This window comes from Salvia splendens, chromosome 4 (assembly GCF_004379255.2).
Source record: "Salvia splendens isolate huo1 chromosome 4, SspV2, whole genome shotgun sequence".
In the NCBI taxonomy this organism is placed as follows: Eukaryota; Viridiplantae; Streptophyta; class Magnoliopsida; order Lamiales; family Lamiaceae; genus Salvia; species Salvia splendens.
The window spans coordinates 3,500,671-3,554,913 of NC_056035.1; the positions used below are offsets into that span (position 1 = coordinate 3,500,671).

A 54,243-nucleotide genomic window follows, 5' to 3' on the forward strand; every position below is an offset into this window, starting at 1 on the left:
CCATATACCATAAAATGATAATTAGTACTCCTATTTTGACAAGATATTAATTAATATGAAATCCAATTTTATAAGATTTTGGTATTCAGTGACGGACCTATTTCTTAAGCCTTACCGACCGTTTATATTATTTTTTATGAAATCATCAAATTCCCAATTTTTGAGTAAATGAATGAACAAACGGTCCCTATCAACCAATGAATGGTATAAAAAATGAGTTTACAAATTTCAAAATCAAGATGAAGCTATTAAGAGGGGTAATTTTTTCTTTTCTTTTTTTGTTTTTTCATTCTCATAAATTGTCAACATAATTTATCTCCACCAAAAATATATACCAAATATTTTATTAAAATTCATGCATCGTGCGATATGAACTAGTAAAGTGAGACAGGAGGAATTAGATTTAGTGGAACTAAACTACGACTTGCACGTTGCTGGAACAACAAGAAGTTGCAATATTTATTGACTATTTCTTTTATTAATACAACAAAATATTGGTTGCTTTTCTTCCAAAGTATTTTATATTATATTTCATATTTCCTATTTTATCTACACAATCGTGATAAATATTTTAATTCTTTTCGGATACATTTTGAAAGGTGGTGGCAATAATTCTGATGACCGATATCCTTGAATAACGTTATAAAGCACATTAACAAATCGTGCAAATGTAATCAAGTACACAAAAAAACCTTTCAATTGTAATGATTTCCCATGTCCAACCAATTTAGGAAATAGAACTCAATTATTTTATATGCTTAATTCATGAACACAGCCGAATATTCTATTCAAAGATTGAATTATTTTGTGACATGATAATTATGATAGGTTATTTCAATCGATTCGCGAATATGCGAATATCTAGATTTCACTAGTCAATGGTTAAATTTTGACACTTGCTGAATCCCTATATGAGACTTGAAAATACAAAGAAAATATGATTTTATGTACAATGTCAAAATATTAAAAAAAAAAAAGTCTTGACATATAGGAAAAACTGCTCCTCCCCTTCCTTTAATAACAAAATTAGACTTATTGACTAGTGGATAAAGTATTAATCACACGAGTATATCCTAACAATTTAATAAAATACATGATCATTAATGCGGGACGAGCCAACTAGTCCGAGTTAAGAATGCTCTTAACTTGGAGTGACGGTTAAGAGCATCCACAACGGCAAATAACTCTTTACCGGCCAAGTGTCGGTGGCAGAGAGAGAAAATATAGGTGGTCTTGAAATTGAGAGTTGATTAGCCGACAAACCAACAGGTTCACATGCGGAACCGGGCCCACTATTGAATGCCTATTGGGTTTTGTACATTTTTTCTTGTTGACTTGTATCAGTTTTGTCCAGACAAGTGGGCCCCCATTTCCGCCTTATTATTTTCAGTTTTCACCTTGCCTTTGCTCAAACCAGCACGGCCCCCGTGTTTCTCTGCATCTGCGCTTCTCTCCGTGCACCTAATTACATTTTATGATTAAAAAATGAAAAATTTATAAACAAATTATTTATACATGATCACAATATTATGCACATTCCATATATTATATATATGTCCATATATTTTAATTAAATGCATATATTAATTAATTTTTTTAAATAAACTAATTTGTGGTAGTACAAAATTTGGTCATACAGATTTATTGTTCTTCATTTCCGCATATTTAGACATATATAGTTGTAAAGATTTTTTTCATTTAAGTTGTTCTGCTACTGAATTTCAAAATGTAGTAAAATAGAGGTTCTTTCCATTTTGGAGTACTATAATATTGACTAATTCAATATGTTTATTTTTCTTTTTCGTTTTTATAATTTATCTTAATTATGATGCCATCTTTGTATATTTAGATAAAATTCATATCTTCTCTCTACTCATTAAACTATTTTCTTTTATCTTGAATGGGAGGAGGGAGTACTATATATTAGATGAGTTGTGGATTCAAATTTACTCAAATTATGAAATTATCTGCATAAACATTTTTTTAAAGAAAATCCATGATCTAATACTAATATGCTTTTGGGCTGATATAGAAAACATAAATCAGAATCAAACACGATCTTTGATACGCCAGTTCAAATTCCGATTGTATGGGTAATTTTTATTTCACTTTCTTCAGTTTTATAATCAATAAATTAGATGAGAGATATGGAAATCTCCAGAGGGTTGAATCCAAGTAAGATGAAGATTAAGTAGTTCTCCAAAAAAAAAAAGCAATAACAAATTAAATGAGATTTAATGTCTTTTTATCGGAAAGGATTTCCCGTTGAGATTTATATTTTCTGTTTCTTGCCCAACATTATCACTTAGGAAAACCACAAAACACAACCAATATAATTTTGTGTTAAGTTGAACCTAATCACCTTTAACTATATAAAGCTACTCTAATTTATAAAAGGCATATATTTTGACCTAGGATAGTATTTCGGACATTTAGATTCGTGTTTTGAAAATAGAATCTGAAATATCCTTAAAAATAAATAATAAATATTACTATGAAATTTAAAAGTCATGTTACGATAGAATCAAACTCGAGACTTGTATTTGAATAATAACTACTCTATTACTGTGTTAACATGCACGCAATAATGTATGTACTTGATTTGTTAATATATTGTGTATAAAGACCGCACTACAAAAAACTTATCTTTATTAATGATATAAAAATTGAGACGCTACCGTTTCAAAAAATAACAATAATTTAGGACGCAAAAGCAAGTGTCCCTAAATTAAAGACAAATTGATTTAATCTTTTGATTTTTAGGACACTTTCATTTGCTTTCTCTAATTTAAGGTGGGACACTAATATAAAAACGCTTTTAGAAGTATTGGTGGTATATTTAGAAACACAAATTAGCGTCCTTAATTACATGATACATATTTTTAACAATTTTTTTTGTTGTAAATGGGCCACTCTTCCCTTAAAAGGCCTTATAGGAGGGGTTATCCACACTTATATAGAGGAGCTAGGACCATCACCAAGTCGATGAAGGACAAGAATTAATAGTTTTAACACGTCCCCTCACGTGTGGGCCTGAATGACACATCGGAATTCCATCACGTGGATAGGCAAGAGAAGAGATAAAAAGATAAATCCAACATCGACTTGAGCCCGCTCTGATACCATATTAGAAAATGAGCCACTAACCCCTTAAAATGCCTTATAATGGGGAAGGTTATCCATACTTATATAGAGGAGTCAAGATAATCACCAAGTCGATGTGAGACAAGATTTAAAAGTTTTAACATGCCCCCTCACGTGTAGGCCGGAATGACACATCGGACTTCCATCACGTGGGTAGGCAAGAGAAGACATAAAGAGATAAAATCCATCATCGACTTGGGCCCACTTTGATACCATATTAGAAACGAGCCACTCACCCCTTAAAAGGCCTTATAAGGGGGACGGTTATCCACCCTTATATAGAGGAGTTAGGACCATCACCAAGTCGATGTGGGACAAGAATTAAGAGTTTTAACAGTATCGGGAGAAAATTTGTGGCCAATGCCTTAAAGCAATAAAATATTACTCCCACCGTTCCATAGTAGAGTCATTTTGTCATTTTGGTACGTTCCATAATAATAGTGTCATTTCCATTTTTAGTAAAAGTCAACACATTTTTCCACACCTACTCCTACTTTACTCTCTCTTACTTTTTTTCTATCTTCATCTCTCTACCTTTTTCATTTTCCACTTTATTCTCTTTTTACATAACTCACTTAACACAATGTTTCTTAATCTCCGTGCCGAAAAGAAACATCTTCGTTACTATGGAATTTGTACTAGAATTGAGCCAAATACAATTATTTAGAACTTGTATGGAATTGACAACAAATTTAGTGACCCATCCTGCCAAACTAGTCGCGTCATGTTACATCAATATTACATTTTTGAACTCCATGTTAGCCTTTACGGCATAATGTATACATATGCATATTTTGTATCATTCGTACGTCACATATACGTATCCTACACACATTGTAAAAACTTTATTTTATTATAAAAACTAACAGCAAAGTCATTTTATTTTTTGTAAAATTGATCGAACTGGGAAAATATACAATAGATGCATATTCATGGTGAATGAGTACAACACCATGGTTGGAGTCCGGTAAAAGGCGAGTATTTTTAATTAAAAAAAAACTAAAGCAATGACTGTATACGTACAATGCAATATTTTTCATTTTAGTACAACGAACTGTTTACATATAAAATTATAAATAACAGTACTACTAATATTTTGAATAATATAATCACCAACATAATATATATCTCCATCCCAATACTTTTTTATACTCTCTTCGCCCCTTAAAATTAGCTCATTCTATATTTGGTACTCCCTTCATTCCAACTAAATTGAGTTATATTTCTTTTTGCGATATCCTAACTGAATTGACTCATTGTCTTTTTTGACAAAAAAATTAAACATGTAAACTATTTTACTATATTCTATCACCTACTTTACTCTATCTTTATCTTTTCTAGCTACTTTATTCATTTCTCATGCTTTTCAATCCAAATTCGTAATTACTGTGCCCAAAAGTTGACTCAACTTAGTTGGGATGAAGTGAGTATGTTTTTCTCTCTAATGGGATGGACTCCATTCTTCACTAATAATAATCTAATTGTTTTTCCTTTTCTATCTCTTATGCGTTACCAAACTTGCATTAAAACTTGTGTTGTTCCCAAATTTCTTATTTTTATGACTAAAATACACTTTTATTTATATTTTTATCATTCCACTCGGTTTTAAGTACTCCTTTCGTTCTACTTAAAATGTCCATATTCTTAAGTTACACGAAATTTTAGAAAGAATTGTTAGGTAGAGTAAATATAGAAAAAAAGTAATTAAATATTTTAATAAGAAAAGAAAAAGGAATGATTTTTTTGCTAAATATAGAAAATAAGTATTTTGAGTGGAATAAATTAAAATAGAAAAGTGAATATTTTAAGGAAGATGGAGGGAGTACAAATCACACACACATCCATTGCATTTAAAAGTTTTAGCTGGACCAGCTAGCTACAGAAGAAAGAGGCCCCTGCTTATTACTCATGAAAAAAAAGACAAAATCGTACCCCAGTGGGCCCACATGTCGGAAAGCACTCAAAATCACAAAACACGCACACCCACACGCTTACCATCACAACAAATCGACTTGGAAATCATAATCCCCCATCATCGGACACGCGTCGATCAGCCACTGGTCCGTCGTCCACCCACACGCTGACGTCTTGTTTCCTCCTCTCTATATCAACCAAAAACCCAAACCCAAAACCAAAACCCAAAATCAAAAAATCACACGCAAAAAAGGTTCAATCCAAAACAGTCAAAATCTTCTCCTCCTGCAATTAATCTTTACTTTGAAATGTCAACCGAAATCCGAAGCATTTTGTCGGAAATGGAATTCTCCGGCTGCCTTAAAACCGATCTTACGCTCGGCCTACCCGGTGGCGCGCCGCCCAAGCCCGGATCCAAGCGCGGGTTTAGCGATATGGTGGACTTGAAACTCGGTGCAAGCTGCGATCACGACGAAGTTAGCGTCTCGACACCCCCTCCGACCAAGTGAGTAATTGTTGTTACGGACTCTGATAAGACAACTGGTGTGAGATTTATAGACTAAATATATTATATTTCTTGATTAATAATGTAAAATATGTTGTTGATTTGTAGGGCGCAAGTTGTGGGGTGGCCGCCGGTGAGATCTTACCGAAAAAATATGATGAAGAGCTGCAAATATGTGAAAGTGGCTGTTGATGGAGCTCCATATTTGAGAAAAGTTGATCTTGAAATGTATTCTAGTTATCAACAACTCTTGGCTGCTTTGGAGGACATGTTTACATGCTTAACCATTTGTAAGTACATAAAATTAATTTTGTTTTGTTTATTTTCTTTTTTTGTTTTATTTCTTTTTACTAAATGTTGAAAATATATATTTTGTTGATTTTAGGTAATGTGATGAATGAGAGGAAGATCATGGATACTGCAAATGGGATAGAATATGTGCCTACTTATGAGGATAGAGATGGAGATTGGATGTTGGTTGGAGATGTGCCTTGGAAGTAAGTTTTCAATTTTATTTTGTTATGATATTAAATTTTTATTTCAGGCTAACAAGATATAGCATGAGGTTGTTCAATTTGTGGTCTATTTAACCAGCTTCCTAATTTGTCAGCTGAAAACATAGTTATAAAATCTATGCACTATCTTAATTTGCCATATCAAATCAAGCAAACCAAACAAGCCCTTAAGATCTGATTTTACTGATACTAAACTAATTGTTTTTATAATTTTATTAATATATATTTCTCGGTTTGGTGCAGTATGTTTGTTGAGACATGTAAGAGAGTGAGATTGATGAAGAGTTCAGAGGCTATTGGATTATGTAAGAGAATCATCCTTGATTAAATAAATTCAATTTTAGCACAATATATGCATGTTTGTAGTATATTGTAATTTATGTAATTAATTTTTTTCTTTGTTTTTTGGCAGCTCCTAAAACAGCTTCAAATGGGTTAAGCATGAATCGATGAAGAAGGATTTGGCGACACGGCAATGGGATCTCTTGGTTTAGAGTTTCTTGTGCATATAGAGGCGTTTCTTTCTTGTTCTAGATCTCAGGAATTTAATTAAATGCAACAAACTTTTTATGTATTATTATAGATTTTAGTGATTTAGTTTCACTTTTGTAACTTTGAAATATACACTACTTATTCCAATAATTTGTTGCTTATATTTATAAACAAATGCTGAATCTCATATAGTTGTATTTTTTAAAGTATCGCAATCGTTTATCATAAATGCATACATTATGTCTCAGCCAAAATATTGTTGGATCTCAATGTTTTACATTATGAAAATAGTGGTACATAATGTGTTAGTTTTGATCTATTCAATCAAGTGATTATTTTGACCTCATGTATCTGATATTCAGATCTATCCATAATTTCTGCTAAGTAATTAAACGACATTGTTTGTTGAGCTTAATGGAGTAGTAGTAAGTTGATGGTCTCTCTCTTCTAGAATTATGTATTTAAATTTAATCTAGTTATCAACAGCTCTTGGCTGCATTTTAGGACTAGTTTTATGCTTGACTTAATTATTTATGAAAATTTCATTTTTAGCAGTATTCATTTACTAAAGTAAAAACTTCAAAATTTATATCCCTTATATATTTAAGAATAATAAATTCTAATAATTAATTTCAAAATTAAATGTGAGAAATAACACTAATTAAAAATAGATAATTATATTAATAGTTAGTACATAACTAAACTAAAATACGAAAAATTAAAATTGAATGGAAAAAACTGAAAATTTTGATAATGGATCACCAAAGTGGAAAAAGAAAAAGTTGTAGTGGATTAGTTGGATCATGAGCTCTATAACTGTCCAGCTATCCTCTAGCTTAACTTATATTGGGCCTCCAGTCCACATTTCATGGGCCATTAGGCTGGTCTCTCAGTTATTAAAAGACAATTCGAATATTATGGTTAAGGTAGTAAAATCATATATTATTATTATTATTATTATTATTTTAAACAATGGGCTATAGTAATAGTGTAATACTAAATATAAGAGTGCTGAGTTTAGAACTACTCCGTATTAAATAGTGGAACTATAATCTCAATTTTTATAGATATTCTTATACAGTTACACTTCGTCGCCACTAATATTATCATTCGCCAATTTATTGCTTAAACATAACTTAAATTTAAGGGTAAAAAATAATAATAGTAAAAAATTTAAAACAAATGCCAAAAATCTACTAGATTCTCTTAATCGCTTTCGGCCACCGACGCATCTGCGGTGAGTATATATTTCGTCTCTCTAAATCTGCGACCCAAATTGAAACTACAAAAACTGCATTTTTTTGAAAAAAAATCCAATCTTGACGCTTTTCTTTGCTCTACACGGCTCCATTTTCGCCAATCCCAGATCTGCTCTGCTAGCCAGGTAATCTCTCTACGACGAATTCCACAATTCTTCTCATTTCCTTCGAATTCATTTTCTAGGTTTTATTCCATTGGCAGCTCGCAGCCGAGAAATTATGCCCAATTCCGTAGCAGAACCGCACCACCAAAACGGCGTCGCGGATCCAAAATCGAGCAACGGCAATGCCAGCGGTAAGCCATTCAAGATCTTCATCGGCTACGATCCGCGCGAGGATCTCGCCTACGAAGTCTGCCGCTACTCTCTATTGAAAAGATCTTCAATCCCGCTCGAAATCCACCCGATCAAGCAGTCCGAATTGCGCGAGAAGGGGGTTTATTGGCGTGAAAGGGGGAAATTAGAGAGCACGGAGTTCTCATTCTCCCGTTTCCTCACCCCATTCCTCGCCAATTTCGATGGCTGGGCGTTTTTCGTGGATTGCGATTTCCTATACCTAGCCGATATCAGCGAATTGTTCCGATTGATCGATGAGAAATACGCGATCATGTGCGTTCAGCACGATTACGCCCCTAAAGAGACCACGAAGATGGATGGGGCCGTGCAGACTGTTTATCCGAGGAAGAACTGGTCTTCGATGGTGGTCTACAACTGCGGCCACCCAAAGAATCGCGTGCTAACGCCTGAGGTCGTGAACAAGGAGACGGGGGCGTACCTGCATAGGTTCCAATGGCTTGAAGATGATGACATTGGTGAGGTTCCTTTTGTGTGGAACTTCCTTGTGGGGCACAATAGGGCTGTGGAGGGTGATCCGAGCACCTATCCGAAGGCGATACATTACACGCTTGGGGGGCCGTGGTTTGAGCAGTGGAAGGATTGTGAGTTTGGTGAGCTCTGGTTGAAGGAGTTGGAGGAGATGAGGAAGGATGAGGAGGTGAGGAAGGATGAGGTGTTGTAGTCTTTCGACAATGTAGCTTCGTGGAGGAGGGGGATTCGGATCGTTGGCATTCGTTGCGGGAGGATTCTTTTGCTGGGATTGGAGTTATGTGTTTGTTGGTTTATACTATGTGATTTTAGGTGTAGGGATTTGAATGTTGTTTGGTTGTGTGAGGATTATATTTTTTGTGATGGTTATTGTTTGGTGAAGGGGGATTAGAGCATCCACAACCGTGCTCTTGCCAGCGAGCACGGTTGTGGGCCCGGCGCCACTATTCCTGCCCTATCTGACAAGAGCACAACACCCACATCTGTGCTCTTCCGCAAGGACGAGCACAATTCAATTTAAAATTCAATTAAACAAAAACATTTCCATAATATTAAAATTCATTAAAAAACCACAATAAATATTACAAATAAAATAAAAAAGACATAATTAAAATCCTAATAATTAAAAATTACATAATTAAAATACTAAAAATTACATAATTAAAATACTAAAAATTAAAAATTACATAATTAAACTCCTAAAAATTAAAAATTATGGGATATGAGAGAATGAATATGAGAATTGTGTAGTTTGATGTGAATTTTTTGGTGTGAAAGTGGGGTATTTATAGATGAAAGTGTGTATTTTTGGAGGAAAAAAATAAAAAATAAAAAAGTTGTAAAAAACGGACGGACGGACGCCATCGTTGTGCATGCTCTTATGTAGGATGTTTGGTTTAATTCAGATTGAGTTTTGTTGTAGCATGACTGAAGTTGTCCTGCATCGAGCAGCGCCGTGCCAGCGGCGCGAGCGCAGCGGCGGCGGGCCTCGTTCCTGCCAGCGGCGCGGACGGACGGACGCTACCGTTGTGCATGCTCTTATGTAGGATGTTTGGTTTAATTCAGATTGAGTTTTGTTGTAGCATGACTGAAGTTGTCCTGAGCTCTATAATGTTCATTCATCTGTAGAGAAGGATGAGATATGTTTGTTTGGTAGTACTGTGTGAAGTTTAGAGATTGTTAAGGAGTTAAAAAGCTAAAATAATGATTTGATAAAATTTGACCTTGAAAAAAGATTCCTGGAAACCAAAAAAGAGGCTAATATTTACTACCTCATAGTGAAGTAGTTGTAAAATTCTTGATGAGTCAAAATTGATATTCAATTTATTGTGGATTTGTGGTGAGTGATGTTTTTAATGAGGATATACTTACTTAATTGATTTTTCAATTGTTAGTATTCGCAAAAAAAAAATGGAATACGTAATTGATTTTTCAATTTTTAGTATTCGCAAAAAAAAGGAAGATGGATGGTCTGCTGTGGAGTCAATAAATGAGTCAAATTGAATAGCGTGATTGATTTTTCAATTGTTTGTATTTATAAAATGCAAAAAAAGGAAAATGAAATGGGTTGTTGCAAAGTGGTGTTTTTTTAAATATGAAAGGCAAATTGAAAAAACTGGAATAAATAAAAATTAAAAATGGATTGTTGAATAACTCTCGAGCTCGGGATGACTTAGAAGCTATGAGACCTACGCGCTAGCCAACTGCGCCACCACCCCATGTTGATTTCTAACAAACATGTCAATTTATGACTCAGAAGTCTGAAGCATCATGCTATTTGGAGTCCGAAAGAATAAAAAGATTTTGAGAAATAATAACTAAGTTTCAAATAGCAACTCTTTCCGAACCAAGTCTAAAGTTAGAAAGGCTATAACTAAAATTGAGAATCATCTATTAAACCATAGAGATGCTTGCACTTAGAAGAGTTGTAGAAATGCTTATTAATTGATGGAATCATTTGTATAGTCGTTGACTCGTTGGTCTAATGCAAATTAGTTTCTACAAGATCAAATTTCATGTAGCATTTGGTTTGGACATTATTTTAAAAACTTTTACACTTATTTCTATCTTCATAGCGTTGGTACATAAATTTCAAAAACTTCCTCCGAGATTATTTAATTGTATATTTTAATTTATTTTTGCACTATTTAAATTTTGACACTAACATAATGCTCTAGAGGTATGGAAAATTAAGTTTGTGTATTTTGATGAAGTTTTATTCTCCAGGATTCTAACAACTGCAATCTTTGGGAAGAGATAATTTAGCTAACTGATTTTCTCTTATATTGCTACAAAAATAATTTCTGAATTATGATATTGAATTAATTAATTTCCATGATTCTGAATAACTCATTGAAGTATTAACTCTCTTAGTCTCTTACTCCATTTAAAAAAAAATTACATTAGTTAACTTCTATGCTTGCAAGAATAGTTTGTGTACCAAAAAGTGCAACATCGCCTTCATACATAGAGTATCTGCCATCTCCTAAGTCCTTGGCAAATTTAATAAGCATAAAGAAAAAAGGAGGAAAGCCCCACAATATTTGAATACAACTCAAAAATATAATAAACTATTTGTAGCCGACCAACTATATTTAGACATTGAAAATATATTAAATATTTACACTTTAATTGCTACCTCCATGTCACCTTTAATTTTTTTTATCAATAGAACAACAGCAATTAACTAATTGAATCTAATATTAATTAATTCAATTTTGGTATATGCTTTTACTCATCTTTATGATTATTTTTTATCACTTACGTTATCTTAGTAGATTATTCAATTAAAAAGCTATTAGCCATTGAAATACAGTCTTTTGCTCGACCTTTTTGAGGATATTTATTGAACTTATCTCTACCACGCAAAAAAGGTACTCCCTCCGTCCCGCACCACTCGCACTTATTTCCTTTTTGGGCGTCCCAAGTTACTTGCACTCTTTCCATTTCTAGTAAAAAATTTCACCTACAGCCGTCATTTTTGACTTTCCTATACACTCATTCCTTAATCTCCGAGCCGAAAAGGAAATGAGCGAGTAGCCCGGGACGGAGGGAGTAAATAGTAACGGTAGGCGTGAAATTATAATATAGAAAAGCAAACTAATATACGTATACTTTGGCTTTTATACCATTTTTATGCAATCTTATTGACTGAGATCGACAAAAAATTTAATCTTGTAAGGGTAGATGGTGAGAAAACGCCAAAGATTCCATGATCTTCATATGGTGAAATAATTATTTTATCTCTCACTTACATGTGCTTGCATTTTGTGGGTGCCTATAATATATATATATATATATATATATATATATATAGAGAGAGAGAGAGAGAGAGAGCTAGAGAGAGATGGGTTCTTTTATGGGATGCTTGCAAAGAGGGCTTTGCTTACTGAAACCCCTGTTATGGTTGAGGTATTGGATTTTTATCTATAAAGAATGGAATCCCTTTAATTTTCTTAATTAATTTTATAGGCATGTCTATGGTTCTGTATAATTTGTAGCTGTTTTCTTGATTTTTTGATAAATGAGTAGCTTTAATTGTGAAAAGGTGGTTTCTTTACTTCAGATTGCGTAAAAAACTAATGTTTTCATACTTTCAGATGCAGAAGCTGATCCGAGGTGTGAAAGGTTGCGTTTCTCTAGCTCAGGTTTCTTTACTTTTCCCAATATTAAATTTTGCAACTTTTGTTAGATTCCATGTTTTCAATTTATAGCACATATTTTCTGAGTCATCGAGGTTGACAAATTGAGCTGTGTGAAGGGTTAAATGATTTTGTTTTGTTGAACTATGAAGTTTGTGCTGTCTAATTCTTGGGAAAGTGCATTTTCTTGAACATGACATTTCTGTAATTGTTGAAAGCTATTTTAAAGTGATTTTAGGTTGTTCTTTTTGGAACTTTGCTTGAGTTGAGATTTGTTTAATCAATGGTGTTGATTGGGATTAGTTTATGGTTTCTTAAAGTTCTTGATCATATTGGCAGACAAAAGGTCCTGCATCTTGAGATTTGTATCTTGAATATGCCCTTTCTATATAACTACTGCATCTAACTATAGTTTATTGTGATTTATTCACTTGGCTTGTAGCAGTTTTATGTTAAATTATGTGGAAACATGAAAAGGAGGTCTATGGTGCTGATATTGAGATCTTTTTATCGACATAAACTGGGAACTGATTTAGATTCCCTTGCTTTATACTGGTTTGCTTTTCCAATATCATTATTGATTTATCTTAGCACTTTGTTTGGAAACTTAAAGTAAGCACTTGTCTTCTAGTTAGTGAACTTTAATGTGTGTATCTTTGTAGTATATTTTAGCACTCTTATCAATTTAAAATGGTGGTATTTGCAGGGGTTAGTGTACTGGCTACCACCGAAGGAGGCACTAGAGAAAGTGCAAGAACTAGTATGGGAGCCTTCAGTTAGTCGCTATGGTGCCGGTGAAGGCCTCCCTGAGCTCAGAGAGGCCTTATTGAATAAGGTCATATTTGTTGGTTACCTAAAAAATTTCTTCTTTTCTCCTAGCGCTTGTTTTTGCAATGCATCCCTATTCGTGATTGAGGATATTCATAATGTCATTGTTCATTGTTTATGTGCTTGATCCTTCTTATACAACAACCTGGTTATATCTATCATTTTGATTCTAAAGCTAATTATTTGTTGCAGCTATCCAATGAGAACAAGTTGAAGAACTCCTCAGTGATGGTGACTGCTGGGGCAAATCAGTTGAGCTGTTCCCTAGCGACACTTTCTTTGTCGAACAGTATAGAAATGGAGTTCAGCATGACAGATGCTTATAATCTGTGTAACTGGAATGGACATGGCACATGAACAAGCTTCTTATCCTTTTCTCTTCTGTAATGGTATTTTTTTGTGGATCTCGTTAGGGGTAGAAAAAGTTAACCAGATCGATGTTGACCTCATTTAGATGATGTGGTTTTTTTGGAGATTTCTTATTAGCTCATAAGATTCTCACTGTGAGTTTTGATTTGCATACAGATAGATTTTCTGCTCTACAGAACTCATGTAACATTGCTTATTTAAAGTTTGCTCCGATTACTTTTGTGTCATATGCAACAACACAGCACTGGCATACTTAGCCGTTTCAAGCTTACTTCCACCGTTGTGCTTGCATTCATGTTGCATTGTCTTACCACCATCCTCGCCAAAATTTTGCAGGCTTTTGTGAATATTGTTCTTACACTATGTGATGCGCAAGATAGTGTTGTCATGTTCGCCCCATACTACTTCAATTCATACATGTCGTTCCAGATGACTGGAGTGACTGACATTCTGGTGGGCCCTGGTGATCTCAATACGCTTTATCCAGATGCAGGTCAGTGTCTCGAATCTCTCGATGAAAATGCTCGTTTTATGGATGATGGCATTTCCTAGTATTAACTTAGATAATTGCCAGGTAGTCTTGTCTTATTCACTATTTGCTTGTATAATACAATTACAAGGTTTCTACCCTCATGTATGCTAGCTAACCAGTAACAAGACTTCCGAGTCTCAATGCATGTAAAAAACCACATTGTAATTTTATCACTACCTTCTATTTGATTCATCCATTCTCCATATCTGCTTCTGATGCGGTATAGTCGATCTTGTAATGGATGCAACTGATGCACATCTAGATTGTGTTGTATGCTGTTCGGTTTCTATTACATTACTTTTATAAGTACTGAAATGCACTCTGTTTCCAGACTGGTTGGAAGCTACACTTCAGCAAAGAAAACCAACTCCAAAGCTTGTGACTGTTGTAAATCCTGGTAATCCGTCAGGAACCTACATCCCTGCACCTCTTCTCCAGGTTCGTCTCTTCTTGACTCGTTTTCTGTTCCATCTCTTACCTAACCACTGCAAAATTTCCATAAACATTTCTTGCAACAATGTTTGCCTCGACACTTTATTTCTCTGCATTTGCTATCTGAGCAGAGGATTTCAGATATTTGCAAAAAAGCTGGATGCTGGCTTGTGGTTGACAACACTTATGAGTAAGTAAAATTTTCTCATTGAACTTGCAATATTGATACGATTCGATTGATTGCTACTTTACCACTTGGCGGTTTTTAAACCAATTGACCGATGAAAAAATGTATCTTAGGTGCTTTTCTTATAGCAGATTTACATTAGCATCCAATCTAGAGACTGCCTTGATAGATTTTGTAGATGGATTTTATCAGAATAATCGTAAGTTTCTTGATGCCTAGTTTGAAACAACTTTTCCAACTCCCTTGTTTGTGCGGTCAAATCTTGTCTGGTTTTTGCAGCATTTCCATTCCAAATATGGGAGGTTCGACACAATTGATACTTTCATTGCTTTGTAGGTACTTCATGTACGATAGTCGAAAGCATGTGTGCGTTGAGGATGATCACATCGTCAACATATTTTCCTTCTCCAAAGCGTATGGAATGATGGGATGGAGAGTTGGATATGTAAGTTCGCTTTCTTGTAGCGAAACTCTATCAAATTATCATCTTTCGAGCTGTCAGAACTTTCGATTTGCCTTCCTGATATGAAATGATCAACCATGCCCTTGCAGATCGCTTACCCTTCGGAAGTCAAAGGCTTAGCCGAGCAACTCCTCAAGGTCCAAGACAACATTCCCATCTGTGCTTCCGTAATATCCCAACAGCTGGCACTTCGGAAAATGACCGCAAAATAAATAAATATATATAGTTGAGTTCTAGTGTTTGTCTTCAAAGTCAGCCGATTCGTAACAAATTATTCGAATTTAAGTATGCTGATTAGTCAGAATGTTATATTCAATTCTGTTAGTTATTAAATTTATTTTTCATGAAATATCTTCGTGCAAGAATCTGTCTCCGCACAAAAAAAAACGTGTTCAAGTGTCATTAGCGAGCACTATTTTTTTTTTGGTGTTTAGCGTTAATTTTGGTGCTTGCCTATCCGCGTGATTATAAGTTTATGATATACTCCATCCGTCCACAAAAAATAGAGCGCATTTGTCATTTTTGGTTGTCTAAAAAAATAGAGTATATTTAAATAAAGGAAAGTTTTCAACAACTTATCTATTACTTTTTTCCTTCTCCTACTTTACCAATTCCACATTAAAACTCGTGCTATTCACAATGTATCATATTTTTTGTGGACTGAAGGAATAATAATTTCAATTTGACGTTGACTGAGGATAATAGATAGGCTAATATTTTGCTCAACTGTGGCCCAATTTTTCATATTTATATGGACCAGTGTGATTCATGCATGACGTTGATATCAAAAGATAATGGAAATATATATAGCCTAAAAAAAGACAGCCTAAAGTAATAAACTTAAATCATGTAGACTCATCTTCACAAAAATATGAATAATAATAATAATAATAATCAAAACCTTATGATTTTTTATTTTTATTTTTGTTATAAATACCACACACCTACTTGCAATGTAATGAAACAAAAACTAAAAATCACACATACAAGGGGATTAGTTTCAAGAAATATGGATTCATATGAAGAACCTAAGATCCCCATCTTCGAATTCACCGAAGCGAGCTCGACTCTTGGGTCGAGCTCGTGGAAGTCGACGTCAGATTCAGTGAGACGTGCCTTGGAAACCTACGGGTGTATGGTCGTTTCGATTGAAAAGACTGGACCTGAACAACAACATCTACAAGAGTCCTTGTTTAGTGCGTTGGATGAGGTGTTTTCTCTCCCCGATGAGACAAAAAGGAAATATACTTCTCAACTTGCAGGGTTTGGATATGATGGTAGGTATCCAAAGATACCTCATTTCGAGTATTTTGGAATTGAAGATGAAGGAAATTTTCAAAGGCTCAAAAACTTCACCACCCTCATGTGGCCTCATGGCAATGATAAATTCTGGTAATTACTTGTTAAATCTCTCTCTCTCTCTCTCATACACACACACACTTGAAAATTGGCTAATGTTAGTGTTTAAACTATATTAACAAAGAACTGCAAAAATGGTCCTGGACCTTATCGTACGCATGTATGCGGTTCTTGAATTTTATAAATATTATTTGTCGTCTCTAGACTTTGATATTTACATTTTTTTTTACCTTTTGCACTTTTTTCCTTTTGTTTTTCGAATTGGAATGCCCCTAAGTAGGCAATTCTAGTTGTTTTTACATGTATTTGAATGATTTAGACAATTAAGAAAAATATGGATTTTTGTGAGTTAATTCTATTTTTAAATTCATTATTCTTGAGCATTCAAAGTAAATAGATTTTCTTTATTTTTCATGAATATTATGCTAAAAAAATCGTTTTCGGTTTCTATTTTTGTTGAAGCAAAACTATATGCTCACACGGTAAAATATTGCTGCAACTGAACAAGACGATCATGAAAATGGTGAGCAGCAGCTACGGCTTAGAAAAACACAGCGATTCGTCGTTTTACATGATCCGACTCATTAAATACAACTCGCCTAACTCGACCGAGTCTAGCACAGGGCTTGGACCTCACAAAGACCAGAATTTCCTCAACGTGCTTTGCTCCAATGAAATCGAGGGTTTGCAGGTCCAAAATCGCCATGGAGAGTGGATGGATTTCGAGCCATCGCCTTCCAAATTTATCGTCTTAGTAGGCGAATCACTCATGGTAAATTCTAAGTTCATCATTTTTTCCCAAATTTTTTACTACTATTTAAATTTGTGATTAAAAATATATATATGTTTGATTATGAGGCATGGAGCAATGGGAGGTTACATAGTCCGACACATAGGGTTATTACAAGGGGATTTAAGGATAGGTATTCTTTTGGAGTGTTTGGGTTTGTTCATGGCCTGGTGGAAGTGCCACAAGAGTTGGTTGATGATCAAAATCCTTTGAGGTTTAAACCTTTCAACAGCATAGATTTCCTTCAATATTGCAAGGATGGTGGGCCCACCATTGACCACGCCATCTACTCATATTGTGGGATTTGAATACTACTCCCTCCCTCCCTCCGTCCCTTGAGCATCACGAGATTTTATGCAATTTTCAGTGGGACGGAGGGAGTACTAGTATTTGTTTGTATTGCTTCTTTTTATGTTCATATGGCTTGTATGTTGGTGGTATTAGGGTTTGTAACTATGTTGCGTTTTATTCTTTGTACGAAGTCATTGTGTACGATATATATAAATTTACAATATACACTGAAACCTCTATATTTACACAATGGTGGTCGATGTTGTGCATTATTTCACTAATTGATACACCTTTGCATGTCTATAGTCACATAACATCACCAAAACTATGCAAACAATAAATTTATGAAAGGCAAGAACATTAAAAATTAGGGTCGGCTCTCTCTCTGTCTACGGAGAAGATAACAATGGTTCATCTCCGGCACTGGAATCCGCCTTCCATCCCCAATCCATCTCACGCAGCTTCAACAGCAAATACAACACAATCCCACATACAAACCCCAGTGCAGCACTCGACCCTGTCATTGACACACCAGCACACACCAACATCACAAACGACTCTTCCTTGGAGTTCATATCCCTCGACGCCATTGCTAGCTCGATTCCAGCAAACAGCAGCAGCACACCGAGAATCCCTACGGGGAACGTGTTCAGGATCCGAACGAAGGAGTTCCCAAGAAGCAGCGCGATCACAAGCTTGCCCAATCCAAGAAACACAACGGATAGGCCACTCCTCCCGCCAAACCTGTACTGCCCTGCTAACCCCCCCGCCCCGTGGCAGACGGGCATTGCCCCGAACCAGCAGCCTACCAAGTTCATCACACCCACACTGATCGAGACCTTGGTGGCGGATACCTCTGTGCCCGGAAACAGATCGCCAGAGAGCTTACAAACTGCAACGACGGAGTTGAGCACTGAGAGGGGGATCTGAGGCACTGCACCTCGGATGAACCCGACTTTGAAATCATCCCACGTGAGGCTCAGCACATGGAACTTAGACGGACCGAGCGTCAAGTCTTGAAAGATTGAAGGGTCACGGATGAAACAGAGTACTACTCCAAGCAAAAAAAGGATCAACGCTGATGGGATTGCTGACAGAATGCGGAGCCTTCTTTGAACCCTTCTTCGATTGATTGGGACTTCGTCGACTGCACTTGCATTGCCACTTCCGTCGCCGGTTGTGAGAGTTAGGAAGAGGAGACCAACTAGGGCAAGAACTAGTCCGTCTAGGCCGAGCCAGGGGCGTGGATCCGAGGTCGAGGTTGAGGTTGTTTTGCTGAAATTTTGATTGTAGCGGATGTAATTGATTGCTGAAAATGCAAATTGAAGTCCCTGCGAAACAAGGTAGAGATGGTGTTTTAGATAAGCTTTCATTAATACAAAGCTCATTGAGACATTTTGTCGAACAACTCGACGGCATATAGATAAGGAAAGTATGGACTTCAGATTCATGCTCCAAGGAAACTAGTTATATAATCATACCAGTTCTAATAAAACGAGAGAGATTACAAATTCGAACTAAAATTTCCTGACTGAAACGGGAAAGAACATGAATTCGAAGCGAGAAATAAAAGAAAAAAAAATTGGGGGAAAATGTTACCTGAGAGAGCTGGACTCCGCGAACGACGGGGAGGGGGAGGTAGCGGTAGAGGACAGACATGAGGCCGGTGACGCCGAGGAAGAGAAGTACGGAGGCGGTGCAGATTCCTGCGGCTGCGATCTGCTCCACCGTCAAATGAGCCGATTCAGTTACGGCGACGGCGGCGATGGATTTCATCGGCTGGACCGGCATCGGGGTGCCGAAGAGGACGCCGGTGGCGATGTTGTAGAAGGCAGTGAAGATGAGGGTGGTGGAGAGGTCGAGATTGACGACGAGCGTCAGCGCGAGGACGATGGGGATGTAGGTTCCGAGGTCGCCAACGGCGCCGCTGAGCTCGGAGAGGAGGGAGGTCTTGAGGCTGAGGGCGGTCGTGACGCGTCGGCGCATCCCGTCGAGGTGGCGGTTGAGGTGCGCGGTGGGGGAGATGGACACCGGCGACTCGTCGGCCATTTTTTATTACTGTGGGTTAAGTTAACCGCCTCTAATTGGCCAGAATATCTATATACTAATAGATGCGTGGGAAAAGAGATTTACAGAATTTTGTGTGCAAAAATGGTACATTCGGTCCCAAAAATGTGTGACTATAATAAAATAATTGGAATTGTTACGATCATGATTAATTAATTCATGACAATGACCCGTACTGAATACCACTACTAAAAACTAAAATTAAAAGGCTCTCCAGCTGATTGAGGGGGTGTATAAAGTGACTGAAAGTTGGCTTTTCAAGCTTAGATATTTTTTCAACGTTTCTACATTTCATAGAGGAAATACATTTGTGCTGTATGAAATTTGAATGCATATGAAAACGTGAGTATTTTCTTTTCTTAAAATTACGACTTAGCCTTCTTCTAATTGGGTTGTGTCGATCGAAGAAGCTTGAGCAATTGTGTGGTTGTTGCTTGAAAAAGAAATTGAAAATTAAGTGTAGGAACTTGAATTGAATATGTTAGTAACTTAGTACTATTACTAAGATACTAATTAAAGCACAATTTATACTAAAATGCAGATACTACTATTTTTTTGGTTGATTTGAGAATGCCCTAAGAGTATCCGCAACGGTGGCGACGGTCGCCACCGCCGTCCGCGCCGCTGGCAAGGCGATGCATCGAGCAGCGCCGCGCCGCGCCGCGAGCAGCTGACGTGGCGGCACGGGATTGGGCAACGGCATAGCCGTTGCCTTCAAAATTTTTTTATTTAAAATAGGTTTTTAATTAAAAACACAGATAAAAAATAAAAAAAAAATTCACTTCCCCAAAAAATTATAACAGTTTATTACCGTTTTTTACACTTTTTTTTAATTATTTTTTTATTTTTTTCCCCCAAAAATACACACTTTCATCTATAAATACCCACACTTTCACACCCAAAAATTCACATCAAACTACACAATTCTCATCTTCATTCTCCAATATCCATTCTCATCTTCATTCTCTCATATCCATTTTCATCTTCATTCTCTCATACCCTAACAATGTCCGGCCAAGGCGATGATAACTCGCCCTCTCACGGTTGGAACCCCCAATGGTTCGGGGGACAACCGTTTCCTAGTCCGGAAACGGAATATTCGGCCCCTCCTCTCACCCAAGATTCGGCCGTTCTGGGTGGCTACCGGCCATACCCAATCGACGACCAAGGTGCCTCCGAAGGGCGATACGGGTGGACACCGGAGCCTAGGTAGACCGCCCCTTCCCAAACTCCGACTCCTCCTACTCGCGCCGGTGTCCGCACACCGTACACTCCGGCGGAGATGGATAAATTGTTCAAGGCGTACTTCGAAATCTCCGAAGATGCGGCGGTTGGCACGAACCAATCCGGCGATCACTTTTGGTGGCGCGTCTCTCGCCGGTACAATGCAAACCGGCCGCCGGGAACGATCGATCTCAGCGCTGCAGTGATGATGTCGACCTTGCTCCGGCCGCTCCCGGCATTCCGCGACTTCTGGAGGAAATAGCCATTGAACTTGCCAATTTCGTCGTTGGCTCGGCCGATGCAGTTGCGCACCATACTCTCGTTGCGCTCGATCGTTCCCGGCTGCCGGTTTGCATTGTACCGCCAAGAGACGCGCCACCAAAAGTGATCGCCGGATTGGTTCGTGCCAACCACCGCATCTTCGGAGATTTCCAAGTACGCCTTGAACAATCTATCCATCTCCGCCGGTGAGTACGGCGTGCGGACACCGGCGCAAGATGGAGGAGTCGGAGTTTGGGAAGGGACGGGAGGCCTAGGCTCCGGTGTCCACCCGTATCGCCCATTGGAGGCACCTTGCTCGTCGACCGGGTATGGCCGGTAGCCACCCAGAACGCCCGAATCTTGGGTGAGAGGAGGGGCTGAATAGTCCGTTTCCGGACTAGGAAACGGTTGTGAACCGAACCATTCGGGTAGGCATGCACAAACCGACCCGGCCCGGCAGTTAACCGGCGGTTCGGAACCGCCGGTTCATGAACCGGAACCGGGCCCGGAACCGGCGGGTTGAACCTGCAGAAGGGTCGCAGGGTCATAAGGGCCGGTTCAGGTTCGGCAATATCTTGAACCGTGAACCGGCGGTTCGGCGGTTCGAACCGCCGGTTCAAAGGGTCGAACGACATAGGGTTCGTAGGGGTTCAAAGTAGGGATTGGTATGAACCGGCGGTTCGCCGGTTTTGGGCGAAAACCGCCGGTTTTGGACGAAAACCGCCGGTTTGAACCGGCGGTTCCGACCGGTTTCCGCCGGTTCCGGAAGCTTTTCAGGCGTAGGGGCTAGGTGAGGTCAGAAACAGGCGGTTTGTGTCGGAAAACCGTGGACCAACCCGCCGGTTTTGTGGAAAAACCGCCGGTTTTGTGGTTGAACCGCCGGTTCAGGCGGTAAACCGGCGGTTCGGCCGAAAATTTGAAAATTTGAAATTTGAATTTTTTTTATTTCTTCCAATTTTACTCCTATAAATACCCCACTTCTCCTTCATATTTCCTTACCCCATTCTTGTGTTAACAAGGATTTCATTCTCAATCTCCATTTCTCTATTCTCTCCTCATTCTCTCTAATTGCGCAAGTTTAATTCTACACTTTCTGCTCACTACTATATTTGTTGTGCTCATAATTTACCACTTCTTTTATACTTTATACATATTTCATTCCAAGTCAATATTACTTTTCATTTATTAATATATTCAATATGTCTTCTTCTCGTGGTGGATCGGGACGTGGTGATCGGGGCAAGGGAATAGCCCAAGATCAAAGCACTACGCGTCCCTCAAAATCTCGACGGCCTAGTCGTCGAGATGTTATGGAAGAGGTTTGCCGATTGGCAGCCGAACGCATGCAAGTAAGTAATGAAAAATTTGTTTTCCAATTCACATGCACAAAATTTCATTAATTTTTTTTTTGCGTTCATACTTTTAACTTCTACGTACATAATATTTGTAGATGGAAGAAGATCATAGGACCGCCATGCTACTTGCTGAAATGCAACAAGGTGGGGGTAGGGGAGGTCGTTCCCAACAAGATGAGGAGTTCGACGTTACTATATCGTCGGACTCGGACAACAACGAGGATAGATCGCATTCTCGTATTCCTTCTAGCACCGGCGGAAATGAGGAGATGCCTCCCCCTGCACCCACTAACACGGCAAAAGCTTTGAAATCGGACATTTTTATCAAACACTACAAGAAGGTGGCGGTGGTGATTCCAAGTTCTCACGATCCGAACTCTCAAGAAGAGACTTCGGACTTTCATGTTTACTGCAACTATTGCGATAAAGTGTACAAATGGTCCGCCGGTGGTGGATATGGCACCCTCCGTCGCCATTTAGTGGCAAAGCATCCGGTAGAATGCGGCACTGCCTCTACCCAAAGCCAACTAAACTTCCAACCCGCCGGCTCGGGTTCGTCAGGTGCGCCTCTATTTAAATATGATAAAAAGAATTTTGATGATACAATGACTAGATGGGCGGCTATGAAGCATATGCCCTTTAATGTTTTTGATGACAAAAGTTTTGAGGTTACTATGCAAAGTGGGTTGAATGTAGCAATCAAAAGAATAGGTCGAATGACCGTGCAACGATCTACCGTTCGGCAGTGCTTGGAGAAAAAGGTAGAATTATCACGTTATTTAGTTAACATGGGCCACAGGGTGAACATTTGCTCAGATGTTTGGACGGATTGTTTTAACCGTCATTCATACATGGGTATTACGGTTCACTTTGTGGACAACAGTTGGACTTTGAACAAGCGTTTAATTGGTTTTAGAGAATTTGAAAGTCCACACACTGCACCCGAAATTGCTTATTTGATTATACAAGTGTTGAATGAGTTTCAGTTATGCAACAAGATATTTTCTATTGGTTTTGATAATGCAACTGCCAACACCGCAAGTATTGCCGATTTGATTGCGGCTTGTACACCGGTAATTGGAGGTAAGTATTTTCATCAAAGATGCATTTGCCATATTTTAAATTTATGTGTACAGGATGCGCTTGAATTATGGCAAAAGCATGTCTCTCCTATTAGAAATGCAGTTAGATTAATCCATCAAAAGCCAGCTATTGGCAAAGCATGGAAGAAATATTGCCATCAAAAGAATGTCAGGTACACGAATTTTACTATGGATGTGTCTCATAGATGGAATTCGACATATGATTGTCTGAATTCTACCTTGACACATAAAGATGCTTTATGTGATTTTTATAGAACTAACCCCTACCGTGATTTATATATTTCGCATAGTTGTTGGGATAACAGTTTGGCTTTATTTAAATTGTTCAAATATTTCAAAAATGCTACTGTTGAATTGTCGGGTGTTTATTATTGCGCTGCTGTTCGTGTTTTGGAGCATTGCATGTACATATCCCTTGGTTTTAAAACTGCAATGAAAAATGCTTCCTCTTCTCCCGAGTTAATGTGCGTTTTGTATTATATGATTGAAAAATGGCTCAAGTATTTCAGTGAGATTCCTAACGTGTTTTTGATTGCAAAGGTATTGGATCCAAAATGGAAATTAGCAGGTACCTCTAGAATTTTAGATTTTTATTATAACAATTTGAGTTCAATTGATCTTGGTCCCCTTCAAGCAATCCAATCGGATACCAGTGACGAATTTGGAGTCGACCTCTCAGAAACCTTTCAAATAAACCTCCCGGACCGGTCAGTTGTGCAACAAAACCTCGAGTATAACTTGCGCTCTCTCTACACCGAATATGAAACCAAGTATAACACCACTGAAGAGAGGTATTTTTGCATATATCGCGTGTGCACAGAAATAGATCACTGCAAGCGCTTGGTCAAGACACCACGCTCCTTAAATCCACTAGAGCACAAGGTCTAGGAACTTAAGAGAACAGAAAGTGCTTGGTCGTTGGACACACATCGACTCCCCTTCAAAAAAAATATAAATCCCTCAACCCGAATACTATGAATTAGTATAGGGAAGTGGGGTCGATCCCACAGAGATGGACTCGCAAAGTAGTGCTCAGAGACTTTGGACAGACAAATGGCTGCTGCCACGCAACAAAAGGGTTGAGAATTTTAAACTAACTCTAGACCTAGGCAGAAAATGTAAATGCTAGACCTAGGACATGTTAAACTTGTAAATTCAGACTTCGACAACAAGGAACATAACCACTTCCTAGACAGTGTAAACAACTACCTAATCTAGCTAAACAGAATATGACTGAAAGTGGGGACCATAATTCCAAAAAATGGCAAGTACGGAAAGAACTGCAGATTAACAAACTCTGACGCTAGCTCGCAGCAAAATGCATCCTCTCAACCAAATTAAACTTGCAGATGAACAAACAGAGCAAAAAGCGAGATTCGAACAGAATATAGAGATTTGGTCGTCGTTATCTTGCTGCAACTCGGAAACACATCAGATCTGCGTACACTAGACGGAATGAAAGAAAAACACGTAAACTAAGCATGAAAATCAGATCGAAACTACTCAGATTCACGTCAGAATACTTGATCCACTCCGGATCCAAGACATCCGAACCCAACAACCAACAAATCCAGCAAATCCAACCAAAATTCCTCCACAATCCAACTCCAATCTCCCAGATCTGACCATTAACCTACAATAACTCAGTAAACAGCTGCGAAACGCATCCAACTCAGACAATTTAAAAACTCCAAAATCTCAATAAGCGAAACGATCAAACCAGAAATCAACACAATCGCCATAACGGAAAATCAAACTTGCATTTAAAGCAGAAACTATTCGGTGAAAACAGCGAACCGAGCTTCGAACAACGAAGCTCGGCAGAGTAAGCAAAATGCGGAAAGCGGAAAATAGATTGTTTCTTCGCTCCTAACAAGAGCGGTGTTACACCATATCGGAAGCTAAGATGAAACCCGAACGTGCGAACTGAGATCTCCTCAAAACTAGTATCAAGTGTGTGTGGGGGAAAGTGAACTAAGCAACAGGCTGTGGTGAGGTCTCCCCCGGGAAGATCCCTCCAGCTTGCATGCTTCTGCCTTTTATAGATGCGGACATAGCCCTTGAGTCTTCGTAGAAATCCCTATTCTACGCTCTCCGCCCACTGTGAACATCATCATCATCAACAACGGCATCCCTCTCAACAGACGCTGCCAGAAAAGGGGTTTCCCCTCAACCCTACTAACAGTAATAGCGGTGTCTTCAATACGCAACAAGAGCACTACCCCCCCCAACAACACTCTCCACCAAATTCAAGCAGAAAAATTCAAGGTTTACTCCCTCTGAAACACCAGTACTCCAAACTTAAACATAGGGATTCCTCTGAGAATCAGAAACTAACCGGGGTTCAATTACGGCCAATTACGTCAGTCCCGCGGCCAGATCTGTCTCTACTTCGCGAATCTCCGCAATGGGTGATCCTGGAGCGTCGGGCACTGCATCGTCCTCCGGCCTGGTGGCGGTTTCTGGGACTGTGTCCTGGGCAGAGGTGGTTTCTTCTGGAATAATGGTAGCAGCCTCCGGCGCGGTTTCTTGTACAGCAGTGGGTGGTGTCTCGACAACCTCCGGTTGTGTCACGGTGGTTGTTGGAACGGCTGGCATGGGTTGTCCCATTGCAAACATCGCGAACGCTTGCATCGCTTTATCGGCCCCTCCGAACTTCTGAAATAGTTCATTCATGAACTCCGCCGCACTCTTCTCGGCGGATCCAGAAGCGCTGCTGGTTCCTTGTTGGTTATCCATGGTATTCTGCAGAAAATTTTGAAAAGAATTTGGGCGAAATTTTCAGATTAGGGTTAGAGAGAGATTGAAATTTGGGGTTTTTGATTTGGGAGAGAGAATATTTGGAGAGAGAATGAGTAATGAAAAAAATAAAAAGGCCAAAACCGATCATAGTGTAGGCATTGGAGAGGACAGTTTCCTTTTGCAGGCGGGTGCAGGTGGTGACGCTAGCGACCGTACGCTTCCCATAAAGTGCTCTTTGAAATCCGGACCGGTGCCAACTCCCTCCAAAACTCTTTTACCCCACAATTCCTTGCTCAAGTAAATTCCTTCTGCCAAAACACACTAAAAGAAAACATCAAACTAAAAAAAACAATATGAAACGCCGAACTCCCCGGGTCTAGGATATGACAGCATCAAAAACATTCCCGATGGGTCTGGTGTTTCGAAAATATTTTTGGAAGAATAAATTTTTTTTTATTTGTTTGGATTTTTCTTGATTTAAAGAAAGCAATTAAATATTTACAAAATTGTTGTAAAGTGTTCTCAAAATTTCCTGGATCAGGGTATGGTCAAACTTTTAATTACTAGACCCAGGAGATATTTTAAAAACACTTCCTTCCTAGACTGGTTAGGTGATATCAAAGAGTGCGCGTAGTGGCACTTCGTCCACTACACACAACTCTGAGCTATCCCTAAAGACCTTTATCCTATGTCCATTGACAAGAAAAGGTATGGAATTTGGTGCACTTCCCTGGATTTCAACTGCTCCGTTTGCTCGAAGTCCCATGATGATGTAAGGCCCAATCCATTTAGACTTTAACTTTCCAGGCATCAACTTGAGCTTGGATTGAAACAAAGGACTTTCTGTCCTACCCTGAGTTCCTTGACCCGGAGATTTTTATCATGCCAAAGCTTAGTTTTTCCTTATACCACATGGCAGATTCATAAGACTCAAGCCGTAACTCTTCCAGTTCCTGGAGCTGCATCTTCCTCTCTTCTTCACAAGCCTGCGGATTCATGTTGATCTCTTTGACCGCCCAGTATGCTCTGTGTTCGATTCCCACGGGTAAGTGGCACATTTTTCCGAATACCAACCTATATGGTGACATACCAATAGGTGTCTTATAAGCTGTCCTATAAGCCCATAATGCATCATCCAGTCTCTTACTCCAATCCTTCCTAGACGGGTTCACCGTTTTTTCGAGAATGGCCTTTATCTCCCTATTTGATATTTCTGCCTGGCCATTGGACTGAGGATGATAAGGTGTAGACAACCTATGGTGGACTCCGTATTTCTTCATGAGAGCCTCTATTGTACGGTTCTTAAAATGGGTTCCTTGGTCTGAGATGACAGCCCTAGGGATCCCGTACCTGTTGAAAATGTTAGACCGCAGGAATTTGGCTACTTCCACAGCTTCGCAGGAGGGTCGTAGCTTTTGCCTCTATCCATTTCGAAACGTAGTCCACCGCCACAAGTATGTATGTATTCCCATATGAAGATGGAAATGGACCCATAAAGTCCATACCCCAAACATCGAAAATCTCACAAACAATCACCGGAACTTGTGGCATTTCGTCCCTTCTAGAAATTCCTCCAATCTGCTGACACCTTTCGCAATTCTGGCAGAATTCGAATGCATCCTTATGTAATGTAGGCCAGTAGAAACCACTGTCTAGAACCTTCCTTGCAGTCTTCCTAGGTCCAAAGTGACCCCCACAAGCTAAAGCATGGCAATGATTCAGCACATCCCTTTGCTCCCACTCCGGAATGCATCTCCTAATTACCTGGTCAGCTCCCATTTTCCACAAATACGGATCGTCCCAAAAGTAGTATTTGGCTTCACTTTTTAATTTCATCTTCTGGGCCCGGGAAATTTCGTCGGAACTGGGCACTTCTCTAGTGACCAAGTAATTTGCTAGATCAGCGAACCATGGCTCTGCATTCGCCTGGCATTTCCTTTTTTCAGCATCTCCTGGACCTGTTGCTGCCATTACTTCTTCCCAATTGATAGGTCTAGGAGAATCGTTAAAATAATAAAGATGTTCTTCCGGGAACGCATCAGGTATTGCTTCATCCGTCTCACCTTGGTAAATGCGACTCAGGTGATCAGCCACCTTGTTCTCCGTCCCCTTCTTGTCTCTGACTTCCCAGTTAAACTCCTGTAACAGTAACACCCATCGGATCAACCTTGGCTTAGACTCCTTCTTTGCCAGTAAGTACTTTATCGCAGCGTGATCTGTGAAGACTATCACCCTCGACCCGAGCAGATATGGTCGAAATTTTTCAAAAGAGTACACGACTGCCAACATTTCCTTCTCCGTGGTGTCGTAATTTTTCTGGGCTTGATTTAGCGTTTTGACGCATAGAAAATCACGTAACTTTTTCCATCAATTCTTTGACCTAGCACCGCCCCTACTGCATAGTCACTCGCATCGCACATGATTTCAAACGGCAAACCCCAATCAGGTGCTCTGATGATGGGGGCAGATACTAGTCTGTCCTTCAGCAGCTGAAAAGCCTTAATGCACCCCTCATTAAAAACAAACTCAACATCGTTATGCAACAGATGAGTGAGTGGCTGAGCAATTTTGGCAAAATCCTTTATAAATCTCCTGTAGAATCCTGCGTGACCTAGGAATCCCCTCACTTCCTTTTGATTTGTCGGGTGGGGCAGTTTTGATATCACGTCCACTTTTGCTTGGTCCACCTGTATGCCCCTTTCTGATACTACATGCCCCAGGACAATTCCTTCAGGGACCATGAAGTGGCATTTCTCGAAATTCAAAACCAAGTGCTTCTCTTCACATCTTCTCAGCACTACATCCAAGCTCGCCAGACATGAATCAAATGAATCCCCGTATACAGTGAAGTCGTCCATAAAGATCTCGATGCAATCTTCCAGCAGGTCTGAGAAAATACTCATCATACATCGTTGAAAAGTGCCTGGTGCATTGCAAAGGCCAAACGGCATTCTCCGATATGCATACGTTCCGAACGGACACGTGAAAGTTGTCTTCTCCTGGTCCTCGGGGTCCACGTAAATTTGGAAATACCCACTATATCCGTCCAAGAAACAGAAATATTGCTTGCCTGCTAATCTCTCCAGCATCTGGTCAATGAACGGAAGGGGAAAATGGTCTTTCTTGGTTGCCTCATTTAATTTTCTGTAGTCAATGCACATCCTCCAACCGGTGACTAGCCTGGTCGGTACCAACTCATTCTTGTCGTTCTTGACAACCTGGATTCCCGACTTTTTGGGTACCATGTGTACTGGGCTAACCCATTCACTGTCTGGTATGGAATAAATGATTCCTAGGGATAACAACTTCAATACCTCCTTCAATACCTCTTCCCTCATATTGGGATTCAATTTGCGTTGAGGGTCTCTGCAGGGTTTCGCTCCTTCATTTAATCGAATGTGATGCATGCACAGATCAGGGCTAATCCCTACCAAGTCAGAAAGTGTCCAACCAATAGCGTTCTTGTTCCTTCGGATGACTTTCAGCAGCTCCTCTTCCTGTTCCTTGATCAAGTTGCTGTTGATAATCACCGGAAAAGTCTCATTCGCCTCAAGGTAAGCATACTTTAGGCCTGGCGGAAGTGTTTTCAACTCCTTCTTGGGAACATCTTTTTCCTGGGGTAGGGGGTTCTTTTCTGCTGCTCCAGTCGTCATCCCCTTAGTCGATCCAGGAAGATCTTCCTTGCTTGCCCCATAAAGTGTCTCCCTCGATCTGGCTAGCTCGGGCTTGGTGCAAAATTCCAGAATTGCTTCTGCTAGCTCTTCATCTGACAACTTGCTCGTATTCATTGCTTGGCACCAACTGGCCACCTCCCTATCAACAGCATGACTCATCTCTGAGTTCTCAATCTGTCCCTGCATTAATTCAGTCTCGAGGTATTCCTGGACCAAGGGGTTAATGATATCTACAGAGTGCATATTTTCAACATCAAGTGGCTTCTTCATTGCCTCATCTATGCTGAATGTATATTTATCCCCATTGTAATCGAGACAGATAGTACCATCAAAGACATCAATGATAGTCTTAGCAGTTCGCAGGAAAGGTCTCCCCAATAATACTCCGCCAGACTCTACAGACTCATTATCGCTCATCTTAATCACATGGAAGTCAGCCGGGTACAGGAAGTCGTGTACCTTGACTATTACGTTCTCGAGCACTCCTTCAGGGCAGATGCATGACCTGTCCGCCAATTGGATCACAACCTTCGTATCCACCATACCTACTCCCACTAACCTCTTGTATATGGACAGGGGTAACACATTTATGGATGCTCCCAAGTCACACATAGCATGCTCAATTTTTACACCGCCGATGGAAATAGGCAAGGTGAACATACCTGGGTCATTGCATTTCGAAGGCATCCTTCGCTTCTGAATTACCGCGGACACATTCTCGCCTATCAAGATTTTTCCACTAGGTCTAGCCTTCCCAGCTATAAACTCTTTGATGAACTTGCTGAAAACTGGCATTTTCAAAGCCTGTAAGAAGGGTAGATTTATCTCCAGTTTCCCGAAAATATCCATAAGATCCACTGGCTCATCCTTCTTTTTCTTTGCCTCTCCTCGGTTGGGGAAAGGTTTTGGTCGTTTCCCGGTTCCGGAACATTCACCTGCTGAAAATTCATCGACTCCTTTTTTCTCTACCAATTCCGGTTCTGGATCTAGGAAAAATGGTTCGATTGTCCTGGGCAGCCGTTTCTCTAAATCTCCTGCCTGAAGTTCATCTCTAACTGCAGGGTTGCTTTCAACCGAGTTTCTTGATTCAGTGGTTTTTTCCTCTGTTTCCTTATCCTTAATGGGGGTCGTGACCTCTCTGTACCTCATGACCGGCCCTTCGTACTCCTTCCCAGATCTCAGCGTGATCTGGCTAATATTGGCTTTGTCAGGTGGTCTTACCGATGCAGGAATCTTGCCCTCGTTTCCCCGCATATCACTCAAGGAAGTAGCTATTTGAGACAACTGTTTGGCCAACATATCCATTGCCGCCTTCTGTTCTTGCTGCGCATCCTGAAGCTTGTGGACCACATCATTGTTCGACTGTAAATTGTTCTGAATGTGCTGCTGGGAACTAACGAGGTCGCGAACCATCTCATCAAGGTTCCTTGGTCTAGAGCTTGGCTGACTAGGGCCTGGCCCTATATTTTGGTTTGTTCCACTTCCTTGGCCTGGGCGAATGTGCCCTTGACCTCCTGGATTGTTGTTGAAATTACTTCCTTGACCTGGGTAAGGTGCTTGGAAATTCCTTTGATGTGGTGGTACATAAGAATTCCCTTGATAATTTTGATTCTTGTTTCCCCAGGTCGAGTGATCTCCTTGATTACGGTTGTTCCAATTTCCTTGCCCCTCATGATTTCTCCAGTTACCCTGCCTCTCGGGCTGCGGTGCGGACTGTATACTCAGTTGGGGTGCTGGCTGGCTTTGCTCGTTTTCAGACCATCTAAAGTTCGGGTGATTCCTCCAGGGTGCATCTCTTTGTCTTCCTTGGTTCCAACTTCCATCAGGATTCCAACTTCCCATCGCGTTCGCCTGGGCCTGGTAATCACCTTCCTGAGGTCCGTAATATTGCTGGAGTTGATTATCTACTGGACCTAACAACTTAGCCGTTTCCCTTGGTGCGGCTGTATTAGTTTTTTCGATAGCATTCAGCAAGGCTTTCTCCAGCCTATCAATCCTTGCTTCAACTTTGTCATCCTCCTGCTCCCTCAATGCATTCACAGAGCCTCTTCTCACAGCATTCCTCGTACTGTCATACGCCTTCTTGGCGTCGATTAATCTTCCCAAAATCTCTCTTGCCTCACTTCCTCTCTTTCTTGTAAAATTCCCCCCGCTCGAGGAGTTCATCAAATCCTTAGACTCGGGAGTTGCCCCTTCATAAAACAGAGAGTAGGTCTCTGCCTCTATCATCCGATGATTCGGGCATGCGTCCAGCAATCCCTTGAACCTTGACCAGTATTGGCTCAATGACTCATCGTAATCCTGCTTGCATTCCACTATCTCCTTCTTCAGAGCGTTCGTCTTGTTGGATGGAAAGAAGTAATCTAGGAACTCCAATTTAAAGTCCCTCCAGGTGCGGATAGAATCCGGGGGTAATCTCAACAACCATGTATTTGCCTCCCCCTTTAGAGTGAAAGGAATCGCGCGCAAGCGATAGTCCTCCTCTGTCGCATCATTAGGCCTCTTTTGAATGCCACATAACTTGCTAAACTCGTTCAAAAACTCGTACGGGCATTCACTCCTTCGCCCAGAAAATGTTGGCAAGACACCTAACACATTCGTTTTGATCTCAATAGATTTCTGACGTGGGTTCATCACTATTGCGTGTGCTGGTTCTCCATCGAGATGAGCCGTTAGTGACCCTATTTCTGGATCTGGGTCCGCTACGTGTGCCATCTCAACTTCCTCTTCCTCCCCTGTTTCTGACTCTGTTTCCGATTCTGGTGGGGACTCCGGATCTGTTCGTCCTGAAGATTCCCAGGATTCGTCACTCAAAAACTCAGTCGGGAACGGATCTCCCGTCGTGAACCCTGATCTGGTAGTCACAGTGGAGGCTGTATCCTTGATCTTCCAAACGAACTGACCGTATTTCCAACCAGACGAGTTACTCCGGTGGAAGCTCCTGCTCATGTACTACAAAGAAAACGGAAAGAAAAAGTAAATTAAAATTATTCACACCAAAAACTCTAGGCACTAACACAAAGTACGCCATCCATCCCCGGCAACGGCGCCATTTGAAGAGAGGTATTTTTGCATATATCGCGTGTGCACAGAAATAGATCACTGCAAGCGCTTGGTCAAGACACCACGCTCCTTAAATCCACTAGAGCACAAGGTCTAGGAACTTAAGAGAACAGAAAGTGCTTGGTCGTTGGACACACATCGACTCCCCTTCAAAAAAAATATAAATCCCTCAACCCGAATACTATGAATTAGTATAGGGAAGTGGGGTCGATCCCACAGAGATGGACTCGCAAAGTAGTGCTCAGAGACTTTGGACAGACAAATGGCTGCTGCCACGCAACAAAAGGGTTGAGAATTTTAAACTAACTCTAGACCTAGGCAGAAAATGTAAATGCTAGACCTAGGACATGTTAAACTTGTAAATTCAGACTTCGACAACAAGGAACATAACCACTTCCTAGACAGTGTAAACAACTACCTAATCTAGCTAAACAGAATATGACTGAAAGTGGGGACCATAATTCCAAAAAATGGCAAGTACGGAAAGAACTGCAGATTAACAAACTCTGACGCTAGCTCGCAGCAAAATGCATCCTCTCAACCAAATTAAACTTGCAGATGAACAAACAGAGCAAAAAGCGAGATTCGAACAGAATATAGAGATTTGGTCGTCGTTATCTTGCTGCAACTCGGAAACACATCAGATCTGCGTACACTAGACGGAATGAAAGAAAAACACGTAAACTAAGCATGAAAATCAGATCGAAACTACTCAGATTCACGTCAGAATACTTGATCCACTCCGGATCCAAGACATCCGAACCCAACAACCAACAAATCCAGCAAATCCAACCAAAATTCCTCCACAATCCAACTCCAATCTCCCAGATCTGACCATTAACCTACAATAACTCAGTAAACAGCTGCGAAACGCATCCAACTCAGACAATTTAAAAACTCCAAAATCTCAATAAGCGAAACGATCAAACCAGAAATCAACACAATCGCCATAACGGAAAATCAAACTTGCATTTAAAGTAGAAACTATTCGGTGAAAACAGCGAACCGAGCTTCGAACAACGAAGCTCGGCAGAGTAAGCAAAATGCGGAAAGCGGAAAATAGATTGTTTCTTCGCTCCTAACAAGAGCGGTGTTACACCATATCGGAAGCTAAGATGAAACCCGAACGTGCGAACTGAGATCTCCTCAAAACTAGTATCAAGTGTGTGTGTGGGAAAGTGAACTAAGCAACAGGCTGTGGTGAGGTCTCCCCCGGGAAGATCCCTCCAGCTTGCATACTTCTGCCTTTTATAGATGCGGACATAGCCCTTGAGTCTTCGTAGAAATCCCTATTCTACCCTTCAACTCTGGAGCTTCCTCCGTCGAGCAATTCTCTTCATAATCGTTCACTAAATCGCCAGTTCCTCGACCTTGTGATTTTTTGGTCTTCTTTCCTGGACCTGGCGAATTCCTTCACACACCTGGCTTAAAACGTGCGTTAGTCCTAGTAAAATCACGAATTAAATCCCTAGACCCATGCATGAAATTAGCCTTATCAACCACTCACCAAGTTAGAAGACCACCTCCTCCACAACATAACTATGGCTTTGCATTTCAAGCCGATTATGATGACCCCGACGCGCAATCCCAACTAGCTGACCTATACAACTACAGCACCGGCGGAAGGTCCTCAGGTATGGTCAGTGAATTAGATTTATATTTTGAATCACTCTTTTCCTTTGGTGATGAAGGTCCTACTCCTCCCGCCCAAATCGACGTCCTCGATTGGTGGGGAACCCACGAGAAAGATTTTCCCATCCTTGCTTCAATGGCCAAGGAGATTTTTTCTGTTCCGGCTTCCACCGTCGCCGTCGAGTCCGCTTTTAGTGTTGGCTCGCGCGTTTTGGATGAATCAAGAAGTAAGCTCTCGGCGAAAAATATGGAAGCCGTGATGTTACTTGATGATTGGGCCAAAGCTGACGTCCGAGAACAAGAAAATGATTGGAATGATCGTCAAGAGAGATCACAAGATGAATTCACCGGGGATGAAGATTAGGCCAACCGTCAACCGCCGCCGGCCAAGCCAAATAGGTAAGTAAGGTAAGAGAACTACGTGGACTTTGATTCCCTAATGCAAATGAGCAATTGGGATACGTAGGCACCTCAACTTAAATTTTTTAATTTAAGTTGTGCTCAAGTCCTTTTTCTTTTATTTCTTTTTTTTTCCCATTAATTCCTACTTTAAAAATATGCAAATACAATTACATAATTGTATTTGTATATACTCTAGTCGATGAAGTATATTTCTCTATACGGCTAAATGAGGGAAACTTTTGACAATTCTACTATAATTGTTGATTGTTAGACGAAACTCAACATTTAAAGTTGAATTGCTAAAGGTGTCCTTAATTTAGTTATGTAGAAAGATCTTCTTCGCCGGTTAAGAGTATATATATAATACACTTATACGTTTAAGAACTTCAACGTCATTTATTGTCATTTGTAATTAGTTCTTCACTAGTAGTCTCATTTGTATTTAAATTTTGTTTAAGACTTCAAGACCGCCATATGTTTTCAATTTGTAATTGTTGTAACTTGTAACGTGTAATTTGTAAACATGCAATTTCAATAAAATTGCCTTTAGCCGTATTTTTTTCAATTTTATTTACTCACATTGCATACAAAAACAAACTTGAAAAGTGTAATTTAATTTGATTAAAATTGAAAAGTTGAAAAATGCAAAAAAAAAAAAAAAATTCGTCGAACCGCCGAACCGGCCCGGAACCGGCGGTTTTGAACCGCCGCGTAACCCGCCGGTTTTTTGAACCGGAACCGGAACCGCCAGGAGCTAGGCGGCCGGTTCAGGTTCGGCAATTTCTCGACCCTTGAACCGCCGGTTCGGGCCCGGAACCGGCGGTTTACGACCCTTGTGCATGCCTACATTCGGGGTTCCAATCGTGGGAGCCCGTAGGGTTATCGTCTTGGCCGGACATAGTGATGTTGTAGGGTATGAGAGAATAAAGATGAAAATGGATATGAGAGATTGAAGATGAAAATGAATATGAGAGAATGAAGATGAGAATTGTGTAGTTTGATGTGAATTTTTGGGAGTGAAATTGAGGGTATTTATAGATGAAAGCGTGTATTTTTGGGGTTAAAAAATGAAAAAAAAATTAAAAAGTGGAAAAAAACGGTTATAAATGGATATATTTTTTTTGGGAAGTGAAAATTTTTTTTATATTTTTTATCGGTTTTTTTTAATTAAAAAGCGATTTTTTAATTAAAAAAAAATTTAAACACAACGGCTATGCCGTTGACGAATCCCAGCGCGCCACGTCAGCTGCTCGCTGGCAGCGACGGCGGATAGCGTCCGTGCCAGCGGCGCGGACGGCCGTGGCGACGGACGCCACCGTTGTGTATGCTCTAACTATTAGTATTAGGTCGAAATAAGTGTGTGGTGAGCCCAATTTCTAGAGTCCTAATAAATATTGATTGGGCCATGTTCGTTTGATATAAATGAGTTACACATAGTTACATTCGCATTTTGGATAGATATAACGAGCTTAGAGCCTAGCTTAGATCAAGAAACTTGTGTGTGCCGTATTGTTATCGACTTATCGTCTCAAACATGATAAACAATATGATTTGATAAGCTGAAATTACTCTAACACCTATTTAGGAAATCGTCAACACAAATACTAATACTACTATGCTTCATTCAAAAACAACTCGCACGCGAAAAGAACATACTATCGACATGATAAAGACCAAATAACGATCTGATAAAGACACGATATGGTATATATAACACGATAAAAACTCAATTTCACACCACTCAATAACCATGAACTAGCAATGCTAATGATAACTGGTTACACGAATCCGACACGAACTATCACAAGACGATAAAGGCATGACAATGCTTGAATCAAATCCATTGAATTCGTGTATGTTCGAGTCATATTCAAAATTGACAGTTGAGCCTATAACTTGTGAAAATAGATCTACCTCCAAATTTGTTTTATGAAAATCAATTGTGTCACAACATTCATTCAAAACAAGTTCTTATTTTTGCTACACTGGAGCTAGCTACCAATCAGCATTATTATTCGTTTATTACATGAAGAAACGATTGGGAGAAGATTTCATATATTTACTTGATGAATATCACACAATGTAACATGAATATCACACGATATGTTACATTGTTATATAGGCATAGAATATGCATATATGGTAAACCTAGATTATGGAGATCCTATTCTATATTTGGTAATACATCAATTTACAATCAATCCCATTATTCTCGGTATCTCCAATACCCCCCTCAAGTTAAGTAATGGGATTTCCAATACTTAACTTGTCCAATATTACTCTGAACGACTTCGAGTTCACAACTTTGGTCAATATGTCGGCCAATTGATCTTCAGACTTGACAAACGGCAGTTCCACAATTTTCGCCTCAATATTCTCCTTTATAAAATGTCTGTCCACCTCCACATGCTTGGTTCTATCATGCTGAACCGGGCTCTCGGAAATACTAATCGCGGTCTTGTTATCACAGAACAATTTGCATGGCTGTGATAAATGAAGATCAAGTTCCGTCATGAGTCTCTTTAGCCACAGTATCTCAGTGAGACCACTTCTTATTCCTCGAAATTCTGCTTCTGCACTTGATAGTGCAACCACCTTTTGTTTCTTGCTTCTCCAAGTGACAAGGTTTCATCCTACAAAGGTGAACTAGTCTGCGGTTAGTTTTCTATCATTTGGGTTCTCAGCCCAGTCTGCATCATTGAACCCATGTACTTCTATGTGACCATGTTTCTCAAACAACACTCCATGATTTGTTGTACCCTTCAAGTATCAGACAATTCTCAAAACAGCCTCCCAATGATCTTCCTGCGGTGAATGCATGAACTGACTGACCACTCCCACTGCGTACGCTATATCTGGCCGGGTATGTAAAAGATAGATGAGTTTTCCGACCAGCCTCTGATATCTCCCCCTGTCAGTGAATTTCGCTTCTTCACATATTCGTAACCCATTATTCTGTATCATCGGAGTGTCTGCAGGCTTACAGTTGATCATCCCAACTTCTGCGAGCAAGTCAAGCACATACTTCTTTTGATTGATGAAAATTCCTCGGTCTGATCTTAGAACTTCAATGCCTAAGAAATACTTGAGGAGGCCTAGATCATTCATCTCGAACTCTGCGAACAAGTTCTTCCTTAGTTTTCCTATCTCTTCTTCACCGTCTCCTGTGATAATCATGTCATCAACATAAATGATGAGGCACGTGATCTTTCCACCTTTCTTCTTGAGAAACAATGTATGATCCGAATTACTCTGCTTGTAACCATATTTCTTCATCACTTCAGTAAATCGTCCGAACCATGCCCTCGAAGATTGTTTTAGCCCATACAACGTTTATTTCAGCTCGCATACTTTACCAGGCTGGAACTCTTCAGTGAATCCGGGAGGAGGAACCATGAACACGGGCTTTGTAAGTTCGCCGTGTAGGAATGCGTTTGTGACATCGAACTGGTGGAGTGGCCAATCTTTGTTTGCGACAATTGAGAACAACACTCGTACAGTATTGATCTTTGCCACGGGAGAGAAAGTGTTTGCGTAGTCAACTCCATATGTTTGAGTGTATCCTTTCGCCACAAGTCGAGCCTTATATCGCTCGATTGAACCATCCGGTCTCCGTTTGATGGTAAACACCCATCTACACCCCGAGGCCCTGACTCCGTCGCACAACTTTCCCTTTACCCAAGTATTGTTTCTCATCAAGGCTTTCATTTCTGTAAACATAGTCTCTCTCCAATGTTTATGCTTCATTGCTTCTTCAGCAGTCTGTGGAATTTCCTCTTCTTCATATAGAGCTGCCTCAAAAGCTCGTGCCATCTTTGTCAGGTTTCCTTGCACAAAATTCGCCACTCCATATCTGCTTTTTGCCCCAATCTTTTCCGGAGAGTACCTCTTAGGGGGAACACCTCGAGTACTTCGGTAAGGAAGGACGTATCTCCCTGTATCACCATCTACAGTATTCTCCTCAATGTCTGCATTGTTAGTATCAACTGTGGTATTTTCTTCAGATACTGGTTCCAAACGTACCTCAGATATTGGTTGAGAAAGATCAGAGGGGCGCAGTTGAGATGACTCTGGGGAGGCCTGCTCGGCGACAATGACAACTGTCTCTGGAGGATCCTCAATTGAAGGGCTTGGAGGTGGTACAAACCAACTTACACAGTCCCCATGATTATTTGTAGGTTCAAGTATTTTCTCCCCTTGACTGCTAAGGTGGTGAGGGTAAAAGAACTCGGTTTCAAGGAAATTGCAGTTTATAGTGGCGATGACTTTCTTGGTACTCGGATCAAAGCACCTATATCCCTTCTGGTTTACCCCATACCCCACAAACACACATTTGGTTGCGCAGGGGGAAAGTTTGGTTCTCTCATGTTTGGGCATATGGACGTAGACAGTACACCCAAAGACTTTAGGTGGCATGCTAAGGGTTCTAGTATTTGAGCTTGTTAGGAAAGGATGTCAAGAGGGGTTTCTGTGTTCAAGATTTTGGTAGGTAGTCTGTTCATCAAGTATACCAAGGTTGCAACAGCTTCAGGCCAAAGGAAGTCTGGGACTTTGGATTCAATCATAAGGGCACGAGTGATTTCTAGAATGGTTCGGTTTTTCCTCTCAGCAACCCCATTTTGTTCGGGTGTATAGGCACAAGATGTTTGGTGAACAAAACTATTTTTCCTAAAGAACTCTGACATGGTGTTATTGAAAAATTCCCTCCCATTATCTGAACGAAGAATTTTTATGGTGGTGTGGAATTGTGTTTGGAAAAACAGGATAAATTTATCAACAACTTCTGATTTATGTTTTAGAAAATAGATCTATGTCATTCTAGTGCAATCATCAATGAATGTCACAAAATATTGAAAACCACTACCCCTAATAACAGGTGCAAAACCCCACACATCGGCATGCGCTAAATCAAACATAAATTTCATACGAGTATCTGAAGGTTTAAAAGACTATCGGTGGCTCTTGGCCAAAACACATGTCTCACACGAAAAATCTCCAGGTAAGGAAAAATCGGGAAACAAAAGTTTGAAATAACCATGAGAAGGATGTCCTAGTCTTCTGTGCCACAGCCAAGCCTCCTCTTTTGTGGACCCGTGAGCTAGCATCGGACTGCCATGTTGAGCTACCACATCCACGTAATAGAGTCCTTGGTTCTCAGTGCCACGCCCAACGATCCTCCTCGTCCGAATATCCTACAAGATACAAAATTTTGGATACATTAGGAGTGTACAATTCAGCTCTCTTGTCACATGACTCACTGACATTAGTCTCTGAGACCAGCTAGGAACAAATAAACAATTTGACAGTTGGAGGTCACGGGAAATTTCTATGGTTCCAGCCCCGGCTACCGTAATCAATTCCCCATTTGCGGTTCTAATGTAGGTTGTAGTCACTTCCCCAAAATCACTAAAATCAAATTTTTTCTGGAGTCATAGTATCTGTAGCACTACAATCAAAGATCCAACCCTTCCTATCAATATTATCCATATTTTGCACAGAAAAAACAGCGAAAATATTCATCAAAGGTGCAAAACGGTTTTGAGTTTAACTGGTGTTTGAGTCTGAGTTTTTGGTTGATTGGTTGTTTTTTGCACTAGATTTGTTGAATAGTAGTTGAATCGAGTTTAATCGTGGTTGATCGGAGTTGATTTTGTTGAATCGGAGGTGATGGAGTTTATTTCGGTCGTGGTTGGGGTCGGATTGCTTGGATCCGGAGTGGATTAAGCGTCCGACATTTGGATCTGAAGCAGAGTTGGCTGTTTATGCATGAATTTGATGGCTCGTGTCTGTGTCTATTTTTCACTTCATCTAGTAAATGTAGATATCTGTGCTGTTTCCGGTTAATCGTCAGTTTCCGACGTCCGAACTTTTATATTTTGTTTGAATCTGAGTTGTTGCTCTGTTTCTTCCATTTTCGCTTTTGAGTTAGTTATCGAGACGCAGATTGTTGGTTGTTAAATCCATAGTTTGTTAATTGCAGCCTTACTTTCGTACTTTGCTGTTTCTGGAAATGGTCCCCACCTTATGTCTGCTCTCTGTTTAGCTAAATTAGGTAGTCGTTGCTAGGTCCAAGAAGTTAGATTTTGATATTTACGCTCCAGTGATATTTGATGTTTGCGAGCTGTTATTAATTTCCTAGGTCTAGGGTTAGAATTTCCGTCCTAAGTCTAGAGATAGTTTTCCTCAACCCAAATTTGCGTGGCAGCAGCCATTTTCCAGTCCAGAGTCTTTTAAATGCTTTCTTACGCATCCATCTTCGTGGGATCGACCCCTACTTCCCTATACTAATTCATAGTATGGCGGGCTGAGGGATTTTTGAACGTGGAGTGCGTGTGTCCAACGACTGAGGCTTCTGATGTCCTCTGAGTTCCTAGACCTTGTGATCTAGTGGATTCTCTGGATTTGAGAGGTTCGACCTAGAACAAAAGTACAAGCGTATTGCAAATACACATACTCGACGCTTCAAATGGAGCTGTTGCCGGGGATGGATGACGTGAATATACTGTGCATAATTTTTCTCTTTTCTTTTTATTTCAGTTTATGAGAAGCAGTTCGGCTCCTGTCCATTGGAAACCGAAGATAATCCAACGAGGGACTATACTCGTGACCACTCGTTCTGGCTTGTCGACAACCCTGTCTGACCTAGACACGAGTAGTGATGAAGAGCAAGACACCATAGAAGGAGGAATACCAGAACCGGTGCTGCAATTAGAAGGCAACCCAAGGAGGATGGCTGCCCAAATAGATGATGACCCAGAGATCGGATCGCTGAACGCGCATGCCGACGGGGAACCGCCGCAAGCCATAGTTGTCACCCCGGGACAGACAGCCTGCGATGTGAAACCCCATGTTATTGCAATCTTACCCACGTACTGTGGGAAGAGCTATGAAGGACCCTACGAGTTCCTTCATGAATTCTGTGAGATTTGTAAAGCACAGAGAAGGCCAACAGGGGCAACTGAAGATGACTACAGATTGAAGGCTTTGCCGTTCGTGCTAGAGGGGGAGGCTAACACCTGGTTCATGCGCCTTCTACCCAACTCTATTGAGAGTTGGGCCGACTTCAAGTCAGCCTTCTTAGGTGAATTTTTCCCGTCATCTAAGACGAGTGCGCTGAAGAGAGAGATAACCAGTGTGAAGCAAGGGTACGATGAACCCTTAAGTGATTATTGGGCGAAATACATGAGCCTATTGATGCGTGTCCAAACCATCTCATGGCAGATATAGAGATGCATCACGTCTTTTATGAGGGGATGAACAAGGCAACAAAAGATCTGGCAAACTCATCGTCAGGAGGAAGCTTCACACAACTACGGGTCAGTGAAGCGAAAAAGGTTCTCGGGAAGCTTTTGAGTGCGAAGAAGGAGTACGACAATTCAAGAGATAGATACAACAAAGAAAGGATTGCAAGTGCTTCGTCTACTGATCAGGAGCAGAAGATGGACTTGAAGATGAAGGAGTTAAAAAAGACACTCCTGAGCGCAATTGAGAAAAACATTCCACCACCTTCCCCAACTGGAGCTACAAGGGTGCAGAACAGGGAAATCAAGGTCCAACCTATGATCAACCGAATGACTTGGTCAGTATGAAGCAAGTTAATGCTGCTGGATACTATAACTCTAGTGAGAATTGGATCCCGGGGAGGCAACGGGACGCACAATGGAGGGACCATCCAAATTTTCGATGGGGAGATGGAAACCAAAATCAGAACCAAGGTCATGGTCAGATCCAATACAACCCCCACCCGAACCAAAATCCCAACCGTGGCCCAGCAAACCCTGATCACCAAACCCCACAAAACCAAAACTCGAACCCTGTTTATGTACCGCCCCACGAGAGAAACTTCCAAAATTACCAGAATCAGCCTAATCACGGTCCCCAACACCAGCAGAATCAATATCAAGGGTCAAATCAGTCCCAATATACACCTAACCAGAACCAGTTCCAGAGCCAAAATCAGAATCAATACCACCAAGACCAGTACAACTCCCCTACCCAGTATAACCAATACCCACCTAACCAGAACCAGCAAAACTTCCAGAATTACCAGCATAACCAAAACACCCAGTATAGACAGCACCAATGACCAAATCAGTTCCAATATCCCAACAGGTCAAGGAGATCTATGGAGGACATGATGGGTGATAGGGCCTATTTCATGCATCGGTTTATGGGTGAAATACATGCTACATGATCGGTTTATCGCGCAAAACAAGTGTTAAATGTACAAAATTACCACTTGACCAAGGCTTCAAGGCCGACCTGATCAAGCAAGTACAAAGGTGATAAAAGGCTCAGAATCGGGGGAGTTGATCAAGGGGAGCGATCAAGCAGTTAGGAGGGGACCACAGGCTTCTGAAAGAAGAGCACGTGAGGAAATAAGCTGGATACAGAACACCATTCTGTTATCAAGGACGACGTTCTAGAAGGGGACACGTGTTGGAATATGAGATGCAAGGACGAAGCTGAGTCACGAATTTGTTACCAAAAAGCGTCGACATTCTAGAAGAACAGCACGTAGCAATCAATGAGTCGCTCATTCTCAGAATGAGTGAATATTCCCTGACAAGATCGTTATCCAGCTGGATGCCGAATCGAGCTTATGAATAGAGGGTGTGCCACCACAAGAAAATCCGACACTTTACTTTCCCGCTGAGATTCTTCTCAGTTTACCGCTTTCTTAGACTCCAAGTGTTAGCTTAGTTTAATTTCACGCTGTAATAAGTTTTTAGTTTAATCAAGTTATTTTCGCTTTAAATCCGCGCATTTACTTTTCTGTTATTTCCTGCAAATCACTTGACCCAGTAGTTAGAATTCCGTTGATCAAGCTAGCTAGTTTAAATTTTGTCTAGATTAAAACAGTAGTTAAAACTCCCAAATTAAAGCGTGGCAGCAGCCAAACCCCCCTGTTCACTACTCACACACTCGACACACCTGTGGGATCGACCTCGAACTTGCCGCTTTACTGTTAAAGTTGTGTAAAATTGGGAGTTATAAATTACTTTGGCAAGGCGGAAAGGGCGAGAGCTAGAGTGCATTGATTAAGTGGCAACGACATTTGCTAACTGATCCAATCGGTTCGGTTAGCACTCCATATAACTTGATCCGCATTCTATTCGTGTTTTCGATCTCTTTCCTAGTCCTTCCAAAATGGCGTCATTGCCGGGGAAGCATGGTGTTACTTTATGTTTGTGCGTAGTGCGTAGGTGTATATAATTTTGTTTCTCATTTTTTTGTTTTTGCTATTGATGAGAAGGTACCACCAAGGTGATTACTGGAATCATCCCTTGATATACAGAAGAACTAACACCCAGTGGAGAGTCCAGGAAGCCGACGTTGTCATCACTCGTCGCAGAGCCGCATTAGAAGCAGCAGCAACCACCGAGCAGAAAACACATCCACCACCAACAGAACGAACGGAAGCAGAAATAGCCCTTGTCGCTGACGACTCTGGAATCGGTTCTCTACACGCTCATGATGAGAGAGAGCCCACGCATCCCATCACCGCTACTCCTGGGATGCGGACCATTGCCATCAAATCAGGAGTACTGGCCGTCTTGTCCCACTTCTATGGCCTTTCGAATGAATGTCCGTATGCTTTTCTGGACGAATTCTGTCGATATTGTGACATTCAGCCCGTGTCGGCTGGATCCAAATCCGAAGATTACAGACTCAAAGCTATTCCTTTCATCTTGAAGGGGGATGCGGGTGTCTGACTGTCAAGGCTACCGGAAGGATCCATCAGAACGTGGGCTGAGTTTCGCATGATATTCCTCGATCGTTTCTTTCCAACATAAAAAACAAGTGCCCTAAAAAGGGAAATTACATAAGCCAGACAGGAGTACGCCGAGCCCCTCGGCCAGTACTAGGATAGGTTCCAAGGGCTGCTTCAAGCATGCCCTAACCACAAATTGGGAGAGAAGGAAATCTACTCGATTTTCTATGGCGGACTCACGGTGGATAGCAAAAACGACCTCAACCTCGCAGCACAAGGGGATTTCTCAAAAACCTTTTTTAGCCAAGCTAAGAATATTTTGGAGAGGCTGATTGAGGCTAAGCGGTCGTATGAAACCTCTCGAGGGCAGTACAGGAGAGGAGCAGTGCACGCAGCAGAGGCGCGCAACGATGAAAAGCTGGAGGCTCGATTCGAGCAGATGGAGAAGAAACTGCTGGAAGCAGTAGAAAAAACGAGACCACCGCCACCACCTGCACCAAAGGAGACACAGTACGTACCACAGCTGCCACCTCCAGAAGGGCATCATTACTATTACTGTGAATTTCCCCCTGAGGTAGAGCAAGTGAACGCAGTAGGCCACTGGAACACAAATGGCAACTGGATCCAGGGGAAGCAGAGAGATGCTCCGTGGAGGGACCACCCCAACTTCAGATGGACTGATCAGAATCAAAGCCAGTCACAACTAACCGCACCTCAACAGGTACAACCCTCCGACGGGCAGTCCAACTAGCCAGCCCGAATCCTGGACAGACCAAACACAGGAGGAAATAGAATGCAGGGAGGTCAGGCAGGATGGTCAAGTGGACCTCAACGGAACTGGTCAAGTGGAGGACAGTCTAACTGGTCAAGCCGACAACAGGAAGGAGAATGGGGGTACCAACACCAAGCTCCTCAGTATGGCAACCAGGGTAGGCAACCAAGTAATCAAATGGTGAGTTATGTCCCGCAGTACCACAAAGGAACCCAGCAATCCCAAGGGAACCTACAGTACTACCAAGGAAATCAACAAAACCATCTGTCCCAGAACCAACCAGAGCAATATGGATCTTCCGGTTTCTACCAGCAAGGCCATGGAAGAGGCCGATTTAATCAGAGAAATAACATGCAGCAAAATGAAGATCCAGGGGATATGATGGTTCCACATCAGCCTCATGATGCTGTGCGGGAAATACAGGAAACCCAGAAGGAATAGAGAGTCGCATTAGAAATGCTTACAAAGCAGTTATCTTAGGTAGCCATGTCACTAGGCGAGCTGAGAGGTAATGATGGAAAGATTCCGACTACAGTGCAACCTCCAGCAGGGCGAGAGAATGTTAACACAGTCTCTCTGAAATCAGAAGGAGTTTATCAGAGCTCAACTGCAAGTTTTCCAGCATGCAGGGCAAGTCTTAGTAAAAGCCTTGAATCCAGCGCCCTTGATCTAGTCACAGCGAAAGAAGAGTCTAACATATGTGAACATGGTGCTGAAAAGAGAAGGAGGGTCGAAGCAGAGGAAGTAACCGGTGAGATCCAACCTGGTGATCTTCCCTCAAAGAGAACTGACCCAGGAGTATTTACACTCCCAATTTCTATCAGAAACGTTCAAATGAAGCACGCAATGTGCGACCTAGGGGCTTCCATCAATATTATGCCGTATTCTATATACAAGAAGCTGGAGAACGCTAAGCTCGTCCAAACCAATATGGAAATACAGCTAGCAGATGGGTCCTGCATCTACCCGAGGGAGTTCTGGAAGATGAAATCGTCAAGGTGAACAGATTCATGTATCCCGCTGACTTCTTTGTTATAAAAATGATGGAACCAGGAGCGGAGGAGTCTATTGGAATCCTTTTGGGGAGACCTTTCCTATCCACCGCTAACACAGTCATTGACGTCCGCCATGGGACAATTAATCTGGAGTTTAAATGAGAACGACTTACAGTCGGCATTAATGAAGCTGCAAGAGAGCCACAGGACAGAGAGAGCATACAAACAGTAAACACTATCAGCCCTCGAAAAAAGGAGTATCCAAAAAGGGAATCCCTCAAAGAGCCACCATCTGGTTCCGCTGAAGGCGAACAGCTGAAGAGAGAGGCAGCAGAATGGTACGATACGATAATGGCTGAAGCAATGGATGACCAAGCCATTGGAAGGGCAATTATGGAGTTTTGCCAGCCGTCACAACCAGCTGAGGCAAGAGAGATTACTCAGCCAAGAAGGGTCGAGAAACCACCTGACCAAGCCGCTCGATTAAAAGAAATGCTGAAGAAAGATCCCTCGTTTACAAGGTAACTATTTTCCGTACCAGCATCACCGATGGCATTCAAGGACCTGTCCAGTCAGACAGATCACAAGACGGTCAAACCACGATTGCAGAGAAAGGAAGAATTACTCTTCCAGCATCAACCCCAGCCGATGCCCAAGAAGCGAAATTCAAACTGGCCGGAACATGGGACAGTCATGGCAAGATACACACTTGTGGCAAAATTTCCATACCTTATTAACCAGGGGAAGATCAGAATCTTGTTAAGGCACGCTAAGGGCCGTGGAGGATGTATCAAGGATTTCGCCGGGGGAGCGCAGATCCTGACAAAGCTTCCCCAGGACGATATGGAGTTTAAACTTTCTGATGAATGCAAGGCCACGTTCCCATTCCTGAAGGAACAATTGATGAGTTATTATATAATTCGTGGTCCTGACTGGAATCACTCTCTTGAGGTGATGTATGAGACTAGTAACTGTGCTGTGGGAGCAACACTAAGTCAGAAAATCCAGGGGAAAAGTTATGTTTTCCTCTACGCATCAAAAGCATTGGGTCAGGCACAAAGGAACTATGATGTAATAGAAAAAGAAATGTTATCGATAGTCTTTGCATTTGTGGCGTTCAGGCAGCACCTACTCGGTTCTAAGGTGACGATGTATACAAACCAGGCGGCCATCAAATACCTATCGTCGAAGAAGGGATCAAACCCGCATTTGATCAGATGGTTACTCCTTCTACAACAGTTTGAATGGAAAGCAGTTGACAGAAAAAAATGTGAAAACATAAAGATCCATCAGGAAAGGAGGATTGATCAAGGTAAACAGAGAAACTGAGAACAACGTAAACCTAAAAGGGCAAAGTTCGCAGGAAGGACCAACGGTTTGGAGCAAAGCGAGCTACCCGGAAGGAACGAAAGGAAGGCGTTTGTAGTGGACGACATTTCACTACCAATGCCTAGCTTGTACCAGTAAACAGTTTTTGTGACTATTAGAAAGGAAAATATTCAAAATCTATTCCCTTAACTTTCACGCAATTTCTTTATTAATCTATGGAACATTTATTTGTGGACTGATTAATTAAGTAGTAGTATAGTACTAATTGGCGATAGGGTTTATATTTAATCAGACTATGGTAGTAATTAATTGCAGGACGGCCACGAGAATGCAGCCGCCACCATACCTATACACAGGGGTGTCAAAATGGATATCGGGAATTGGATACCCAATATCCAAACTCGAAATATCGGGTAATTGGATACCCGATACCCGATTTTTCGGGTTTCGGGATCGGATATAGGATTTTTGGTTCATCGGGTATCGGGTTATCCGATACCCGATCGGGTATACCCAAATTACCCGATTTTTTATATTTTGTTTTTAAAATTTAATATAAATATATTTATTCTATTATTTAAAAATTAAATAATTAAATGTACTCCCAAAATCCTTCACTCTTATGTCATATTTTGGGTTAATGTATCAATTGAGATGTTTATTATGGATGAATAAGGGGTGTTATAACTTATGAATTTTTTATTTCTAAAAATTTGTAGTAGTTTTTTCTCTTAAATTTGAACTACTTTAAGTTTGCATCAAATTCGAACGACAAGTTTGTATTTTTAAAAGTTTATAGCTTATTTTCTTAAAAAATTAATAAATAAAATAAACTAAAAATCCAAAATCGGGATTGGATACCCGATTTTTCGGGACTGGATACCCGAGTCGGGTATCCGGCTATCCAAAATTATTTTTGGATCGGGTATCGGGTATTAAATATTGGGAAATTCGGGATCGGGTATTCGTGGGTACCCTATTTGACGGGCCTATAATGACAGGCCTACCTATACACATTGACACAAACCCTAATTTTGACGGACATTAGTTGTCCCACATGATGAGGGCAGGCAAATTATACTAAAATATTATATCTGCAAAATACATACATATATATACAAACAGTCGTGTGTGTGTAAGTTAATATTTAATGGTGGTCAAAATAAAATTAGATTTGTGGTGATGCTTCACATAAGCATGTCTTGCGCTACATTGCTGGTGGGGGTGGCTGCATTTCATGCCTACCCACATGCTCCTCCATATATTCTGCTTCCCACTGTTATGGATTTTTTTTTCTTTTAAGAATCTAAATATTCTTTATTATTCAATATATTTATATACATCTATTTAAATGGAATATATTGACTAAACTTCTTGCTCAATCTTATATGAACCAAAACTCAATGGTTGATGAAAATTTAGCTAGGCTTAGTTATTAAAAGGAAGTGAGAAAATAACTAAATTAAATTAAATTAATCATAATCGATCTTGAATTAATTGTAATAAAGTTATAATCAAAATTGGAAAGTTGTCGTAGGAATACATGTAATTTGCTAAATTGTTTAACTTTGGAGATAATGTTATAAATATAACATTTGGTGATAGAGTAGGTATAGGATAAGACTTGGCTCTGGTATGTTTGTGTGATTACTAATTACTATAAGTAGGTCTTTTAATTCTCAGTGTTTTGGATATAGATTCCACATAATACTCCCATTATTTTGCTCATTTTCTGCCCTGGATATAAACAATTTTGAGATAATGTTTCAATTTGATTTAGAATTTATACAATATTTTTTAATTTGGTCGACCAAATTAAATTCTTTCAATCTTTTATTTTCTGGATTCTATTTTTTATATCTAAGTTGGGTGTGATAAAAGAATTCTCCTTCTACAAACTACAAACTGACAATTATCTAAACTATTTTCGCTGACTGAATTTTTTCTAAACTATAAAGTTTATGCATAATAAATAATATGTGAATTATCTCTTCTTGAATTTATAAATTACTATTGTTCTTCTGGTATAGTTATCGATTCTAACTGAGAACCGCATCCGCAGTGATTTGACAATCGGAACCATTCATATAACCGATCTTAATTGGTTCGGTTATCGGAACCGATTGAGTAAGCTTCATGGCTGTGAGTCATGTGAAATAAATTTAGTGACACATCATAATCAGTAATCTCCATTTCCATTTATTATTATTAATTGCACAATTTTTGGAAATGCCCTTACAAATTCATCACAATATCATTGTACGGTATTCAAATTATGCGACAACACAAGTGCTCAAGTAATTAAGCCTCATTGCTCTCCCTCTTTGAGGTCCGGACCGCCACGTTGAAACGCATGACTAGCAGCGGAGGATGCCGGCATTTTGGCCTTCATCTTACGCGGAGGGTGCACGGGGTAGCACTTGTCTGTTCATGAGGCTAAGCAAGTTTTCAAAGATCCAACGCAACACCCAACTCAATCGCTGTAACAATCCCCATGCACCGACACGAACACCAACATTAACAACATCACAACCATTTTGGCTCTCATATTTTCCATTTTCTTTGGAAGTATTTGTATTGTTGGATGTGATTTTTTGATAGGATATACTACGTCTATGAAGAACATAGGTTTATATATATGTGAGGGATCTTGATTCTGGAGAATGATATTTATGAAAAATCGCCATTAGTGTATAATGGAAACTAGAATTAAGGAAAAAGCATTCTGGATGAAGACGCTTTTAATAGGGATGATATTTTGCGGATTTTGTATTTCATCTCATGTCATCTAAATTATATCCTCCCACCGCCCACAATTTAAAATTTAGCTTAATTGTGATATTGGTATAAAATATCACAAATTTTACATTTTGTGTCTTATTTCCAACTCGGCCCAAATATGTTATTTTTAGCGAAAATTTTTCTACGTGTGAACCGCGTACTGTTTATGAAAATTTAAACCACTTTAAAAGTGTTATTTAGACCTACGTGGCATCCCCAGCGCAGGGGGACGGGCCGCAAATCGTGAGTCCTGGCCCGGCCGACGCATTAAACGGAAGAGAGTCCGGCCTGGGACCGTCCCGAGGCCCAGGGCAGCGCCCGCGGTGCGGCTTGTCCTCCTGCGTTGGGGATGCCAAGTAGGTCTAAATAACACTTTAAAAGTGGTTTAAATTTTCATAAACAGTACACGGTTGCACACGTAGAAAAATATTCGCTAAAAATAACCTATTTGGGCCGAGTTGGAAAATAAGACACAAAATGTAAAATTAATGATATTTTATACCAATATCACAATTAAGCTAAATTTTAAATTGTGGACGGTTGGAGGATATAATTTAGATGACATGAGATGAAATACATAATCCGCAAAATATCATCCCTATTAAAAGCGTCTTCATCTTGAATGCTTTTTCCTTAATTCTAATTTCCATTATACACTAATGGCGATTTTTCATAAATATCATTCACCAAAATCAAGATCCCTCACATATATATAAACCTATGTTCTTCATAGACGTAGTATATCCTATCAAAAAATCACATCCAACAATACAAATACTTCCAAAGAAAATGGAAAATATGAGAGCCAAAATGATTGCGATGTTGTTAATGATGGTGTTCGTGTCGGTGCATGAGGATTGTTATAGCGATTGAGTTGGGAGTAGCGTTGGTTCTTTAAAAACTTGCTTAGCCTCACGAACAGACAAGTGCTACCCCATGCACCCTCCGCGTAAGATGAAGGTCGAAAAGCCGACATCCTCCGCTGCTAGTCATGCATTTCAACATGGCGGTCCGGACCTCAAAGAGGGAGAGCAATGAGGCTTAATTACTTGAGCACTTGTGTTGTCGCATAATTTGAATATCGTACAATATATTGCGATGAATTATGCGAAAACACAAGTGCTCAAGTAATTAAGCCTCATTGCTCTCCCTCTTTGAGGTCCGGACCGCCACGTTGAAATGCATGACTAGCAGCGGAGGATGCCGGCATTTCGGCCATCATCTTACGCGGAGGGTGCACGGGGTAGCACTTGTCTGTTCGTGAGGCTAAGCAAGTTTTTAAAGAACCAACGCTACTCCCAACTCAATCGCTATAACAATCCTCATGCACCGACACGAACACCATCATTAACAACATCGCAATCATTTTGGCTCTCATATTTTCCATTTTCTTTGGAAGTATTTGTATTGTTGGATGTGATTTTTTGATAGGATATACTACGTCTATGAAGAACATAAGTTTATATATATGTGAGGGATCTTGATTCTGGAGAATGATATTTATGAAAAATCGCCATTAGTGTATAATGGAAATTAGAATTAAGGAAAAAGCATTCTAGATGAAGACGCTTTTAATAGGGATGATATTTTGCGGATTATGTATTTCATAACGAATTTTTTTCTTCGTGTGCAACCGTGTACTGTTTATGAAAATTTAAACCACTTTTAAAGTGTTATTTAGACCTACTTGGCATCCCCAACGCAGGGGGATGGGCCGCAAATCACGAGTCCCGGCCCTGCGATGCGTTAAACGGAAGAGAGTCCCGGCCTGGGACCGTCCCGAGGCCGCAGTTGCGTCCCGGGGCCGCGCCCGTGGTGCGGCCCGTCCCCCTGTGTTGGGGATGCCAAGTAGGCATAGAATATGCATATATGGTAAACCTAGATTATGGAGATCATATTCTATCTTTGGTAATACATCAATTTACAATCAATCTCATTATTCTCGGTATCTCCAATACCCCCTCAAGTTAAGTAATGGGATTTCCAATACTTAACTTGTCTAATATTACTCTGAACGACTTCGAGTTCACAACTTTGGTCAATATGTCGGCCAATTGATCTTCAGACTTGACAAACAGCAGTTCCACAATTTTCGCCTCAATATTCTCCTTTATAAAATGTCGGTCCACCTCCACATGCTGGGTTCTATCATGCTTAACCGGGCTCTCGGAAATACTAATCGCGGCCTTGTTATCATAGAACAATTTGCATGGATGTGATAAGTGAAGATCAAGTTCCGACATGAGTCTCCTTAGCCACAGTATCTCAGTGAGACCACTTCTTATTCCTTGAAATTCTGCTTCTGCACTTGATAGTGCAACCACCTTCTGTTTCTTGCTTCTCCAAGTGACAAGGTTTCCTTCTACAAAGGTGAAGTAGTCTGCGGTTGATTTTCTATCATTTGGGTTCTCAGCCCAGTCTGCATCAGTGAACCCATGTAATTCTAAGTGACCATGTTTCTCAAACAACACTCCATGATTTGTTGTACCCTTCAAGTATCGGACAATTCTCAAAACAGCCTCCCAATGATCTTCCTGCGGGTGAATGCATGAACTGGCTGACCACTCCCACTGCGTACGCTATATCTGGCCGGGTATGTAAAAGATAGATGAGTTTTCCGACCAGCCTCTGATATCTCCCCTTGTCAGTGAGTTTCGCTCCTTCACATATTTGTAACCCATGATTCTGTATCATCGGAGTGTCTGCAGGCTTGCAGTCGATCATCCCAACTTCTGCGAGCAAGTCAAGCACATACTTCTTTTGATTGATGAAAATTCCTCGGTCTGATCTTAGAACTTCAATGCCTAAGAAATACTTGAGGAGGCCTAGATCCTTCATCTCAAACTCTGCGAACAAGTTCTTCCTTAGTTCTCATATCTCTTCTTCACCGTCTCCTGTGATAATCATGTCATCAACATAAATGATGAGGCACGTGATCTTTCCACCTTTCTTCTTGAGAAACAATGTATGATCAGAATTACTCTGCTTGTAACCATATTTCTTCATCACTTCAGTAAATCGTCCGAACCATGCCCTCGAAGATTGTTTTAGCCCATACAACGTTCTTTTCAGCTCGCATACTTTACCAGGCTGGAACTCTTCAGTGAATCCGGGAGGAGGAACCATGAACACGGGCTTTGTAAGTTCGCCGTGTAGGAATGCGTTTGTGACATCGAACTGGTGGAGTGGCCAATCTTTGTTTGCGGCAATTGAGAACAACACTCGTACGGTATTGATCTTTGCCACGGGAGAGAAAGTCTCTGCGTAGTCAACTCCATATGTTTGAGTGTATCCTTTCGCCACAAGTCGAGCCTTATATCGCTTGATTGAACCATCCAGTCTCCGTTTGATGGTAAACACCCATCTACACCCCAAGGCCCTGACTCCGTCGCACAACTTTCCCTTTACCCAAGTATTGTTTCTCATCAAGGCTTTCATTTCTGTAAATATAGGCTCTCTCCAATGTTTATGCTTCATTGCTTCTTCAGCAGTCTGTGGAATTTCCTCTTCTTCATATAGAGCTGCCTCAAAAGCTCGTGCCATCTTTGTCAGGTTTCCTTGCACAAAATTCGCCACTCCATAT

The 54,243-nt window shown here is 40.5% G+C and overlaps 5 protein-coding genes across 5 annotated transcripts; 4 read left to right on the top strand and 1 right to left on the bottom strand.

The window, feature by feature from the left end:
• Nucleotides 1–5,262: 5,262 nt before the first annotated feature.
• Nucleotides 5,263–6,745, top strand: LOC121797861 (auxin-responsive protein IAA17-like). The gene is made up of 5 exons (XM_042196618.1): nt 5,263–5,563; nt 5,672–5,853; nt 5,949–6,060; nt 6,322–6,383; nt 6,491–6,745. Exons 1-5 carry the CDS (start codon nt 5,367–5,369, stop codon nt 6,529–6,531), a joined length of 594 nt encoding a protein of 197 aa, XP_042052552.1. The 5' UTR covers nt 5,263–5,366; the 3' UTR covers nt 6,532–6,745.
• Nucleotides 6,746–7,731: 986 nt separating this feature from the next.
• LOC121798719 (protein CDI-like) lies at nt 7,732–9,014 on the top strand. The gene is made up of 2 exons (XM_042197859.1): nt 7,732–7,954; nt 8,032–9,014. The coding sequence occupies exon 2, from the start codon at nt 8,049–8,051 to the stop codon at nt 8,844–8,846; it is 798 nt and encodes a 265-aa protein (XP_042053793.1). The 5' UTR covers nt 7,732–7,954; nt 8,032–8,048; the 3' UTR covers nt 8,847–9,014.
• A 2,885-nt stretch (nt 9,015–11,899) lies between these two features.
• Nucleotides 11,900–15,454, top strand: LOC121800265 (aromatic aminotransferase ISS1-like; the record flags this gene model as incomplete). Its single annotated transcript, XM_042199838.1, has 9 exons — nt 11,900–12,064; nt 12,253–12,300; nt 13,001–13,129; nt 13,315–13,371; nt 13,825–13,984; nt 14,355–14,461; nt 14,587–14,645; nt 14,979–15,087; nt 15,195–15,454. Coding segments are annotated over 9 exons (957 nt in total), but the record flags the coding sequence as incomplete, so codon positions are not given.
• Nucleotides 15,455–16,083: 629 nt separating this feature from the next.
• Nucleotides 16,084–17,646, top strand: LOC121797929 (probable 2-oxoglutarate-dependent dioxygenase AOP1). The gene is made up of 3 exons (XM_042196712.1): nt 16,084–16,497; nt 16,927–17,236; nt 17,323–17,646. The coding sequence occupies exons 1-3, from the start codon at nt 16,115–16,117 to the stop codon at nt 17,560–17,562; spliced, it is 933 nt and encodes a 310-aa protein (XP_042052646.1). The 5' UTR covers nt 16,084–16,114; the 3' UTR covers nt 17,563–17,646.
• Nucleotides 17,647–17,786: 140 nt separating this feature from the next.
• Nucleotides 17,787–19,713, bottom strand: LOC121797928 (molybdate transporter 2-like). The gene is made up of 2 exons (XM_042196711.1): nt 19,145–19,713; nt 17,787–18,876 (listed from the first exon to the last, which is right to left on the bottom strand). The coding sequence occupies exons 1-2, from the start codon at nt 19,592–19,594 to the stop codon at nt 17,935–17,937; spliced, it is 1,392 nt and encodes a 463-aa protein (XP_042052645.1). The 5' UTR covers nt 19,595–19,713; the 3' UTR covers nt 17,787–17,934.
• Nucleotides 19,714–54,243: the final 34,530 nt, after the last annotated feature.

What these genes read in the sequence shown, in the direction of transcription:
- LOC121797861 (XM_042196618.1), top strand. Translation starts at nt 5,367, where the DNA reads ATGTCAACCGAAATCCGAAGCATTTTGTCGGAAATGGAATTCTCCGGC. An exon ending in GTTGGAGATGTGCCTTGGAA is followed by an intron (nt 6,061 to 6,321) that starts GTAAGTTTTCAA and finishes GGTTTGGTGCAG; the next exon opens with TATGTTTGTTGAGACATGTA. An exon ending in TTCAGAGGCTATTGGATTAT is followed by an intron (nt 6,384 to 6,490) that starts GTAAGAGAATCA and finishes GTTTTTTGGCAG; the next exon opens with CTCCTAAAACAGCTTCAAAT.
- LOC121798719 (XM_042197859.1), top strand. Translation starts at nt 8,049, where the DNA reads ATGCCCAATTCCGTAGCAGAACCGCACCACCAAAACGGCGTCGCGGAT.
- LOC121797929 (XM_042196712.1), top strand. Translation starts at nt 16,115, where the DNA reads ATGGATTCATATGAAGAACCTAAGATCCCCATCTTCGAATTCACCGAA. An exon ending in CATGGCAATGATAAATTCTG is followed by an intron (nt 16,498 to 16,926) that starts GTAATTACTTGT and finishes TTTTTGTTGAAG; the next exon opens with CAAAACTATATGCTCACACG. An exon ending in TAGTAGGCGAATCACTCATG is followed by an intron (nt 17,237 to 17,322) that starts GTAAATTCTAAG and finishes TTTGATTATGAG; the next exon opens with GCATGGAGCAATGGGAGGTT.
- LOC121797928 (XM_042196711.1), bottom strand. Translation starts at nt 19,594, where the DNA reads ATGGCCGACGAGTCGCCGGTGTCCATCTCCCCCACCGCGCACCTCAAC. An exon ending in GCGGAGTCCAGCTCTCTCAG is followed by an intron (nt 18,877 to 19,144) that starts GTAACATTTTCC and finishes CTTGTTTCGCAG; the next exon opens with GGACTTCAATTTGCATTTTC.